General features: G+C 45.7%; 1 protein-coding gene across 2 annotated transcripts; it reads left to right on the top strand.

The window, feature by feature from the left end:
* Positions 1–19,573: 19,573 nt before the first annotated feature.
* On the top strand, positions 19,574–57,243 carry LOC149355680 (valine--tRNA ligase, mitochondrial-like). 2 transcript variants are annotated; one of them, XM_089583978.1, is made up of 5 exons: positions 19,574–19,670; positions 28,551–28,590; positions 30,914–31,017; positions 39,687–39,794; positions 56,592–57,243. In XM_089583978.1, exons 1-5 carry the CDS (start codon positions 19,608–19,610, stop codon positions 56,655–56,657), a joined length of 381 nt encoding a protein of 126 aa, XP_089440104.1. In that variant the 5' UTR covers positions 19,574–19,607; the 3' UTR covers positions 56,658–57,243. The 2 variants fall into 2 exon arrangements, with proteins under 2 accessions (XP_089440104.1, XP_089440105.1); XM_089583979.1 differs by lacking the exon at positions 28,551–28,590 and having other exon boundaries at positions 19,580–19,670.
* The last annotated feature ends 14,846 nt before the right edge of the window (positions 57,244–72,089 follow it).

Here is a 72,089-nt window from a genome sequence, read left to right as displayed (position 1 = left end):
CAGCGACACAAAATTGGCGACACGTAACTACACGTTTGGAAGAATCTCCCCACAAGCAGCACAGATTCTACAAAATTCTCAGCCCACATGGCACATCTACCTAATCTTGACGCCTGCTCATGCCTCCCTTGCTGGTAATGAGGCGGCTAGTAACCTTGCTCAAAAACTGTCCCACCGAGTTGGGTCATGAAGCCTGCCCACCCTATACTCCGGCAAGGACAGTTTGTTTTCTTACAGAGAAATCCTGCAGTGCTACAGGCTTGCAAGACTCGGGTTCCTCCCAGCAGATAAAATGCTCTCCAAACGACAAGCCAAAGCCTGGCGTGAGCTTCAAACTAACACCTATCCAAATCACCAATTGTGTAACTTCTATTTGGAAGGGCTCTACTCGGAGAAATCCAAAAATTGTCATAGAAAAGTCAATTTAAATCATATATGATCTGGAACTGCCCGCAGTTTCTACCCGCAAGTCACTTCATTACCGACTCTGATCACTGGGAGGCTCATGCTCTGCACCTGACCTGCGGGGACACAGCTAGATCAAGCTCCTCCAGCTGGCTCAAGACGCCGCCACTGCCCAGGGATAACGGCCGTCGTTTAAGCGGAGGGGGGGGGGCGACTTCAGGTTGCTCCTATGTGTCCGCTAGTAATAAAGTTTCACCACCGACCGCCACCACCACTCTCTGCATTTTTTGGTACATACAGGCTGTTCGTGCAGTATTTTCATACAGCAATGACTATGATTTCTCTTTCAAAAGTTTAACTCTGCCACCTATGTGCAAAAGCCACGTGGACGAAAGGCGCCCCAGAATCTGAGCAGTCCAACCCAATCAGAAGCATGCAGTATAGGTTTAAGAACAGGTTTAAGAACAGGTAAGAAAAGGGCCTCCCCTTGGCAGTCAACTGATGCAGGACAATTCCTCGGCGCACGTCCCAGTAAAAAAAAATAAAAAAACATTGGGACCAATTGAATTTCAACTGGATTCAAATGATTCCAGTTGGAGCCAGATGGAACCGATTGGATATTAAAATGGGCCCAGTTGGACTCGATAGAAAATTGCAGTCCCATTGGTCGGTCCAGTTGGATTATCCGACTGGTTTTGCCAGTTCCAACTGGCTATATTCCAATTGATTATAAGATTCCAATTGGTGTCATGTCACCCAGTTGGATAATCCAACTGAGAGGTCGAGATTACACCAAATTTTGCAACGTTAGGAACCAACCAGAATTTGCACAACCATTTGGATAAATATCGAACATGTTAAGACTAAACAGTACATTCCAAATGATTCGTGAGATTCCAAATGGTATACCAGTAAACAAAAAAAGTCTGAATATCTTGGAACAGTTTAACTGGGATAAAAATTCCCAGTTGGGTCCATTTGTTTAGTCCGTTTTAGTTTGTGGGTTGAACGTTCCAACACAACTGAGGCTATGAGGGACGCAGTAGTGAAGGGCTCCGGAAACTTTGACCACCTGGGGCTCTTTAACATGCACTGACATTGCACTGTACACGGCCCTCTACCAGGTGAAAATATGAAGTGGGATTCCAAATGGTCCCACTTGTTTTCAAGTGGTGCCACTTCAAAACAAGTGGTTTTACAAACGGTCCCACTGTCTTTCAAGTGGTGCCACTTCAAAGCAGGTGGTTTTGCAAATGGTCCCACTTGCTTCGTGGCACCATTTAAAAGGAAGTGGTTTCTACAAATTGTCCCACTTGCTTTCAAGTGGTGCCATTCGAAAGCAAGTGGTTTGCAAAGTGGGACCGTATTATATTGCAAGGGCCACAGATGGGCATCAAATGGAACCGCAATCTATGTGAACATTTCCATATTCAACAAAGAAGGCAGAACTATAGTATGTATATGAATCTCAAAATAAGGTTCGGTGACCTGTCCTAACTCTAATTTCTGTAGTGCTTGCGGGTATGACGACGGAGCCAGAAGAAGATATAGGGTTCACTGAGCCGTCGGTGTAAACGTGCACCCGGTTTGCATGGTGCTCATGTAAATATTCAAGGGTGCAGAACTCACCGCTCTTCGTGTCGCCATTGAATGCATCAGTCAGCAGCGCCCTCAGCGGTGGTCTATTTTCACCGATTCGAAAGCTGCCCTCCAAGGCTTACAAGCTACTCTTCGCCGTGGAGCCCATGAACAACTGGTCGCAGAAATTCGACAGCTACATCACTCTGCCATCAACAAAGGGCATGACATTATCTACCAATGGCTACCGGGGCACAGCGGCATAGCAGGTAATCACCGCGCGGATGAGGTCGCGCGAACTGCGCACGACGACGGCGATTTTGTATCGATCCCCATTTCGAGATCGGATGCAGCGAGCAGGCTTCGCGCACTTGCGCGGGACATCACGCTTGCCGCGTGGAATTCCGGCCAATTTTGCAATTCCCGTTTACAATCCTTGGACCCAGACCTGAAGCTCCGGCTACCATCAGGCCTACCACGACGAGAAGAAACTTTGCTGTGTCGCCTCTGGCTTGGTGTAGCGTTCACCAATCACTACTCATTCTTAATCGGTATGGCTGATAGTCCTTCATGTTCCATCTGCGGGCAAGACGAGACCATAACCCACATTCTTTGTGACTGCCCTGCCTACACCACCGAAAGGCAGTCTCTCAGCCGTGCGCTGGAGCGCCTAGATACACGCCCTTTCACGGAAATGAAGATTCTCGGCCCCTGGCCGCGGCGGTCGTCGGCGGAGAAGGCCTGCAGGCACTGCTCCGCTTCTTGAGAACTTCTGGCCTGCACGATAGGCTGTGACTTTAACGAACAGTGACGTTTTATAGTGACTTCAATTTTCTGTTACTCTCCTTTCTCTTTCTTTTTTTTATCCCCTCACCCCCTTCCCCCCGTGTAGGGTAGCAAACCGATTATTATTTCGGTTAACCTCCCTGCCTTTCCTCTTCTATATCCTCCTCCTCCTCCTCAAAATAAGGTTATATATATATATATATATATATATATATGTATGTGTGTGTGTATATATATATATATATATATATATATATATATATATATATATATAATGCAAAAAAAGAGAAAATCTTGGCACGGTATGTAGTAGTAAGAACGTAGACCAACGTTTGAAACGATTTATTGACGTTTCAAACGTTGGTCTACATTCTTACTATATATATATATATATATATATATATATATATATATATATATATATATATATGGATGTGGCACCACTTGAAAACAAGTGGGACCATATAGAATCCCACTTCTTATTTTCACCTTTTAGAGGACCGTGTACTGTGTAATGTCAGTGCACATTAAACAACCCCAGGTGGTCATAGCGCCATGACAATGTTTGTTTTAGTTTTCTAACAATACTGAATCTTGATCTGCACACCTGGAACTCATTGTTTATAAATTTCATTTCATGGTGGTAGTATGGGCTTTGATTTGTCTTTGAGGTCGAAATTGTTTTATTATAATGCGAAGCCATTTAAAAAAACTCGGCCTATGCTTTATTTTAATCTGTGTGCTCTAGTGGAGCTATACACTTGCTCAATGCAGCACTAGTTTTACCAGATGTACTGACCCCCAGTGTTCATTTTTAGTTTTGCCCAACTGGTTCCCTTGCGTCAGAAGTGTCCGTAAAACGAGCATAGCACTGCTGTAATTTCTGCTCAGAATAATGCAACAACTGATCACAAGTCACACTTTTATTCGGTATTTTCTCACCACATTCACTCTCCCTGCATAGTGACCTAGTCATTGAAGTGTGCATCTCGCATGTTGGATGTGTCGAGTTGGATTCCCTGTGCCACTGGGTACCCCCCAGTGGTACTGTATGCAAGTTTTTGCCCTGGCATCTGCTGGATGAAATGCCTGGAAATGGGTCTTAGACCCCCCCTAGTGTTGACGAAAGTGCCTTGTGCCACAGTGCGCTTTGACCAAAGCTGCCCCTGCGTCATACAAATTCATCATTGTCATCATCAACTCTCACTCTCGTTGCCTGTCCAATGAGCTCACCTCATCAGCATGTTCTCAGGGATGAACTTCTTCCGTGCTGTCCATGGTGTTAGGGAAAGCTGGTCATATTGAACCCCTTTCAGAGCAGCGTATTGAGAAACTCAATCACGATAGTTTTTTCCTTTTTTCCCCCTGATTTCTTGTCCTAAAATTTTAGATGCAGGTGTTACATAAGTAAATATGATATGCTTTTAGTCCCCTTAAGACAGAGTAGTGTACTGTTTCAGATGTGCTTCTACTCTATTAATTGCACTCTTGGAGACTGTGGAGGTGTGTTGGGCATATTGGCAGCATTCATGGGCAGCTGTAAGCTATGCTTTTGTACAAGTAGCTATGCTCTGAAAGTTTTTTTCTGTGCGCAGTCCAACGGGTATAAAAGGTTAATTAAAAAATAAGTGCTCTGTCAATGTGTTATGTTATTAAGAACAACTGGCACTTGTTCTTAAGCCTGTTTAGGCAGACCTGTACTGCCCTTCCCCTGAAGCCCGAAGTTGTGCATGTTCATTCGTGAACGCAATGGCTGACTCATTTCCAACAGGTCTATAAATTTGTAGGCAATTGTCAGTTTTTCATGAGCATAAGCATAGTAGTCATCTGCATGTAGAAATAAAAGTCGGGAATGTTTGCTCTGGAACTCACTTCATTTCAAGCTTGCCCTACTGTGTTTACACAATCTGGAAGGGCTGTTTTACAAGTGTGTATTCCATATTCGCCACCTCATGCAGATAACACCAGGTCAGCTTTTGCATGTGTAATCTTCTTTCTTAATGGATACAATCTGGCTTTCTGATGCAGGTTTGAGCTCCAGGGACCACAAGCATGGTGTACCTTCATCGCAGAACTCACCAGGTTAGAGTCTGCAGTTTTTCTCCATATATGCTTGAAGGTTGTCCAAAGAGCAGTCTGTAAGATACGGAAGCTTTCATATAAGCTTTCTTGAAGGTTGTCTTTCAAAGAACAGTTTAGGATATGGAAGTTTAATTTATTGAACTGCGGTGAATGATGGTGACATGTGCCTTTGATATTCTGGAAAGTTGTTTTCCATCATATGTGAACTATACTCACTGAACTGTCTCCACTTTGAGTTCTGTTCATTGATGCAAGAAAATGTACAGGGGACCAAGGCTTCCCCAGGCTTTTGGCCTTTAGCCTCGCCTTCCTTAGACCAAATAAAATAAAAAAATGCCACTGTGCTTTGGGCTAAGCATAGCTGACTGCCACTTGTTTAGTTAATAACCCCTTTCCGGTCGAGTGTACTTTCCTCAGTGACTACTATGCCGGTCAGCATTCTTTTGGTTTTTCTAGCCCCCGCATGAAGAAAGTAACGGCCATGTCAAGATTTGGTTATAGACACATTTTTAAAGCATTTTTGTTCAGCTTTGCGAGGGCTTCAGCCCAACTTGTGTAGAGTGGTACCTTGCGGGTAGAGGCCAGGCTTCCTCTCGCCAGTCTTGCAAGAAAAACACCGTCACCCTTCTGCCTCCTTTTAATATTCTCTCATTCCATACAGCACGCAGTCCTTGTTGAAGGAGGCATATAGTTGTCTTCGTAACTAAAGTCATCTTCTTTTCTACAAAGCCATTAGACAACTTTCAATGACATCCACCTACCATATTTTCAGATGTATTAGTCGCGGTTTTTTTCTTAAATTTTTGTCAGTGCGTCTTATACAACAGTGCAACTTATATATGGAATAAATGCGGGCTGCTGCAGCCGCGCCCGAAAAGGTGCTTGCTTGCTGTTAAGGATGTGCTGCGTGGTGTCAGCGCACCCAGGCAGTCTCATCCGTAGCCTACCACTACCGCGTCCCTTATAGTCTATATGTCACTTTTGGACATTATATCCAACAATTTGCAAATATTGAATTGCAAGATATCAGTGGGCACAGGGCAGGCACCCTGGCCAGGAATATTATGCGCCACAACTGTGCACCACCTTCTGTTGCGCCCAGTAACTACATTTCGAAAGGAACTCTCAACGTAACGTCAGATTGGCATGCAAAAAATGAAATGCAGCTTATACATTCTTATGATTTTAGTTAAGGAGTTAAATGTGTTTTTAAAATGGGAGCATGTCAATAACAAGTTTCAACCGTTTCAACTTTCAACCATTTTCAAGCCGCTCTTGTGCGCATCACTTCCGGACTTCTGTTTGCCATTGCTGCCATGGGATTGTCTTTTCACTGATAGTTGCAGCAAGGTCGACAAGGTCTTGACTGAGGCGTGCTTCGTATCTGTCATTTTGTTGGCCATGATGCAGTTAAGTAAGCGTGTTGCTCGAGCGAGTGGATAACTGCATCCAGCATACCTTTATCTTGTGCGTCTGGCGCTTGACGTCAGCGGTTGAAATGAGCGCACGCTACCAGTACCAGGATTTTTTCCGACGCTAGCTACGGTGCGTATAAACAGCGGTTCGCGCAGTTAGATAGGAGTCAGCAAGTACTGCATGGCCTCGGGTATGCCCAGAAGTAAGCGTATGCATGGTGACAGCAGACTTCAATGTTTGGCCGTACAGTGCTGTTGTTACGTTGTGTCGCGGGGCACACCAGAGTTAATTGCGCGAACCGCTCTTACGCATCGTAGCCAGCGCTGGACAAAATCCTCGTACTGTATTGTGAAAATAGCGTTCACTCATTTGAGCCGACGGGGACGATCGCCGGACGCACAAGATAAGGGTATGATGGATGCAGTTTTCCACTCGCGCATTTTATTTACTTTCGACTGCGCCTTTACATACCATCCGTATGTACCTAAATAAACATTTTTGAAAAGTATGTCTAGATTTTACATCGTTTATCAGCTGCCACAATTTTGGCCGCGATCTGCAAGATCCGGAATGAATTTTCTAAGAAATCGAGTGAAGAGGTGCGTCTTATACATCAGTGCGACTTATGTATGTTTTTTTCCGGGTAAACAGCCGTTTGGAGGGGGGTGCGACTTATACAAAGGTGAGAGTTATACACCGGAAAATGCGGTACTGGAATGGAACTCATGCCGTGATTTTTTGGCGCCATTTAAGGCCTTTAAAACCTTGTGATAAAAAAAATAATTTTGTATCCGTGTGGGGAGCTATTCTTAGAAGGAACGACAAATAGTTAATTTGTGGGCTGCAGTAATTCCAACCTGATGGCTTGAAATTTTCCATACAGAAATAGCATGCAAAATGGTGTGTCGGCCCATGCCCTCAAGTGACCGGACATGCAATTTTCCGCTGTCAGGCACTGCACAGCAGACGACTAGAAAGGGTTAAAGGTTCACTTAAGAGAAATCTGAACTCGTCTTTTTTACCGCGGGAACTCGATCTACGCGTTCCGAGCATTCTTAGAAAATTCGAATTATTGTCTTGAGTGGCCGATTTCCCTAACGTATTAAACATCCCGGCTCCCGCTTTTTTTGAACTCATTGCTGACGGTAGAAGGAGTCGACCAACCCTTTAGCCAATCCTGTGGCGGCTTGCCGCTCTGCCATCGGTGGAGTGATACGTAGCGATCGGTGAAAGCAAACAGTTCACGCGTATTTTTATTTCCGTGGGCCTAATTTCCGACTATGTACGTAGTCTCTGACTGGATCTCTTTATTCACGGAAACCTAAAAAACAAAATAAAAGCGAAAATGAAGCCAGCATTCAACTGCTAAAAGGCACTCCACATGTTAGTTGAGTCCTCCTACCTTGAGCGGTGAGTTCAAAAAAAGGCACGAGCAGGGATGTTTAATCCGATTTAAATTACGAAAATCGGCCGCTCAGGACAATATTTCAAAATTTTTAAGAATGCTCAGAATGTGTAGATCAAGCTCCCTTGGTAAAAAGAGGAGTTCAGATTCCTCTTTAGTACACCTTTAAGCCCACTTAGATGGACTTTGGGCAGTGTCTTTCATGATGCCTGTAATGTAAACACAAGGGTCAAATTTAGCATCTTTGGATGGATTACGAAGGCAGCCATATTTTTTTTAGCAGTGATAACATTTCTAGCAGCCTAAATGCTTTTTTTATCTGCATGCAGAATTGATTGTAGAGACATCTTGTTTCAGGCCTGAGTTCTTGTTAAGGATAATCTGTTGAATAAAACTTATGATAGACATCCACAGCTTTTGATGAGTTGTCCACTGCATTCAACTTTTATTCCTAATTCCAAGTGAACTGTTGATTGTTGGTTCATTCATTTTATTTAAAGTACTCTGCCTGTGCTACGCAGGTTCAGTCGTCCCACAGAGCGACAATGGCGCACCTGCTGCGCAAGATTCAACCAGTGAAAGGCACCCTGCGAGCCACTGCATGGAATCTACTCCTTCTGGCATGGGTAACCACCTTGGTAAACGCCCAGGAAATAAGCTGCACAAATGCACCCACTGCGACGAGGGATTCCAGCTAGTGGAGCATCTCCGAGCCCAAACTGGCGACCGTCCATACCATTGTGACGACTGTGGTAGCAGCTTTGCACAAAAGGCCACCCTAAAGCAACACCAGCGCATTCACACAGGCGAGCGTTCCTACCATTGTGACCACTGTGGTTGCAGATTTACACAAATGTCCTCTCTAAAGTTACACGAGCGCAGACACACAGGTGACCGCCCTTACCCTTGTTACGACTGTGGGAGCAGCTTTGCATCAAAGGGTCAACTGGTGGTACACCGGCGCACTCACACTGGTGAACGTCCTTACCATTGCGCCCACTGTGATAGCAGCTTTGCACACAGGAGTCTGCTGGTGGGACACATCCGTACGCATACGGGTGAGAAGCCGTTTCAGTGCCAGCTGTGCCCCATGGCTTTTGCGGTACGCTCAGGCCTTGTACGTCATGCTAGATCCCATACGGGCGAAAAGCTATTCCAATGTGAACTATGTCAAAAGAAATTGAGTGGCAGGAGAAATTTGAACGATCACAAAAAGTCATTTCACAAACAATAGCAGTGATTCGTGATGCCCTTAGTCAATAGTTTTGCTAGGTACCATTTTGTATGTCAGCTAACGAGATTCTTTTTTTTTCTTAAGTTTTAGCGGATTGATTCCTTTTGATGTTCAAACGCTTATCCACACAATACTCGGCCATTCGCTTATGGTTCATGTACATCATGTTTTCCTGTAATATCTTTCAAGTCGTGTTTCGTGTGTTTCTTGATACATTGTTTGAGATTATCGGTGCGAATTTTTATGCTGTGCTTTGTTGCGTAAAACAATGAGTGAGGGGCTAGATTGCAGAAAATTGAGCTATTTTTTTTCCAAACAATATTAGTCGTATAGTTTAGAAGAACTTCTATTTGGGCTAGATGGTTCATTGTACTCAAGAAAGGAAAAACAGTAGTGCCGAAAAACACACACAGCTGAAGAACAACGTAGGACAAGCGCTCGGTCCTACTCTGAGCGCTTGTCCTATGTCGTTCTTCAGTTGTGTGTGTTTTTCGGTGCTACTGTTTTTCCTTTCTCGAATATTAGTCATGGGTGTCTAACAGCTACAAAGCTCTAGAGAGAGGCTGAATAGCCTTTATTGTAATAAGGAAAGCCAAGCCGCTGGTATACGTTTTTGCTTTTGTGATGTGAAACCAATGTAAACTATTAGCTGACTGATTCTGTGTTATTGCTTGTTGCAGTGAGCACATTTCATTTCCTAGTTTTTGCTTGCATTTAGGCTTTCCATATAGATTGATTTTGGGCTTGAGTGTGGCAGGTTTTGTTTGTAATGGTACAAGTTTTTCAGCTGCATCATAATTCCCCGGTGATATTGTCTGTAATTTTGGTATTGTATTTCTAAAGTGCATTTGATATTTGGCGCTGTTTGCAAGACATTACCAAATATCCAAGTATATGCCTTGTCTCATTTTCCCTCGCTGTGATCATCCCTACCTAGTCAATTGTCCAGTGTGTCAGTCATCTCTTTATGCGCAATCATTCATACCTAGAACCATAAGTGACTGGAATAACCTATCATCAGATATTGCTGCCAAGGTTCATCCAGAAAAATTCCACAAAATGCTGCTTACTCACATCAGAATGTGATGTTCCTGTGCACCACTGTATTCTTATAGAGTTAATAATCTTTCTTTTTTGCTCCCTCGAATACCAGTACCTTCTTTCAGATTTTTTTTTCTTAATCTGCGCTGTAACTGTTTTTTTTCTGCGTTGTTTTTGTATTCTTAATCTCAGCTGTTTGCATTTTTTTTAGCTTTTGTTGCGCTCTATTGCTGTTGTTGCTTTTCGTTTTTTATTTGTTTTTTCTGTACTTCAAAAATGGTGTCTTTATTTAAATTTTCTCCCATTTCTGCACCTTGGATTTTGAGCAAAGTGTCACCAAAGTGCTTCGTTTGTCCCCCCTATGTAATACCCTCCCTGGAGGGTCTTTAGGGTATTTGAATAAATAAATAAATAAATGTGTACTGCAGGGTTTTTGCTAGGTGTTAAACACAACCAGTCAACTTTTCATAGCTGCTCAACCAGCTGCGGTGTTTCTGTGATTAACGAAATACTAGTCATATTTCTTATTCTGGGCTTAGTTTTTAATGCTTATTCAAGTTTTAATGCTTGTTGCTTACCAGTAAACTTGCTGCACGTGCATCTAGTTTATGAACTTTTAGTCTTGTGTTCCTTGAATATCAATGCCTTTATTTTACACTTTGTTGTTGATACTAGTCATTTCATCTTAAATGGTCTCCTGTTTTTGCTTTTTGTGGATGATATATAATGAGTCCTACGTGTTAACTGGTAGGCAGTTCACCTCATCTTGTCTTGGTTCCACTTGGAGCTATTCAGAGTGCAATTTTTGTTTTTCAGTAAGCCTAGAAGCTATGTTCTTGTATTTTTTTGGCGTCAATTTGGCATTCTTATGAACATATGTTTCTTCAAAAGGGTGGAAATTTGGGCTGGTTGGTGCATGATCTGAGGCTAAAAACAGTGCTAACGGGGACGAAGCAGCGTCATGTCGCTCTCTCTGCTTCGTCCCCGTTAGCGCTGTTTTTAGCCTTAGATATGTTTCTTATGTACTGTGCCTTGCAAGTATTTGCATGGTCATTGCGTTTTCATGTTTGCACTGCGAAATGTTTTATGCCTTTTCCTAAATGGTAGTTTACTGGCCATTAGTGGCAATATCTTCATCATTGAACTGGAACTGCAGTTGCAGTGTTCTTCGCTGTGATACTTAGAAATAAAGTGCAATTTCGAATACTCGTTTCACTAAAATCTATGTACTAGTAAAGCACGCATTTGCTTGAGCACCCATCATTTCGCATTTTTCAGTATATTTTTTTATGTTAATAGTTTTCAACACTTGATACAGTATGCAGTCACATCTAAGAGGATACTTTTGTAGTATGAAATGAACTGCCAATTTCTACTCAGTATATGCCTCAGTTGATGCCGGTGTGTATTAAAGCTGCCATACCAAAGAAGGACAATATTTCAAAACCTGCTTCCTCACTGCAGTTACTGCATGTTTAACTCCTGCTGTAGATGGAAGCCAGTTTTTTATGTTCAGATCGAGACAATTTTCCAGAGTAACATGGTTTGTTGTGTGTCAGTGGCACGTACAGGACATTTCTTTTTGATCAAAAGAGGTGTATTGATGCAGTCTGTAGTGTATCGGCAATACTTACTACTGGCCCCTTGGTCAAGAAAGCTCATTTCTGAGTGTGTAAACTTTATGACTCACATCCCACCGGCTGTCAGTTTGTGCATTTTTGAATGCCACTGGCACTTGTCCAGCAGCTGCGGAAACATGCTGTGTGTGCACGGCATGTTTCAGAGTCTGCTGGAAAGAACCAGTCAGTTTGTGCGTTGTTGATGCCACTGGCACTCTTCCAGCAGATAGCAGATGCGGAAACATGCTTTGTGTGCATGGCATGTTTCCAAGTCTGCTGGAAAGAGCCAGTGGCATTCAACAATGCAAAAACTTACAGCCGGTGGGATGCGAGTCATTAAGTTTACATGCTCAGTAGTTAGCTTTCTTGGCCAAGGGGCCAGTAGTAAGTATAGCTGAAATACTACAGACTGCATGAATGTGCCTCTTTTGATCAAAAAGAAATGTCCTGTACGTGTCACTGACACACAACGAACCATGGTACTCTGGAAAATTGTCTCGATCTGAACATAAAAAACTGGCTTCCATTACAGCAGGAGTTAAACATGCAGTAACTGCAGTGAGGAAGCAGTTCTTGAAATATTGTCCTTCTTTGGTATCGCAGGTTTCATACACACTGGCATCAACATATACTGAGTAAAAATTGGCAGCTCATTTCATACTACAAAAGTATTGTCTTAGATGTGACTGCACACAGTATCAAGTGTTGTGTGTGGACAGCGTGTGCGGACGTCCACCAGTCGGAAAATTTGGTTGAAGGTGTAGTGTTTCGACGTCCTGCATATGATGGCCAGGTTCTGACATCCTCAGAACGTCCCTCGGTCAAACGAAAATTTTCCATTCGGCGTCCTGTGGCCGTTTAAAAAAAGGAATGTGAGTTTCCGGACGTTTGACGGACGTCCGAATATCCTATTTTGGTGTCCATGGGACTCTCATTGGACTGCCATTTTCTTTGCACCGGATGTCCATCGGACATTTGTGGACCTTTACAAATGTTCAGCAGACATTCAAACATCCGTTGGAAGTTTCGACGGTCTTTTGTGGTCCAATGGGTCTCTCCGAGGATTCCTAGTAAATGCACACCTACAATATACACACACACACCTGTGTGTGTGCGTGCATGTATACACGAGCCAATGTTAGCGTCAGACTATATACTATGTACATGTGTTTCTTGTGTGTGATACATGCGTGTGTCTTAATTGATTTCCATGACAATGCGTGCAATTCTCAGTTTCAATTTTCCTGAAAATATGTTGGCACCACGCCAAACATGTTCAGCGCTGCCCTGCAGTCCTCAAAATCAGTTTTCCTTTTGTGCCTATAATATGTATAATTAAGTTAAAGGCGCAATCAGAACCAATTTCGAAACCCAGTTGTAACTCTCTGAAATATCCATTTGCATTGTTCTGATCAAAATTTCCACGTTTTTTTTTTAACCAGGAAGTTCCAAATGGTCCTGTTCGTCAAGTGGTCCCTGTCCAATAACCCTAGCTGTTTGGTCCCATTTGTGAAATTTTCACCTGGGACGTGCTCTCGCAGTGGCAAGATTTGATTTGTGTCCGCTTTCCGGTGGCATTCCTGCAGCTGTTTTGACAATGATACACGCAACAATAAGTAGTGTTGCACGGTTTATAGACAAGCGTCATGTTTGTAAACAAAGGTGGCGCTGCGGTCGACAGCGACATGGAGTGTAGACAAAAACGTAGCATGCCCACCCCGCGCCAAGCGTTGCTGCCTCCGAAACCAACTCACGTATGCGCATATTTCAAAGCCTGTGCATCGCTTGTGGTTAGAAACATTTGTGATGGTGACCGGAGAGCAGTTCTGCACTTTTTCAACCTGTTCGTCAGACGGAATTATCTTGCGAAGTGCTGCATAGGCTTCCTTCTGCACTCCTATATTTGGCAGCAGCGGCGCGGCTATGGCGGTCGACTAGGTTGTCTTATTAAATGAAACCGAGAAAGCACGAGGTATACAGGTCTGCAGTCTCAACGTTTGGGGTGATACAGCATACCCGATCGCTAAGTGCAAGAAGAAGGACGACGGGATGCACGACGCGAGGCAGCTTTTTCCCATGATGAACCTTTGTGATGTGCCTGCTCTCGTCCAGCCACTTCAGTGTGGAGAACGCCGAACACTACTGGACACTGAAGCCATGCAGTTACTTTGAATGAGTCATGCAAATGCGATCTACACAGTAATGTGTGAAAAAATGCATTTTTATTGGCCTAAGGTGCACAGGCGAATGGATAGAAGTTTACCTCGAGCTACAACGAAGTTACGTTTGCTCTGCAGAACTAAATATTTTGTCATTCTGCTTGAAAACTGGTTTTTGGTCCGGTATTTGCTGTTTTCGCCAGGTTCTGATTGACCAGAAGTTCTCAAATTCAGATAATATGGGAAATAACACTGCATGATTTTGCCGATACCTTAGCGACATTTAATCTCTTTCTAGGATAGGTGGTGAAAAAAACGTACATGTTGAAGCTCGTAGAAGCGAAAATATATAAGAAAAAGCTATGCATCGTATATTTCTACTACAGGACTACAGAGCTGCTTCAAATGTCGCGCTTAGTGGCCCGATGAATGCTGAAGGCGAATGGCAGCAGCTGTTTTTTTTTTTTAAGTGCAAAGAGATGCCCGGGACGTAGTCCGGGTGATTGCCACCTGAAAACGGCCCTCTGCGTTCAATTTACAGTCACACCCACATGGAATGTCGCGTCCAGACTTCTCATAATGAGAGACCTACAGAATGCGAAAAAGCTGCAGACGTTGATTCTTGCACTGTTCGCCGCCGCGCGCGACTGAAAAGCAAACATGCGGATGAAGAGACGAAAACTATCATATTTCGATGCAGAAATGCAATACTAGCCTTTCAGCTGATTCGTCGCTGAACTTTTCCCGCCCAAGGCCACTGTGCATCGCTTTGGCCCATATCTAAATGCGATAAACTTGTGCCGCTGCCTATCTTCAGCATTGCGGTTCAACCACCCACACCACAACTCGCTGGAATATTGCAAAATGCGTTCAAAAACGTTCAAGCATGGCATACCCAAGGCACGCGGTACCGGCTTTTGCCTACACAACGAAAGTCACTGCTGACTACTGCACCGCCGCATTTCCGTGACGTCACGGCCTTACGCTTGTCTATAGGTGTCTTCTAGTCAGGTCTTCACTGACTTTGACATGGTGTTTCATTATTGCTACGGCACAACCACGCACCCAAAGTAAGACCAAGTATACACCAGCGAAAACAACCCTGAGATGGATAGGCCAATCACCGAGGAGGAAGTAAGGGCAGCCATAGGGGAAGCAAAAAAGAATACGGCAGCCGGAAAGGACAAAATAAATAACGCTACCATTAGAAACATGGGAGACACGGCCATCGCCGAGCTTACCAAGTACCTAAATGCTATCTGGGAAGAAGGAATCATGCCGGCAGAATGGAAACATGCAGAGGTAATTATGATACCCAAGCCGGGTAAAAGACTCCAGATTGAAAACCTAAGACCAATCTCCCTAACCTCCTGTCTAGGGAAGATATACGAGAGGGTGATTAATGAAAGGATCACAAACTACATGGAGGACAAGGGGTATTACCCTGATGCCATGTTTGGCTTCAGAAGGGGACTGTCCACGCAAGACGTACTCCTACAATTAAAGGAGGATGTCCTCACTGAAATACCAAGAAGCGGCGAACACATAGTACTAGCGCTCGACATAAAGGGAGCCTTCGATAACGTGGGACATGCGGCCATCATAAAAGGTCTCAATAACAAACTGTGGAAGCAGAGCCTTCCGTTATGTCAAAGCCTTTCTCACGGAACGAACAGCTACAATAGGCATCGGAGATACAAGATCGGAGAGCTTCACGGTGCCAAACAAGGGTACCCCGCAAGGCTCAGTAATATCACTGCTACTATTCAACATAGCGATGATAGGACTCACGAAAGTACTGGACGAAATAGAAAACATCAGCTACGCAATGTATGCAGATGACATAACAATATGGACAACCACAGGCTCCCTAGCAGCTAAACAAGAGCGGCTACAAAGAGCGATCGACCATACTGAACAATACGCCAGGGCCAGAGGATTATCGTGCTCAGCAGAAAAATCAGAATACGTAAGAATCAAAAAAGGTACACGAAAATACGACTCCCAAATCACCCTGAAACTTGGAAACAAGACAATACCTGAGAAAACTGAAGTCAAGGTACTTGGAATGTGGCTGCAAAACACAGGACGATGTAGCAAAACCATTGCCTCTATTAAGAATACAACAGAGCAAGTTGCCAGAATCGTGCGTAGAATCAGCAGTAAAAAGAAGGGGATGAGAGAACAGGACACCCTAAGACTCATAGACAGCCTCGTCACGAGCAGAGTAACATACAGCCTCCCCTACCACGAACTAAACAAGCAAGAGACTCTACAAATCGACACCATACTACGCAAAGCGTACAAAATGGCGCTCAAACTTCCAATGTCCACACCAACCGAAAAACTAATGGCCCTGGGAGTATCGAACACCTTCGACGAACTACAAGAAGCGCAACGTAGTGCGCAATTAGACAGACTCACTCAAACCAGAACGGGAAGACACCTACTGGAGAAATTACGGCTACCTCTTGGTACACAAAGAGACAAGGAACTGATTAATAATGAAGACAGAAACAACATGCGGGTAAGACCAATACCCAGACACATGGATCCGAATTTACATCATGAAAGACGACAAGCCAGAGTCCGAGCACTCACCAGGGAACTCAGCGACAATCCCAACGTAATTTAACAAAACTTCTGTTTGGGCTAGATGGTGCATAGCTTATATTGAAATGAATTCAAGTGCAGAGGAACACGCACACAAGAGGAGGAACACACAGGACAGGTGCTAGTCCTGTGTGTTCCTCCTCTAGCGCCTGTCCTGTGCGTTCCTCCTCTTTTGTGCGCGTTCCTCTGCGCTTTAATTCATTTCAATCCCAACGTAGTCTACATGGACGCAGCAAAGTACCAATACCAACACAAAACGATCGCCGTTGTAACAGACGAAGGAGGGCAAGAAATAACCACCGCAACAATAAACAACCCAAACATAGAAACAGCTCAAGAAGCCGCCATTACTCTGGCAATATCGTACGGCAACGCAACAGGACACAACCTCACTATAGTGATGGACTCCAAACAAGCATGTAGAAACTACACAAGAGGCAGGATCGACAGCATCACCAATCATATTCTACACAAAAACACTAAACATAGTATAGTGTGGGTTCCCGGACATGAGGGGATGAGGGGCAACGTGGCAGCAGACGAGTTAGCTCGAGGGTGCGTCATCCGAGCAGACTCAGCACTTTGCACCACAGGCACCTTTTGACCCAGTTACCCCCTTGTGCTCAGATATATACTTGATCATTACAGGGGTCAGCGGAAACGCTACCCCAGCCCCCCACAAAAGGCTCACCAAAGAGGAGGCGGTAGACTGGCGCAGACTACAAACCGGTACCCACCTACACCTGCACAAACTACACAAGATTTTCCCTACGCAATATGCAGACGAATGTCCGTGGTGTCAGGGTAAACCTACACTAGAACATATCACATGGATCTGCCCTAAGGCAGACTTAGAGCCAAGAATAAACAACCCGAGTGTGATGCAGTGGGAGCACTTGCTGGCCAGCGAGGACGAGGAAGCGCAACGATTCCTTGTGCGCCGAGCCACGATGGCAGCAGTCAAGTGCGGCATCCTGGACCAAGGATCGACCACGGCGCCCAGTGACCCGTAAGGGTTACGAACAATAAAGTTTTTTCCATCCATCCATCCATCCATCTTCTAGTCAGGGCGGGAAGCGATGACGGCTTTCTTTCTGCGCGAAGACGCTTTGCGGCACAAGAATTCGCTCGACTGGACCGTCTTCCTAGTTGCATTTGTATTCGCCTGTAGTAGTTACTTGACTACTCAAGTAACTAAAAAATGCACTTTGTGGAGAAAAACGTGTATGCTAAAGCAGTTTCTGCTTGGAAAAAATTAGCTCCAGAATGATGCAACTAGGAATCAAAACATTCAATGATGTGCTATTTGTACCAAATCACAGAACTTTTCAGAAAGTGACTGCATTTAGGTGCCATTTATCGTATGCTGTGCTATGTCAGTGCACGTTAAAGAACCCCAGGTGGTCGAAATTTCCAGAGCCCTTCGCTACGGCGTTCCTCATAGCCCGAGTGACTTTGGGACGTTAAACCCCATAAAACAAACTTCGATTCAAAACAGTCCTTATCATTCCAGCGGAGAGAGAACACAAATGGCGAACGTTTTCTAGGTATGGAAACTGCTAAAAAATTGGAAACAAAATTTTTAAAATCCAGATCTATGAAATTGTCACCCTAGGCATCTTCAAATCATTTTGGAGACAGATGTGATGTAAGGGCGCATGGGCTCTAACCAGTCAGTGGTTAGGGCATTCGACTATTGAGCCTGGCAACCCAAGGTTTGATCCTGGCTGTGGAGGCTACACAGGCATGGAAGGTGCCTGTGTAGCAATGTCAGTGCATGATAAAAAAAACCCAGAGTGGTCAAAATTATCCACAGCCCTCCACACAGCGTCCCTCACAGCCAGTCGCTTTTTGACGTTAAATCCCATGAACCAAATAAAACCGAATTCTGAGAAAAAAAAATGACATCAGTTATAGGGACAAAATCTACCACCAAAACATTGGAGGTCACAGTGCCAAGCTTACGATTTTGTGAAATATATTTGCTCTTTCAGTTGTATACAAAGCGTTCTATCTGCTCAATTAATTAGCCTTAAATGAAACAATCTAAGCTACGCAGACTATGCTCCAAGCTTTGTGAATTTGCAGTGCACCTAATTGTGTAATTGTGACTACTATTTAATACTATGTATTGTGCTCTATTATATTCACAGGCCACTCGAAATCAAGTGTGGACCTCTCCAGAGTAGGCGTCCACCATTCCTCATTTTGCTTGGATTGTGCCTGCACCTTGGCTTTGTCACAGTGGTGGGGTACCTGACTGGGTAATAAAGATACATAAGAATAATGGTGGTCTTGCCCAGTGCTTTGTTATATTGACACAGCATCATTACATTCAGCGTAGAACACCCGGCACCTCCCTCCACAACCCACAAAAATATTGGATGAATATCTATTCAGCGTCCATTAAATATCTGAGAGTGACCATATGTGGCCAAAATATGGACATTATATAAACATCCACTGTTATCAAAATGAAGCTCATATGGATATTCTATGGACATAATATGAACTTGTGAGAATATTATATGGACATCTGATATTTTATAAATTATATTATATGGATATCCCCTGAACATTACTTGGTTGGCTGGACCAGGAGCAAAAAAAAAAAAGGATAATGCCACTCGGGCGCCCATCGCCCTTCCAGTCGGGAGCAGCGGAAAAAAGGGTCAGCATGGCTTCGCGCGGCTCGGGAAAAAAACAAACAAAAAAACAAAACAAAACGGAACTCGCTGGGGCTCTGAGTGCTCCACGAAGAACGAGAAAACTCGCATTTTCAGCCATCCCATACTCTTTTAACTCGTGAGTAAATGTTGTTTACAGTTTCCTGAGATTTTCTCTTCCAGTTCTCGGCATTTTTGAGTAGCGTTAAAATACACGATGCTTAATAAATGTATTTGCGATACCGACACTCCGACTTTCGTTTTTGCCAAGCGATACACAAACGCATCGAAAGATAGTATCGAAGATACATATGTTAACGTTTCGTATTTTCCCGCATTTGATGACATCACACCGTTTCGACCAATCGCAAGTTTCCAAAGTCTCCACTTTTCTGGCCGATGAGTTTTCGTATTGTTGAGGTATCGAGTGTTTTCCTATTAATGAAACTTTTTTTGTCTTCTTTCTGCATTTCGGCTAAGGAAATTTTGCAGCTTGACTCTATCATCTTCACCATCTAAGTTTAAATCCAAAGTAAGCCAAAGCAATCGAATCCTGAAGTCGTAAACAATTTTTCCGGTATTCCATGTTAGTGCAGTGTAACCATGTGGAGCTATCGTGGGATGTTGTGTGGTGCTCAGGAACTGTTTCCCCGGGTACTTGTAAAGGTAATATGAGGAACATTTTTTTATTTGCTGGCAGTTAAATCTCTCATGTTTTACTGAGTCCAGTTTAGCGTTGTTATTGCGCACTACTGGACGTCAGGAGAGCTTGGTTTCCCTTCGAAGAGCTGACATTGGGTCAGCAGAAGAAGGGGCCGCGTATTTCGCATCTTTTATCGGCATATGTCATAGCCGTACCTGCGGCGCGTACCTAAGCATCTGTACGGCGGCTGGCACTCCGGTTCCTGTGCTGCTGATTTTCATGCAACAGTAAAATGGCGAGCTGAGCGAGTTGGTACTGTACAGGGTCGTCCACTCTTAGAATGCGCTAGTACATGGCCGTGCTCTTTGGGGGGTCACTGCGTCCGAAACGGCTGCGCATCGAAGCGAAGTGGCAGATGACGCGAAGTACCACGTCCAGGTACACCTCCTGCGCCACTTTGCTGCGATGAGCGACTGTGTCGCACGCGGTGGCCCTCTGAAGAGAGCGGCCATGTGCTAGCGCATTCTAACTAAGAATGGACGACCCTGTACAAACCAAAACAGCGCAGCAACAGGGACGTTTTGCGTCGGTGTAACTGTTCGTGCCAGTTTGCCATAATTTACTGTGTTGGCATTCTGGTCTTGTTGATGGGTGGCGGTGTGGTTCGCTGCGAATCACGGTCGGTTACAGAAGTAACACGCACAACAGCATTGTCCTGCGTGTTAGTTCCCCTTCCTTGTGTTACTTTCGAGCTCACGCCTCGAGAACGTAAGAGATGGAGGCCCGGATTCACTGCGTTGCACCATCCGTGGAGTGTATATACTATATCATGTGCAGTTCTTTCTCTCAGCTTGTACGCAGTCATGCGCCTGCGAGTGCTTCATTCTCATGGAGTTGCCCATCGTGGCGATGTTGACATCAGATGACCGAAACGGCCTTGGTTTTAGAAAAGCGGAAAAAAATTTGCTGCCTGTTTTTTTTTTTTTTGGAGTTGCCGAAAGGTAAACCCTCAGAATAATTAAGCCCACTTGGGACTCTTCAGTGTGAACTTACATCACAGAAGAGGTTTTGTGCTCCACCTTCATTGAAACGTGGCCTCATTTTAATGAAGGTGAAGAGTGAAAACCCTTGCGATGATAAAGGCCCAGCATGCTCTATCCCACGCATCATGTGCATGAGGAGGTGTAGAGTTTGGAAAAGTTGATTTCCCAGCATCTTCAGGGGTGTGTACGTGATTCGTGGACTGCCTTGCTCCAGCCATGGATGACTTGCAGGAGGTTAGCCAAGAAAGGACTTGGAAGAGGGGAGCTCTCATGAGCCATGGTGGAGGCACACACTTCCAGTGTTGGCATACTGTCAACATGCACACAAATGAGTGTGGGTCCCGGCGTGTGCCATTGTGGTGTACCAGAGGGCACGGCATAGGCTTCGGATGAGGAACCGTGAAACACCACTCTCACTATGTTCACACTAACAAAATACGAGCAATCATTTTGGTTCCTGCTTCTATGCAGGCCTCACCCCATTCTCTTCACTATTAGCACTCATTTGCTGCTTTCAGCCCAGTTTGGTTTTCTCACGTTGTCACAATGGACCTGCACTTGGCATTTGAGGTTCGCTGGTCGTGTGCAGCTGAGAAATTGTTTTTTAAGGGGTGCATTTCAGTGAGATATATTTTTCCAGGCGAGGTTGTTCTGGCTTGTTTGAGAAGTGGTCATGTAGGAGAGGAATTCAGGAGGGGGTGGGGTTTCATTGCCACTTTTAGCAGCCTACCCACTACTGCACAGTGCAACAGCATTGGACTGAGGATATTTGTTTCCTTTCGTCGCATTGCATGCGCAGCTCCAGAAGCAGTATCTTGGGTAGGAGTGGGCAAGCCTTTTGTTTTTTCCCGACTGGGTCAAGAAGGGAGAAGGGCATTGATGTCTGAGCAGCTGCTAAGGAAATCAGTACACCTCTATTGTGGAGCTGTGGTGGAAGAGGGCTTTATGCTTGGTGGTGGCAGAGAAATGAATTTTTTTTTTTACCTGTCGAGGGGGCTGTGTAGCATTTTGATAATTGTTTGGTTGAACCGAATTGGATGTTACAGTTGAAAGTGGGAATAAAAAGCTTAGACTAAAAAGTTTGCCATCCCCATGCTTTTAATTCTATGGAAAGAAGTAATATTAGTCCCGGGCTTAATTGTATTGTCAATGCTAGATACAACAGCATACAGATTTGTTGACTAAGTATTATGGTACTAGCTTAAAGGTTTTAGAGGTTTGCATTTGGCAGTGGTCACATTTTCGGTAGCTTGTTTACATTAGCTAATTTTGGCTCGTTGTACAAGTTGCATGAATGTGCAGTTCGGATGTTTTTTTGTGTGGCTGCAGAGAATTACTAGCGTGAGAACCATCAGGAGGCATCAAGTTGGGTGTGTTTCGGACTCCTGCCATTGATGATTTTTAGACATGAAATTAATAGATTTAACAAGTAGCATTGTCGTACAGTATAGAAGTGGCTTGAAATAATTTGCAGGTATGCACAGGAAACACTGGTCACAAAAGCTGCTGATATGCACTCCTACCAGCTGCCCCCCAGAAGCGCCTGTATTTTATGGAGGCCTACTTCTTTCTTTTCATCTTATTAAGTATAGAAGCTCACCTGGGTAGGGTAGATAACCTATCCTCTTACCTGCATGTGAATGTAAGCAGTGTGCTGTATATGTGGCCACATATATACAGCGAGTACGCTTGTGGAGACATGGGTGGGTGTTCTTTGTTGTTAGCCAGGTGAGCTCTGCAGTGCAAAGCTCTCTTTCTTCTGAAATTCATGGTGAATACAAGGGGGGTACTGCGCACAAAAAGACAAGGACAAGAAGATAACACAACAAGCGCAGACTCGCGACTAACTTTATTTGAAAGCACGACACTCCTTTTATAGTTTCCAACTGTCACATTACACACATGTGGAAACCAAAAACCTGTCTTCATTGTGATACAGTTTGATAGAAGGGTCACTTACGCAAACTTTATCCTTCTGTTTGATGCAAAACACCTCCGCTAACTCACGCGCCACCTGGTCACGGCTCCTCCTCAAAACTTTTGTATCTGTCAGCAAAGGCAGGCAAGGGTTATTGCGCGTAGCATCCGGGCATGTGCCACAATGCAGGGGTAAATTCGACCCTGTCCCTGATTTCATGGAAAGCTGGTGTTCCCTTAAGCGCTCATTCAGACATCAGCCTGTCTGACCGATGTATACCCTGCCACAGGTGAGGGGAATCTGGTAAACGACACCCGTCTGGCACCTGACAAAACGAGTGGCATGACGCTTCTCGCAGTCCGCTTTCCTCCGGACATGACCTGAGGGCACAATGAGGCCAACTTGCATGGGGCGGTAAAAACTACCGGCACGCCGTACCGTTTCGCCACGTTCTTCAGGTTGTGGGAAATTCTGTGAATATACGGTAGGACCTCTGGCCTCATTTCCTTAGAACGGCCACTATCCCGGTACGTCCTATCTTTCAGTTTGCGCAGAAGCTTCTCTGCCACTACAACAATGATTGAAGCAGGAAAACCAGCCTTCGTCATCCTAATTACCTGATTATTGAGGCTCTCGTGCACCAGGTGAGCGCAAGACTTAGACAAGGCGCCCTGCAGGCAATACGTTCCGATAGCACGTTTGCTGGATGTACTTACCACGTGCACGGAAAGACCTGTTGCCGTTCAGGTCAGCACATTCCAAGACTGTTAAACGGGCTATCGGAATGTATTGCCTGCAGGGCGCCTTGTCTAAGTCTTGCGCTCACCTGGTGCACGAGAGCCTCAATAATCAGGTAATTAGGATGACGAAGGCTGGTTTTCCTGCTTCAATCATTGTTGCAGTGGCAGAGAAGCTCCTGCGCAAACTGAAAGATAGGACGTGCCGGGATAGTGGCCGTTCTTGCGTAAGTGACCCTTCTATCAAACTGTATCACAATGAAGACAGGTTTTTGGTTTCCACATGTGTGTGATGTGACAGTTCGAAACTATAAAAGGAGTGTCGTGTTTTCAAATAAAGTTAGTCGCGAGTCTGCACTTGTTGTGTTATCTTCTTGTCCTTGTCTTTTTGTGCGCAGTACCCCCCCTTGTATTCACCATGATTGACCGACTAGCCGAACAACGTACGCTCTTAAATTCTGAAATTCACTTTACAGTGTGGTAACAGTGCAGTCACTTTTTTTTTATTTTGAATCGTCATGTCATCGCGTTGAATGATGCTCGGCCACCGCCGCTTCTGCAGCCGCTTGCTCCTCTTTCCACGCATCACTCTAGTGCAGTCACTCGCGGCAAGTCTAGGCATGCCTGGTGCAGCAGTGGCGCACCTTCCCTCTTCCCCTCCACTCTCGTACTCTGGCTCCTTCATGCTAGTTCCAGCTCTTTCCACTTTCTTCAACCTCTGCCATCACTGTGTCTACCCTCACTACCGTGTTTCTCAGATTGTCTTCCCATTTGTGCATGCTGGCGTCACTACTGCAGCCGCACTGCAGTCTCAGGGAAAGGAGCCATTAACAGCTCTTGCTGTAAGATTGAACACAGTGCAGGCGAAAAAAAGCTTCTTTACATCAGAAAATCAGTCCAATTCACCCTCTCAATGTGTTCATATAAAAAAATTACATTCATACTCAACGTGATTCTTTAGGAAAGTACAGTGCCTTTTATAAAATACGTTTCGTACTATATGGCACAGTGCGGTCTTCCAAGGGAATAGTGGTAAAATGCTATTCATGAAGGGTGAGTCTAGTAGGCATATCTCCCCACTGCTATTCATTGCATATCTACAGAGGTATTCAGAAGGTTGTATTGGAAAGAGCTAGGGATAAAAGTTAATGGAGAGCATCCCAGTAACCTCACATTTTTTTGATGACATTGACATGCTAAGTAACTCAGGGGAGGAATTGCAGTGTATAACTGAGTACTTGGAGACTGAAAAGAGAAGTGAGACTAAAATTTAATACAAGAGCGTAGACTGGTGGGCGAGTTGGCACGACATTATAGGAAAAAGCAGCGCACAAACACGTGGGGAGAAGGGATGAGAGACAGTGCTGCGTCTCGCCCCTTCTTCCCTCATGTTTGTATTAGTGCGCCTTTTTTTCCTAAAATTTAATGTAAGAAATTAATGTGCCACAATTTAGGGAAGAAAGAACATTTTACAATTAGACGGTAAGGTTTTGGAGTGGTGAGGGAATACATTTATCTAGGGCAAGTAGTGGGAACAGGTTAGGACCATGAAACATTAAATAGCTACGAGAACAATAATGGAGTGGGGTGCATTTGGTAGGTACTCTCAAATCATGACTTGCAGCCTATCAGCACCCCTCAAGAAGGAAGCATATACTAGCTGCATCTTCACAGTACTTGGTTATGGGGCAAAAACTCTAAGGCTAATAAAGATATTGATATGAAATTGGGAACAGTGCAGTGAGCTAGGGATAAGGAAGTGATAGGGTTGGGATCCCAACCAGCGGCATGTAGTTGTTTTTTCTTTTGCTTTCTAATCAGTTATATTTCAGGGATAAATTAATTACACTAACGATTTCCCACTGATCGAGACCGGAAATTAGAAAAAGAAACACTCCCTTTCCCAGCTCCTTGGTTTTGATGACTCTTGGCCTCCTTTGTATGTATGTTTTAATGAGCCCCTCATTTCCCTCCTCTTGTCTGCTCAGTAGCTTAACGAGGGCCTTGGTCCTGGCAGTCCCAGTGCCATAGGAAGCATAAGAGGGTTCTCTCCCAGCTTACACGCTTGCCGTTTGATCACGTTGTATGTGACACTCGCAGTAATACAGGACGCATTATGTCCGCCGCTGTGGACGAGGGCGCCACTGGTGAGCACTCTCAGGTTTATTTTACATGTAACATAAATACCCCCTGAAGTAGAAGATTGGCTAGGTACTGCCATAGCTCAATTGGTAGAGCACTGGACACTTAGTTTGGATCCCACCGGCAGCATGTGGTTGTTTTTCTTCTACTTTCTAATCAGTTATCTTTAAGCGACAAATAATTGCACTATTATTTTTCCACTCATCAAGACCACAAAGAAGATTTAGAAAGAAACACTCCCCTATGCTCCTTGGTTTCGGTGACTGTTGGCTTTCTTCAAGCACAGAGCAGAATAGGCTAGAGAACTAATGCAGAGCAGGGCATGTGGTCTAGAGAGTAGATAGCTGGTGGCCACTCGGGATAATAGAGTGGATTCTAAGAGACGGCAAAGGTAGCACGGAATGGGAGTGGATCATTGAAAGGGGGCAGCTGCAAGTGGCAAACAACGATCCATGTCAAGTTTAGAAAACTGCGTGCATATTTCTGAAGGAAGAAGTACTGTACGTAACCAGTGCATGTATTGTACTGTACATAACCCACCTGTGTGGCCAGATGGCAAGGGTTAACGAAAAAGGTCAGAAGGAGACTAATACCCGTGCTGCATGTACACAAGAAATGGCAGTAAATGCTTAAGGCTTTAAGTTTGTTAATGCCATTATTTTTGGAGTTGGTGCTATACCATTATTGTAGACATCCACATTTAATGTCATTATATTAAAGTCACGATGGCGATGACACTTTTGAACCAGTCAGAAATTTCACCTGTATATAAACAGTGCTAGGAGCACAGTATCTCGGGAATTTTGTTGAAATGTAATATAAAAATTATTTTGCAGAAAACACTGCTGTTCTTGCCTGACAGGTCGCAAAAGTAGCCATAAACTCGCGTGTCAGCACACAAGTTGAGGGTACCTGTCAGAAATGCTGGTAAAAATGGCGCCCTTCACATCGAACATGCAGTAGAGATGCATCATCTGACTGAAAGGCATGAAATAATCATTTGCTATTGGTTAGGAATGTGCTGCCAACAAAGTTGCATGCTTTTCGCATGTGGAATGAAATCGAGAGTACGCATTGCTTGGGGGCATTCCCCCAAGCAATGCTGAGTTGTGGCGAACTCAGTAGGTCGCAAATGGCACTAAGGCTAATGCCATTAAATTTTCATATGTGGCACTGCACAAATGCCATTAAACCTTAAGGCAGTAAGCATTTACTGGCATTAAACTTGCCTGTATGGCATGGTTATAAGAACAGTGTGGCGAGCGATGGTAATAAAATGGCCGGGTTGGTGGTATGAGAGCTGTCTTTATTTATACAATTAAAACAGGTATGGGATACCCTGTTGTAAATTTTGAAAGATCGAGTGGATGTGGGAAGCACATGTATTGCAGAGGACAGATAACCAGTCTTCTGTTAGGGTACCGAATGGGCTTTACCTGAACCCCATGGTGGATCAGGAGCTTTGACGAACTAGTGATCTCTTGAAAGGTGGTCGGCCAAAGGCCCTTTTCTCAAACATTTCACCCCTGAAAGCCAAGCACTAGGCTAGGGTAAGCTTGTACCCAATAGAAAATGGAATCATGGATTCCAGTGAAGGGGAAGCATAGACATGGTGCAGGACAGGGTGACTGGAGGTCATTGGAAGAGGCTTTTGCCCTGCAACTGACTTAACTCAGCTGAATTGTGCATCTGTGTCGGTGCTTTCTGGCATTTAGAAAAGGGACTAGTACTGTTATTGTGAGCTGGTGGAAAGAAATTTTTCATGTCTGTGGTTAGGATTTTGTCAGTGTTAAAATAGAATTGAGTGTAATGGTCACCATTTGCACGGAGCGCTGTGATACAGGATGTTGCTCCCTTAATAAGAAGTTCTCATACAAGAAGTTGTTTTGCTTTTGTTATCCGATAGGACGAGGAGCTGGTCGGCCCAAAAGGCGGTGTGGAATGTCACACTCAGTTGGGATGTGAATTGAAAGAAACAGAGCGAGCAGGATTAGAGCCTGCAGTGACATGAACAAATCAGCTTTGATGGCTGCTGATCACAGCAGGTTACCATCGTGTTTAAGCTGCCAGTCTCTCACGCTGTGTTTTGGATGTCGTCATCTTCATCGTCTTCTTATCCGTGCGCAAGGCAGTTCAAAAAGAGCGTGCGGGTACATGCACATGCAAGCCAATTTTTGAACGTGTGGCCCCTTTACTGACAACAAAAAAAAATTTGGCCCCCGATTTAACTAGTTAAGCTAAATTTAGCTCTTTGCCTTCGTTTAACGTTGTTTATCTTTGTTTATCATTGTTTAGCTTTTTATAAGCTTGAGAGTTCAAGTTGTACCCAAATGTTCTTGCAATTGTTCCTCAGTTTTCCTGTTACGATAAGCCACCTGAGCTGCTTGTTGCAATTTGAGTTGTTGCTCCCTGTGTTCGACGGTCTCTGAAGCAACTTTTACTCGGCTCTCTACTACCCATTGCCCCGGCGACTTCATCATTCGCCTCTTTCTCATTTTTCATCTGTTTCCGCGTCCCGTTCAGCAAGCTTGCACTCTCTCTGCCACTTTGCTTCGGCTTGCCACCTCACTACATCCACTGGATTGGTTGACTCACATTGGTGCTCTCTTCTTTTGCGTTGCTGTTCAGCTCATCGTGCACATTGTTCATCTTCAGAATCAGTCGAAGGACTGGTTTGAACCGTGACTTACTATTTACTGCGCTGCACATTTCTCCAGTGACGTCATTCTTCGCCTCTTCTTTCTGGCACCTGCATGTGCACTCAGGCACGTTTCTTTCTCTTTATCTTCACACCCTCTCTCTCCCCTCAGCTGGTGCAACGCAGCTTCGAGCTTACCAGAGTTACTGCAAGGTTCACATTGATTAAACAGTGACCCATCTAGTGTTATCTCACTAAAAAGCGCCATCTCGCAGGCATGCAGCAAATCACACGAAAAGGCCGCAGATTTGCAAGAACAAATTAAATTTTCATTGGTGTGGATTAATTCTATGCTATCGCATTTTGTGGTGGGGCACGTGCTCGGCATCTGTGAATGTTATGACCTTTGCCTTTCTGCTTTTCAGACGCCTTCCGCAGCTGTTTCGAGCAACACGCTTCCAGAAGGTGAGGAGAAGGGCAGTATATGTATTGTGTTGATTTGTATCAGTGCCACAAATATGGTAGACACGTGGCTAGTTGGATTCCAGTGTCTACTGAGGGAACTTTCTTTTCCATATTTTCTTCAGGTGGCTAAAGTCTCACTGCTGTTCCGGGACCTGTCAGGCCTCCATAGTTCTGCCCTGCGATTTTTTACTCTTGTGTTTCCTTGCTGACTGTGGTGGCTGTTTGCTAGGTGTTTTTAAATGAAGTTACAGTACTTGAAAAAAAAAAGGGGAGGGGTGTGGGTTATATAGCGCTGAATATCAGTTTTCTAGTCAAAAAGCCTGGGTAGTCTTTTCATTGCATTTTGTGGTGCCAGATAGTTCAAACCTTTGTGATTAATTTGCATGTCATGTCTAGCTTTGCCAGGTCTAGACAATGCATGTGCGCTGCTGTACCTGCACCATTTGTTTTGAATTTTCCAAAATCTCAGATGTGTGTGTGTGGGTGGGCATGCACAGATACAGAACACACACACCTATTATGCATTCACTTTGTTATTGTTCTGCTGCATTAAGATTGCCAGTGCAGTTCTGTACATCCTTTGGTACAAGCCCTACCTAAAATTACTACTTGTGTGTGATGCAATTAGTCTGTGATGGCAGATTGATTGCATTTTTCCCCATAACTATTCAGGAAGTACGGTTTATGTAACCAGCTTCACCTTTGCCACAAGGTGGCTTTCAAATGCATCTTGCAGCTCAATTTTTGTACCCGTGGGAGGGGAAGAGAGAAAGAGGTTCGGTTACCAGCAAAGGCAGAGAAGTTGGCGCAGCTTTGTAAAAACTGGAAAACTGGCTAATAAAGGCTAATTTTAGTCTGCGCAAACCTGCTGGTGCAAATGTTATCCATATGATGATGCTGTAGTCACTTCCTTCCACTGCTATAATTTATTTGTGGTTGTGGCTCTCCCTGAAAGAATTAAGGTGCGAAAACTAAGTACATAGTGAGTTGTGGCAGTAGTGAGAGTAACTTTTAAAGGGGCACTGGTAACAACTCCATTATTGCTCTCGGTAAAAATTTATTCTTTGGCTCCTTCTGGGTGTGTTGACGTTTGTCCAGCAGCAAAAGATGCATCAATTGGTGAGAAAATTGAATTTAAAAATCTTCCTGCCAGTCTTCTTAAACTCGTGACATCCTTAGCGGAAGGGATGGGTTGCCAGCGTATCTGAGGCAGGTCAGATACACACCTTTGGGTGCCTGCTGTCAGTGCAAGCACTGCGAAATCTTGTGACCAGGTGAATGGGGACCGTTCTTGAGGGTGGCCTTTGATCTGCACTTCACATCGCTGTCATGTGGTGAAGCCAACTGAACTAGAGCCTATAGTGGTAGCCTTTGGCTTATGTGCTTTGCTACCGAAGGTGTTGCTGAAACCTACTGCACTTTAATTTGTGTGAGTGATTAGGTATTCTGTACATAGTGTACTGGTAACAGGATTAGGCATTTCATGATAAGCAATGGCTAGTTCCAAGCAGCCATCTGCTGCAGCTGTGACGTTAAGCAGGTTAGGCTTACCAACACCCAGCAAGTGGTGCGCTGCCAGCTGGCTGGCAGGCGCACGTTGTGCAGAAAGCACATTACTAGCATGATTGCAACATATTCTTGCATGTAGGTTACAGGTAAGCCTGTCTGTTACCATGTTTTGTATATCGAATAATCGACGTATCGCCACGAATCCTTGTACTGTTTGTTCACGCTCAAAGCCGTTGGCACTTGACTTTATGATTTTGTTTGTGACGCTAGGATTTGCCTGTCTTGTCTCTATTGATCACGGCCCTGCACAACTGCTTCCACATTGTTCCAGATCATTGTAGTTGCTTTCGGTGACTTATCGAGAAGTTTCCTTACCGGAATTACGTTGAGTCCGGCCGTGAGTGGCAGGAATTCTGTTCGACGACTGCCAAGGGCGCTTGTTGCTTAGTCATTCAGTTGTTTGTGGGTGCAGGTTAGCCTAATAAACAGCTTCTTTTGTAAACCTTTTTTACTATCTTCCAAACTGCCAGACTGCTCCACCACTACATGAAACTATAGAACTATTTTGCGATCCACTTTGATTTTGATATAACGGGGTTTGACTGTATATTCCACTTACACCTTGTGTTTTTAGTTGCTAACAGGTTCATTCTCGTTTATTTGTCATCAGATATGTCATGTTGGCAAAAAGTCAGATCAAATATATATATTGGGGGTATTTGTCATCTTGGGCTGAGTGCACCCCAAGATTACCACTATGTCTGGGGTGTGGCCTTCACTTGTGCCTCTACACTGTGGGCTGATGTCCGTGCAGATATTTTGGGTGAGTTCCCCCGGGTGTACAACTCGGAAGATGTGGAAGCTGGCCAGTTCGACTGGTGGGAGGCCATGGGGCTGCATGCACCCTCCGAGGGGAAGGTGAGTGCAAACATGTGCTGCCATAACCAACACCTTGCTCCTTGTGTGCAATGTGGAGTGTTGAAAATATGTTTGCGTTTCTTGCCACTTTATTTGCTGTTGCAGCAAGGTCTTGCTTGGCCCTGAAGTTGAAGCACCTTCTTTTCCACTGTGGTTGGTGGCAGTCCTGATCTCAGGCTGTCGTTGAATTGGGCTTGGCCCTCCATCGCTGGTAGGGGAGGTGTGCTGTAGCGTTGCTTAGAAAGCTGTTCATGATTGCAGCAGAGCAGTTTATTGCAGTTCCCCGCAGGGAGGCGTCTGTAGCATGCAGACGTTGGTGAGTGGCGACACCACGGGGTTAACCCGAGCATCCGCAGGGACATCCCCGCAAGGGGATGATGGTGAACAATGCGTCACCACGGACCCGAGCATCCGCGCTTAGCCGTGCGTGGCATCGCCGTGTCCGGGAAAAAGGGGATCCTGGTGGTTGAGCCGATGCCGAACGTTTGGACCCTTAAGGCCCCTCGGCGGAGGCAACACACCACTTTGGCCCCAGCTTCCTGTAGACGGCACCTCCGGCCTGACCCGACCGGGGGAAATCGGCAGTCGCCTTTTCCTATCCTCCCCTCTATCTTTCACTTTCCTATCCCTTTCTTACAACTCTCCTGTCTCCTCCTCTTTTCTTGGTTTTTTCCTCTTTTTCCTGGCGGCGAGGGTTAACCGTGTGTGACCAACTACCCTGAGTTGAGTCATATTAGGTTATAGTTAAGGTGTACAGCTGGCGTGGGCAGGACTTGCTTGCAAGTTCCTGTCCCGTCCCCTTGTTGGGCTCCATGGTGGGTGGCTGGCACCATGACCGAAAAACTAGAATTTTTATGGCTCCCCCTTTTTCCAAACTAGATCGCTCTCTCAAGAGAGGGCGGAACGAAGCAGAAGAGTTTTTTCAAAAAAGAAAAGTCAGTTTTCCTAAGTACCATGTGATCCATAGTGAAGTACAAGATAAACAAGCTAGAATCCTGTCCCCCTTCCTAGTGTCAAAGTGTTTGACAGAAGCCTTGGGCATTGGCTACAAGGTATCTAAAATGGCTAGCGGTGACTTACTGCTCGAACTGCGTGACAACGTCCAACACTCAAAACTCGTAAACATTGTATCTGTTGGGGATATTCCTGTCTCCGTGACGTCACACCGATCTCTGAACACCGTCCGAGGCGTTATATCCGAAAATGACTTTGTCCACATCACTGAAAAATAGATGCTCGAAGGTCTGAGTGACCAAGACGTGATAGATGTTCACAGAATCAAGATCCGGAAGGATAATAAGGAAATAGACACAAAACACATGATCCTGACGTTCAACACCAGCACACTGCCCGACACAGTCGAAGTAGGTTATCTGAAAGTTAACGTAAGACCATACATTCCCAACCCTCGCCGATGTTTCAACTGCCAACGGTTCGGTCACGGCTCACAAAGTTGCCGCGGCTGGAAAACGTGCGCGAAATGCGCCTCGAAGGATCATTCTGATCAATGTGACACAGCCCCGCACTGCGCAAACTGTGAAGGTGACCATGCAGCATACTCCAGGGCGTGTCCGTCCTGGAAAAAAGAAAAGGAGATAATCACCATAAAGACAAAGGAAAACATTTCATTTAAAGAAGCGAGAAGGCGTTTTGCACTCACCAACTCATTCTCCTTCACAACAAAACAAAACTTCGCCGATGTGGTGCGTGGGCGCGGCGCACCACACCAGGCTTCGGCACCTGTCCCGGTCACACGTAGTGAGCCTGGGGCGGGGCCATCCGCGCCGTCTGGTGGAGTAGCTCACGCTACTCTGCCAACTCCAAGTCAGGCTGCGGAGACCCCCGGGTCGGCGGGCCTCAAGACCTCTTCCCACAGGTCGAGGTCAAACTCTAACGTGAACGTGCCTTCTGCACGGTCATCCAGCGCCTCCGCAGAGGCGATGGACACGACCCCGGGCAGCCCCGTGCTGTCCACGTCGGACGGTCGGCGGAGCTCTCTGGATCGATCAAAAAAAGACAGGCCCCGAGTCACGGGGCCATCAAAAACTTGATCTAGTTTTTCACCCGATACAAACACAAAAATAAGATGGCTTTCATAATACAATGGAATTGTAGAGGACTTTTACACAATTACAGTGACATAAAAGACATACTAGGAGCACATGCTCCTGTCGCCTTATGTCTACAAGAAACAAATTTAGGTCCCCAAAAAAATAACTTTCTAAAGAATTACACTGTTTTCCGCCGCGATCGGGAACAGGCGAGCAGACTATCGGGAGGCGTAGCCATCATAGTTAAAAACGGCGTCCCGGCTCGAGAGCTTAAACTAAAAACAAGACTTGAAGCTGTCGCAGCCACTCTGGTTGCCCATAAAACCATCACAGTGTGCTCACTACATATCGATCCGCACTTTAATTTAACACTACATGACTTAGAGGATCTTTTAGAGCAGCTACCAGAGCCATACCTGGTAGTTGGAGATTTTAATGCACATTCACATTTTTGGGGAAGTGAAAAAACTGACGCTAGAGGCCATCTCGTAGAGGATTTTATTTTATGCAATGACGTCTGTTTACTCAACTCTAATAAGCCTACATACTGCTCCCCAACCTCGGGGAAAATGAGTGTTTTAGATTTGTCTTTTAGTTCACCGTCTGTTTTTAACAATTTTAACTATAGTGTTTTAGACAATCCATATGGAAGTGATCATCTCCCTGTCGTAATAAGTCTTTCATCCTCGCTAACAGTTATTCCCACAAAACCACGGTGTTGGAAGCTACATTTAGCTGACTGGCAACTTTTTACAGCACAAGCTACATTAGAGAAAATAGTTTTAGAAAATGTTGACATCAATGAGATAAATGAAAAATTCACGAATTGTATCTTAGCTGCCGCACATTTAGCTATTCCTCAATCCTCTGGAATAGTAAAACAAAATCAGAAATACTGTCACACAAAACAATGTAAAGATGCAAAAAAGAAACAAAACAAAGCCTGGGGCATTTTTCGGAGATATCCAACACATGACAATCTCATAAACTTTAAAAAAGCAAGAGCAAAAGCACGATACATCAGACGCAACGCAGAAAGGGCATCATGGCAACAGTACATATCCTCGATAAACAGCTCAATAACATCCAAAAAAATGTGGGAGCAGGTGCGGAAATTCACTGGAAATTTTACTCCTTTCACATTTCCAATGCTAACAACACCCGGTACTCAAACAACATTAGAAGAGCAGGCCAACATATTGGGTGAGCATTTTGCTACAGTATCAAGCTCAGCCAACTACACACACTCCTTTCAAAAGCACAAAACAATAGTAGAAAAACAAAAACTTCCCTTCAGAACATGCATACATGAAGACTACAATCAGCTTATTACAATGCAGGAACTAAACACAGTACTAACATCCGGTAAAAAGACAGCACCAGGCCCAGACAATATACATTATGCCATGCTTGCTCACCTCTCTGAGACTGCCATAGAGGCTCTCCTAAAATTTTTCAATAAAATATGGATGAGTGGAGAAATCCCCCAAGCATGGAGAGAAGCAATCATAGTACCCTTTCTAAAACCTGGCAAACCACCAACTAGTCCCACCAGTTACAGGCCAATAGCACTCACTAGCTGTATAGCAAAATCATTCGAAAGCATTCTAAACATCAGACTAACCTTCACACTTCAGTCCCGGCAACTTTTAGATATACACCAATGCGGGTTTAAAAAGGCATGTTCCACAACTGATCACCTTGTTCGCTTTGAGAACACAGTCCGGGAAGCGTTCATCCACAAGCAACACTGTATCGGGGTCTTCTTCGACCTGGAGAAGGCTTACGATACCACGTGGAGGTTCGGTATCCTCCGTGACCTAGCGGACCTAGGTATCCGCGGCAGGATGCTGAGCTGTTTGAACGACTTCCTAACCAACCGCACGTTCCGAGTCCGCCTAGGCGCAACCTTCTCCAACACTTTTATACAAGAAACTGGCGTACCCCAGGGGTGCATCCTCAGCACGACCTTATTCATCATCAAAATGAACTCCATAGGAAAAGTAATCCCAAAATCCATAATGTACTCAGTTTACGTAGATGACCTCCAAATAGCATGCACGTCTTCCAGCATACCTACCTGTGAGCGACAGATACAAATAACACTAAATAAACTGGCCACCTGGGCAGATAGAAACGAATTTAGATTTTCCCCTCAGAAAACAGTAGCGGTTCTATTCTCTTTGAGACGAGGCCTACAGGCCGACCCCACACTATATCTAAACCAGACCCCATTACCTGTCAAACAAGAGCATAAATTTCTAGGGGTAACTTTCGATAAAAAGCTCAGTTTCTTGCCACATATAAACAGCCTAAAGAAAAAAGCTTCCCAGGCCCTCAATGTACTGAAACTACTGTCAAGAAAACGCTGGGGGTCTGATAGGGCATGCCTGTTACATATATACCGTTCTCTGGTTCGCTCTAAGTTAGACTATGGGTCCATCGTATATGGCTCAGCAAGACCATCCTACATAAAACGACTGGATCCTATCCACAATCTTGGTTTAAGGTTGTCTTCAGGTGCTTACAGAACTTCACCAATAGCAAGTCTGTATGTGGAAACGAATGAACCTTCCTTAGAAGATCGAAGAACTACACTAACTTGTACATACATCCTCAAAATCCTTTCACAGCCCAAACATCTCTGTTACCCAATTGTCACGAAATGCCCATCCCGAATGCTCTTCAACAACAAGCCCCATGCAATTAAGCCGTTGCTCTTGCGCTTCGAAGAAAAATGTCAAACCCTGAAGATACTAAATGAAATCAAAAATATTGCCCCAAGACACGAAGCGCTACCACCGTGGTACACTCTCCCCACAGTGTGTGACGTCACACTAACACGCTTCAGTAAAACCTGTACGCCACACGACCATATAATACAAGAATATCTAGCACTACAAGAAAAATACAGAAATTACACTGCATTTTATACTGACAGGTCAAAAACTCATGCTCATGTAGGAAGCGCAGTAATACAAGGAAAAAATGAAAATGCAGTACGACTGCCCTCATGTGCTACAGTTTTCACCGCGGAGTGTTATGCTATTAGTGTTGCGGTACAGAAAATAACAAATGAAAACATCAAAAAGAGCATCATTTATACAGATTCACTGAGCGTCCTTACAGCATTAAACTCCAAAAATGCCACAGAGCCTCTGATTGGAAGCATCATACACAATATAGTAAAGGTCACAGCACGAAAACATGTTATAAAATTCTGCTGGGTTCCCAGTCACGTTGGCATTAGGGATAATGAGAGAGCCGACACGTGTGCTGCACAAGCCAGAGCCATGGAGGTGAAACATGTGGGCTTGCCTCCGAGGGATTATATGAAGTTAGTGCATAGCAAACTAAGAGCCAAATGGCAAGCTTCTTGGGAAAATGAAAGAAACAACAAGCTGCATACTGTAAAGCCTATTTTGAAAGAATGGAAATCATGCCGTCATAAAGAACGTTTTATCGAAGTAATTTTATGTCGTTTACGCGTAGGCCACACACACATCACCCATAACTTCTTATTAACAAAAAAAGACGAACCTGAGTGTGAAATGTGTGGTGAGGAGCTCACAGTGAATCACATTTTAATCTCTTGTTCGCATCTCGAAGAACTTCGAAAGAAAATTTTTACGGTATTTTACAATGAACACATTCCATTTCATCCCGCATTACTTTTAGGCGAGCAAACACTCGTCAAGTTTTCACTTGTTTGTAAGTTTCTAAAGAAAGCCAATGTTTTAAATTTAATATAATGTAACTTCTATACACTTAACATAACATCATCTAACCTTGTGTTTGGCGCATGATAGCCATAGTTGCTTATGTGCCAAAAAACCCCATATAACTAACTAACTAGTTTATTGCAGACAGTGAGGTACTGAAGTTGTGAGGCAGTACATCTATCGATGCCACGTGGCGACCACATGTCCACATTCTTGTACGACAAAGACATTACCGTGAGAGTAAGAGTGGGTTGAAATGCAACTAGCAGGGACACTCAGGTTATGCACAGCAGCTGATATTCCTCAAAAGAGAAATTAATTTTTAGAAACATTGTTATATTTTTTCCAATTTTTTTATTATCATTACTTGTTCGTTTTCTCACTTTCTATCATCATCGTCACATCACAGTAAATCCAACACATTCTGCCAGTACTAACCTGTTGGGCCAAAACTCTGAGCCTAACTAAGAAACCTTGAAATGAGACTGAGGATAGCAGATACAATGTTTGGAGATAGGAGAGCAGTGTGGGTAGAGAACAAACATATCACATGAGGATGCAGTGGACACTGGTATGCCATGGAATGTGCAGAGATGATGGTCTCTAAGAGACATTGGGGATACCAAAGGAAGGAGCGACAGAGCTGGAAGTGGTAGAGTAGGGTGTGGAGAGAAATCTGGAACCTTGGCTGTGGCTGGTTGCGGAGAGTGGTAATTGAAGAGCACTGGGAGCAGCTCTTGAGACGCAGTGGATTTAAACTGGTTGACAACTGAGCGAAATGTGTTACGAGATGAAAGTGAAAATGAAAAGCCTTGCTTACGTTGATAGACGCATGTGTAATATTATGGGTTAAACAAAGAATCCCTTTTTAATTCAGCACAGAAAGTCACTTGATGTGATGCCATCATATGGCTTTGTATCAGCTTGCATTCACCCATATATGCCTAGTTTTGTGCAGGAGCTCTAAATACCTGTTGCGTAAATGCTTGCATTCTCAAGCATAGGTTCAAGGGGCTTTAATCTTTTCCTGTGCAAACTTTGCATTGTGTGCATTCAGTTTTGTGCATTCTGTGCACCAGAAAGAGCTGTTGTTCTCTGGAAGCTCTGAGCAGATACGGCATTGTGGTTCTGCAAGAAAATAGGACAAGGTTTGCTTATTGTTATGAGAAATCCGCCACACTCGATGAGAAATGTGAGGGTGTACCTTATAGGTAGCGGTTTTGCCTTGTGTCCTACATTGTAGGATGGCTAAAAAGTTGGTATTGAGAAAAATATTTCTATCAATTAATGGATAATTCTTAATGCCTTAGTGACTGACATTTCGTGTAAAAAGTATATGCATTTTTTTAATTTGGGAAGTGTCAGCAGATATAGGTTAACCTAGGTGCTGTGAAATGGACCACGTTTTTCTTATAAATGGCAGGTTGTACTTTATTACCATTTCCACTTTTTTCAGAACGTCTTCAACTGCAAAGATTGTTTATGTTGAAAAGTGGTCCTGCATTTGCTTTGAGTAATAATGAGGAATAGCAAAAAAGTGGCAGCCCTTGTATCATGACAAAGCACATAACTACTTTCACACACATGTGAGGACGAAAGAACATGTGATACTGTATGTGCAGAATTCTAAGATGAACTTCAAGAGAACAGAAAACTTCAGCGCTTTATCAGAAGTTTGTCTTATCAGGAGTACCCCCAGATGAGATGTGTGATCATACCAGGCATGGCCAAATATCTCTTGTAGGAAAGCAATGATTGAAAAGCCTTGCAGTGAGGAGATAATGACAGAAAGAGGATTATTGCATTGTAAGCTGCTGCGGTGGCTCAATGGTTATGGCACTCGGCTGCTGACCGAAGGATGCGAGTTCGACCTCGGCCGCGGCAGTCACATTTCAATGGAGGTGAAATTCTAGAGGCCCGTGTACTGTGCGATGTGAGAGCATGTTAAAGAACCCAAGGTGTTCAAAATTTCTGGAGCCCTTCACTACGGCGTTCTTCATAGCCTGAGTTGCTTTATGACCCCCATAAACCACAAACCTGTTACATTGTGCATTTATTAAAAACAGTCAAGCCCATGATCAGAGTGTTGACGATGGAGCTGTAGGACTTAGAGTACCGCACTTATAAAAGATTTCAATGTTTTTCCTAGAAGCTGATTATGAGTTAAGCGAGTAATACTTTTTGCAGCCTGTGTTTGGCTTCTTGTCATTTTTATGCTGGCCTCCTCAAGCCCAGATGAGTGCAGATGCGTACATTTTTGACTGCCTGAGCAGTACTATAATCCTCTTTCAAAAGCTGTGGTCTCTGTGTGTCTGTGTGTGCGTGCTCAAAGCCTCCCCCCCCACCAGTGCTCCTGCTGGCTTGGGGCACACCCTCCAGAGCACCCTCTGCAGGTGGGTGGGGCACCCATTGGCACAGTAAAAAGCATCCGCCATCTTCAAGCTTCCTCCCTCTGGAAGCCCACTTAGCAGTGGAATGCAAAAGGGATGGCATAATGAAATTCCAAGATGCGATTAGAAGGTGATCAGTGTAAAAGCAAAATGTACAACCTATACTGCTAATGCAGATTTGTTGCATCACATTGCATGATTGCCTGTGCATTTCTTGTTATTGTCAATTGCCGCCACCCTAGTCATCAGTACTCCCATAGCGCACTGCAAATATTTCCAACTTTTGGGAGTGTCAGAGCTGCTGTCATTCAGTTTGTGGTCTGGACCATGCAGTACTGTTTGTTCTTTTCATCAGGAAAGCACGTTATAGCAACTTAATGCATTTTTCTTGGTGCAGTAAACTGAATGGTTCTACACAAGACTCCTATGCCTACAGTGGCGCATGTGAATAGCTCCGTGTATTTGTGCTTCTGTCGCCAACCTCTGCTTTGCTTGTTTCCCAACAGGCGGAAGCAGGCACAATCAGCATGGTGCTGCCACCACCCAACATCACCAGTGTCTTGCACTTGGGCCATGCATTGACCGTCACCATCCAGGATATAACTTGTGCACTGGTATGAGCAAGTTCTCTGTTGCGAAAGACCACTGGCTATGGGTATCAGATGTACAAATCTCATCACTGGCAAATGGAATACGTATCTGAGATGAAATTGCGCGGCTGCACAACGCTGTAAAGCTTATTAGGTGCCTTTGTATGTGTTTCGATGTCACCTTTAAGTGCCATCATAGTGTGTCTATGACCTTACAATGCCCTGCATGCCAGCACCGTTAATTATCAGAGGAAACATGGAGGAAGTGTGAAAATTGATAAGGGCGATCAAGGTGAGCAAATGACGGAATGGGTGCTGGACTGAACATTCTTCACCCATCAACAAAGCAACCAAGGCCACTGATAACTCGGAACACTATGTTTTGTTTACTCTCGATGCCTCTGGTTAATTACCACTGCAGCTGCTTGTCATTGTTTTGCTTCTGTACTCTGTCTCTTTCTTTCTGCTTGCACTGTGTCTCACTCAGATTGGGCCAATCCAGTCATTTTGTCTGTCCATTATGCGTGTCTGAAGGCGCAGTGTTTTCATCACATTCATATTATTCAGCACAAACAACAGGGCGAAGGAAAGGGAAAGGTGAACGTGGGCACTACTGACAACTGATTTATTGAAGGTTAAACAGAGTGGATTCCAATAGAAGGCAAGCATAGCAGGGGTGGCAGAAAGTTAGGTCGGCGGATGAGATTAAGAAGTTTGCGGGGATACAGTGGCCGCAGTTGGCAAAGGACGGGGTTAACTGGGGAGAAGTCATCATTAGGTTCTCAGTTGTCTTACCGGTCTGTGCTTATGGTTTTTGAAGAGAGTCTGCTCTTGAACAGTGCAATAAGTTAACATTTACAGTGCCATCAATGTTTGGTTTGTACCACTCTCGTTCAGGAACTGTTTTGGTTTTAGCAATGACGGTGGTGTGAAGTGAACTGGAAGAAAAATGCAGATGAGAAAAGGATTGGTTCCCATTTTCAGCCAAACTTCATTGAAGCTCACAGGCTGCAGTTCCATTCACAGTCACCTATCAAGACTATAAATATTACTAGCTTTCTCGCTGCCAATCTTACCTCTACCTTGAAGGATATAATAAGGGGCTAATAATGTTTTACCGTTTGCGGCCATTAGTCGGCTCCCACTTGACATTAAAGAATTCGACATCTAAACTTTTAGCTTTCTGTGCCTTTTCTTACTGCACATGTAGTTTCATCATTTGGAGCTGTTCCTGGACATGCTTTTTTTCGCTTCTTTTTGTTTTATTTTCTTTTTCTTCCTGTGGGGAAGCGCAAAGTCAGTCATGGTGCTAGTTTCATGCTGTTCATTTATGGACTCATCTTACGGTGATTTTTGTTAGGAGGGGCCATATTGACAGTACTATAATTCATTCTTTTTTCTCACTTCATGGTTTCAGAACGTAAGTTGCGTTATATCTGGAAGTAAGGTTTGAATATAGCACAATTTCTTTTTTTATCACTGCTGCTGAAGATAGTAGCTGTAGCGACGTTCACCACCACACTTGCGAGTTGTTAGGAGAAGCCAACTTTTTGATGACCTCGGGGCAGCATGGCTTGGCAGTAGTCGTGCACGGGTGAAGGAGAGGGTGGGCGTGAATGTGGAAAGAAGGCCGATTGTTGAGAAGGAGAAGGTATTGAGAGATTTGTGCAGAGTAGGGAAGCAAAGAAGGGTGAACAGGCAGAGCACTAGGCAGCACTAAACACGTAGCAGCGGTCGCACGGCGATGACAGTGGCGACCGCTGCATGCGTTGAAGGGCAACTGAAGAGGTTTGAGAATTCGGTGAGCTTAAAGCCGTAGAATCCGTGAAACCTGTAGTTAAAGCATGCCAAGCCTTTTGGGGCTACATAATCGCCGATTAAAACTGCGACGGCCTTCAGGCTTTTCTTCAACACACACCGAAGGGGGGGGGGCATGACAACGTCATATATGTTAGTCGATTATTTCCAAAACACAAGTGCTTCCTTTTAAGAAAAACAATGCCACTGAAGGCAAAGCCTGTGAAGCGTTGTTTGCCGCATCCAGTGACGCATACCGGGCTGTGGGCGAAGGCAGTGAAATTACAAATCCCGCCTTCCACAGCGTCATCGCCAAGCTTCTCCTCACTTTTCTGACGCTGTGAAGAGAAGTGCGAGAGTTAATCGGTGATTACGTCAACGTTTTAAATGTTGGCACAGAAAAAAAAAAAAACTGGGCATGCTTTACCTTCAGGCTTCATAGATTTGAATCCTTGAATATTGTGGAATTTTGAAAAAGTGGTCCAGCTCCCCTTTAACTCTGCAGAGGCTTTGCTGCGGTTTATAATGTTGTGCAAATTTGTGAAGTCTTGTCTATCAAAAAAATGTTGGTGTATCTATTGCGTCAATATTTTTGTGTGCCATCTTCATAGTCTTTCAAGCCCTTGCTGTCTTGGCTGTTGTTGGCTTGCACAATAATATGTCACGCCGTGAGGTCTCTCCATGAGTAGACAGGAATTGCATGGGGTGACTGCAGCGGAAATAAGTGCGACATAAAAGTGATGGTGTTGCAGTGCAAGGCATAGCAAATGCCCTTGCCTTGATCCAGTACGCTTTCACTGCTTGCATAGAAAGTCACAGGTTATGCTCGAGTGACGAGCTGGCTCATGGGTGTGGCTCAAAAGAACTTTTGTGTACAGCTATCACCTTCACCTTGATACAGTGGAACCTCGATTATACGACGTTCAGGGGACCGCGCGAAACCGTCGTATAATCCGGGTGTCGTATAATCGAAAATCAAAGAATGCGGCCAGTGGCGCTCGGCCTTGCTCCCTGTTGGGCATGGATCTGGCTAGCGTAACTTAAAGATGGCCGCCAGTTCAATACCAATGTTGCCAGACTGCGTGCGTCCGAAAGTGCTGACGAGTTTGACGACCACCCAAGGCGGTTGGAAGCGACGCCAGCCGGACACGGCCGTGAGTCGGACGCGCCCGTTACGTAGTGTACATACAACACGATATCTCAAAGGGGACGGAGAGAGCGAGCGCGCCCAACGCAGTATCTGAAAGGGAACGGAGAGAGCGGGCGCGCCCATTACGTAGCGAACAGCACGGTATCTCAACGGGAGCGAGCGCGCCGAACGGGGTATCTGAAAGGGAATGGAGAAAGCGCGCGTGCCCATTACGTATCTCCAACACGGTATATGAGGAGGAAGTGGGGGGTGGACGCCGCGCGGTCGCTGAGAGCCATGGAGGAAGGAAAGTTCTTTCCTTCCTCCATGCTGAGAGCAACACTGGTCATCACTCGTCTGCACTTTCGGACGCACGCAGTCTGGCAACATTGAAACTGAACTGGCGGCCATCTTTAAGTTACGCTAGCCGGATCCATGCCTACTGTTGACCGGCTTCAAGCCCGCGGCAAGTACGCCAATCAGATTAAAAAAGACAAAACCCAACATTTGTTTGAAACATATTTGCAAAAGAAATCTTTATTACCGTTTAAAAAAAATCGGTAATTTTTTTTTTGCACCTTTGCCCAACCTCGGCGCATGAACTTTCTTTCAAGGGCTGCCACGTCCGGCAGTAGGTCGCCAACATCGTCGCGCGCGCGCAAGCAAAGCGCCGGATGTTGTCGACGCTCTGCAACACGTCCGCGTAACTAGGAATGGGAGCGCAAACCTCTGCATCGTTTTCCACTTCCTCTTCGTCGGAAGTTTTATCGTCGGGGCACATGGCTTCCATTACTTCCTCCAATGACACTGCACTGCAGACTGCGACGTCGTCGTCGGCACCGACATAGTCGGCGAACGTTACAGGCAGCTGCAGACTGCCAAACTCTGGTTCATCATCTGCGAGCACCACAGCTTCACTGGTGGGGGAGGCGTCGCTTCTTTTGAAGCCGCAGTGCTTAAAGGAATTGGCAATCGTATCAGCCGAAACTTCGTCCCATGCGCTAGCAATGTAGTGCATGGCGTCGAGCACTGAAAGCTTCGGGCTCGCCTGTTTTCGCTCCATTTCTGCCAACCGGCGTTGCACCAGAAACTTGCGGTATTTTTGCTTGACGCACTTGATAATGCCGGCGTCAAACGGCTGCAGCTTGCTGGTGCAGTTTGGCGGCAGGAACACAACCTTGACGTTCCTCAAATGCGCAGTGTCGGCTGGGTGGCATGGCGCATTGTCCACAAAAACAAGGATCTTTCTGTTCCTGGCGCCCATTTTTCAGTCCAGCTGCTGTAGGAATGAAGAAAAAATGGCAGCTGTCATCCACGCCTTCCGGTTGAATTTATACTGGCACGGCAGCCTTCTAAGGTTCTTGAAGCATCGCGGCTTCTCGAACTTCCCAATCACTAGGGCAGGAAGCTTCTCGGAGCCGTCTTCGTTCGCACAAAATAGCGCGGTGAGCCGCTCCTTGCTCCGCTTGCCGCCGTGGCAACTTTCTCCAGTGAAGGTCAGCGTCTGTTCCGGCTGCAAGTTATAGAGCACGCCGGTCTCGTCCGCGTTAAAAACGTCGGACGGTTTGTATTGCCGTATTAAGTCCGGCAGTAACTGGGGCCACTCGTCAACAGTCGAGGAGTTCACAGAAGCGCTTTCTCCGCAGCAGCGGCTGAACACAATGCCATGGCGCTTCTTGAAGCGCTCCATCCAGCCATTGGACGCCTTAAAATCGTCCACGTTGAAACGTAGTGCAACCGTCTCCGCCTTTTCTTTCAAAATGGGTCCGTCGACGGCAATCCCTGAGCTGCGTGCCTGTCGCAGCCATTCCACAAGAGCTGCCTCCATGGCGGCAAACTTTCCATCTTTCGCCGCTTTCCTCTTCACGCCGAACTTGCTTGCATTAAGTAGTATGCTGTCCTTTTTGGCCAAGATCGTTTTCAGCGATGACTCCGGAATGTTGAGGTCACGAGCGATGCTGGCCTTTGTTGTGCCCGTTCTCTTCTCTGCCTCTTCAATAATACGGAGCTTATCTCCCAGTGTCAGCGGTTTGCGGCTCCGTGACATGGTGAACCAAACCACTCAGAACCGAAAATTCCGCAACTTGTTCGCTTCGCAAAACACAGATCACGTCCGGATGCGACACACGTGCGATCACAACAGCGCCTAGCAGAGTAGAGATGGGTCGCTCAGGAGCGAGCCACTTTTTTAGAGAGCGAGTGAGCTGTGGCTCAGTAAAGTGAGCAGCGGTTCTTCTAGAGAGCCGGTTCTCTCTCGTTCAGTGAGCCATGCTGACCCTGCCTAACCGTGCGAGTAAGCAACTGCATTGATTGATTGATTGACTTATGGGATATTCTTGGGGGGGGGGGGCACTGGTCCCGACGTATGTTGGCCAGGTGGTGGCATCACTCTTGGGGACCAGGGGGAGGGGATATGGGATGTAGGGAAGGGGGGGGGGACAACTGCATTCCCTTCCTTCGCAACCAACCCCTCGCCTTCAGCTGTTTCCGCGTGTGCACTGCCGCTGGCACCCGCGTTTTTAAGGCGAAAACCTCTTTTGGCTACGTTTCACTGAACGAGAGAGACCCGGCTCTCCAGAAGAACCGCCGCTCACATTAACTGAACCACGTACGGCGCCACGGCTCACTCGTTCTCTAAAAAGAGCGGTTCAAAAGACAGCCGAAGGTGAGGGGTTGGTTGCGACTCTTGCCAGGAAGGGCAGGAGAGCAGTTGCCTTCTCGCACCATGGCGCGGAATCGCAAATAGTGTACAAAGCTCTCCCTCCTGTCGTTATATTAATGACTCTATGCCCCTGTCCTTTCTTGCTGTCGCTCCCCTCTCCTCACTATCCTCTCCATTTCCCTTTCATTTCTGCCAGCTGCAGCTGCTCGGGTGCTTAAGATAATAGATAGCAGTTGCCGCGGCCGGCAACACTCATTTGCTTCACTTTTTTATTTTTATTTCTAAAAATAAACCACTACCACCAGAAGACCCGGCTCCGATGGAATGGTTCGGGACGTCCATGATGGCTCAGTGCGAACGAGAGAGAGAGCCGGCTGCCTCTCTCCAAAAGAAGCACGGCTCACTCAAAACATCCGGCTCACTGTTGCAGATTTAAGTGAGCCGCTCAAATGAGCCGGCTCACTTCAGTGAGCTGAGCCGGGGATATCCGGGGTCTGAATAAAGTGACGGCACGGGCCGCACGGTTTGGCGAGCAGTCAGTTTCGTATCTAAAATAAAATTTTGTATTTAATAAATTAATTATAATAAATTTCGTATATATATAGGGATCTGCTAAGCGTGATATTTTTAACGTCTGAACTTCATCGTCGTCTTTTTTTTTTTCCCGAACACAAATGCAGCACATTTTTGCATGGCCGTTGAGGCTGCCGTGAGCAGCGGGGCAGCGGCTCGCGCAGTTTTTTTGATAGGTGGAAAGATTAAGGCGCACCGGTTATCGACTGGCTAAAGTGTGCCTACCGTATTTACTCGATTCTAAGCACCCCCTTTTTCTCACGATCGCGATGCCTTAAGTGAGAGGGGGTGCTTAGATTCGAAAACTGTAAACTGACCCCCCCCCCGGGCCCCTCTTTTCGCGGCGAAATCTCGATGAAACGGGCGCGAAAAAAAACATTTCAGTTAGGAAACATTCAAAAGAAAAATAGCTGCAGACAGTTCTGTGCCGCCAGTGTCGGAACGCAGCAACACAAAAAGCGCCGTGGACGTCGCTGTCCTCGCTTCGGCGAGTGCGGCCTCGCCCGCTTATCTCTTTATCTTTCCTCTGATCTTTTCACTCTCCTCTATCTGCACTTGGCAGCGGTGGTGGCTTGGCTCGAGCCAGTAGGCAGGCCTGTGCAATTTCCTTTTCATCCTTCTCTCAGTCACAACAACAACGCGCAGGCCGCGCCTCCTCGGGACTCCGACTGCACTATACTTCTCCTCACTATCCTCTCCCTTTCCCTTTCATTTCTGCCGGCTGCAGCTCGGGTGCTTAAGATATTAGATAGCAATTGCCGCGGCCGGCAACACTCTTTTGCTTCACTTTTTTATTTTTTAAATAAACCACTACCACCACTTGGCGGCCTCGGCAACGCTCTCTTCCGCGCAAAAAAGGGGGTGCTTAGATTCGCATGCAAAGTTTATTTTTTCAGAAATCTTTTTCCGAAAATAGGGGGGAGAGGGGGGGTGCTTAGGTTCGGGGGTGCCTAGAATCGCGAAAATACGGTACATCCCGGCCTGCGTTTGCTGACGACCTTTTTTGACGGATGGTACGAGCCAGCCGTCGTACGAAGCGGGGTCCTTCTAAAATTTGCGTCGTATAACCGAGGTTTTTAATACATCGTCTCTATGGGGGTTTTGCCGGGACCGCACAAATTCGTCGTAAAATGCGGGTCGTCACATGACCGGGGGACGTATAATCGAGGTTCCACTGTATCTGAAATTTGCATGATTGTACTGCTGATACATATTGACCATAAAGTTGGTAAAGCATCGACGATTTGATGACTTCTCTTGTGCTTTGCTGTAACAAGGCTTCAAACAGGGCTGCACAGCCGCCACCACAGCTGCATCGTAGCTGCCAAGAAATGGGAAAACTGGAGAGTTAGAGAGCAGCTTGCCACTGGAACATGCATGAGCAGCAGGTGGAAAGTACTGCTGAGTCACATTGCACCGAACGGTTGTAGCTGGGGGAGTACTGAGTATTGGCTGCGTCTAACTGCGTGTGTCAGTTTCCTTTTACATTTTTGGTCCCCTGACGTAATGGTATCTGAGCGGACTGCCCTCAGAGGCCTCTCTGGGCCAAGTTGAGGCCTGCTTCAGAGTGCCACTTGGGCTGACCCTCGTGGTCCTCCGGGAGGTGAAATGAGTCAGGTGACCCCTGGCTTAACTCTCTCTCTACAGCAGCTCGGGATTCCACCCTTTGGTGCATTGCTCACAAGTGGGGTCTGGTGGTAAGCTGTCGCGGCATTGTGCAGGCAGCGGATATGTGGCAAGCAAGTCGTTTGGGTCCCCGGCTGTGACCACGCAGGCATCTCCACCCAGTGTCACCCACACTTCGCGCACTTTTACGTGGGAAGTTCCCTGACACCCTTAGAGCGTGTGGGGTTAGCGGTTTCGGACTCAAAGGAGATGCCCTCGACTCAGCGTGGCAAGCTCAGCGGAGACCAGCTACCAAGTGACAAGAAGTTTTTGGTCGTTTGGTGCCCAGCTTTCGCCAGTCGCAAGCCAGAGAATGGGTCGGAGCCAAAGGCTTACAAAACAAAACAAGGTTTATACAGCGATGAGACGATACAGAGGATTTCACAATCACTAGTACAGACACATAAAAAGTGATTAATTGAACAATGCAACATGTGCAAAGTTAAACTCGAGAGAGAATGCAATACAAAGGCAATATTGCACCTAAAGTGCACTAACTCACGAGAGAGGTAAACAAACAAAACACAATTTGTTCACCGGGCACTGCGGCAGTCCGACGACCAGAGTTCCACGATGATGCCGTCCCGAAGACTGGCGAACGTTGCCTCGTTGGTCCGATGCTGGCCGAGTGGTGTTTTCCCGGGAGTCGAATGGGCGCGTTTCGATGAAGCTTAAACGGCTGTCCGGACTGACTGATAGCGGTCAACGCCTTCCTTTATAGGCTCGCTTCCACGTCTGTTTGTTCTACGCGCCAGAGTAGGCGCGCACATACACTTAGCATCGGCAGTGCTGTCTCCCTTCCCTCTTCTCACCGGCCGCGCGTCCCCATTGGTCAGAGTACGGGGTTCGCATCTCTAAGTTTCGAGCGTGGTGCCGTCGCCGACGGGCGAGGGGGACGTGTCTTAGTGCACGCAAGGCTTCCCCCTTTTCCCCCGGTCAGCGGTAGAAGCGACTCGGATGTTCTAGAGAAATCTTCGGCATGGATGACTCATTCCCTCGGTGCACGCTGCGTCTGTGAGCAGTGGTGGAGGGGAGAGAGCCACGCGCTCAGCGGGGTTTTCCTTGTCCCCCGTTCGGCTTTCGCCGGCGAGACGCCGTGCGCGGCAGTGTTTTTCTTTGTTCTGAAAAATGCGCCGAATTTTGTGACAGTGCCCCTTCCTTTAAGAATATTGTGCAATAATTTTCACAAATCACAAAATTCGCGCGCACATGCATGCGCTCACAAAGTCAAGGTGAATGCCGAAGTACACACATCAATACCTTGATGCTTTCAAATACATAACACAGTGCAATAGACAGGTTGCCCTTCAAAACTTCACTTCACAACACTTCAAAACACGCCGCATTTCGGCGGTGCAATTCGCGCGCACATGCATGCGCTCACAAAGTCAATGGCGAAGGCCAAAATACATACATCAATACAATGATGTTTCCACATACGAAACTCAATTCAATGTTCACAATGCACATAAAAACACACCGCGATTGGGCAGTACATTAACACAACATTGCAAACAGGAGGCACACAAGTATGAGACATACTTTCGCTTATACAGTCAACGACTGAATTTTCGGACGCCCAAATTTTCGGACATGCCCGATATTTCGGACTTCTTCGCGGCACTGCCACGAGCCCCATAGAATGAATGTATAAAAACATCTAATTTCGGACGCTCGAACACCCCGCCGTCCAATTTTTCGGACTTTTTGACGCCACGGAAGGTCCTCAGAAGGCCTTTTGACTCCTCACGCAGCGCTCTTGCGAAGGAAATCGACTTGCAGCCGAAGCATATCACCGCTTTGAGCAACAACTAGCCGAATCTAGCCGTCACGCACCGATTTGGTCTGGCCACGCTGCCAATGTTCACCAGCCAGGCGCTTTGAGCCACGACTAGCCAAATCTAGCCGTCACACACTGATTTGGTCTGGCCACACTGGCTATGTTCACCAGCGCCGCCTCCGGAGTTTTCGGTAGCGTCGTTTCATTGCGCATTTTGGCTAGCGTTGTTGTGTGAAGTGTGCTCTGCGACGCTAGGCCTAGGTGCTTCGACGCTCGTCAAGAAACTCCACTGTTCTCATCTTGAGGATTTCGCTTGCCTGCAATGGCCCCCACTCTGTCTTCGTCGTCCTCGCCGATGGCATCGAAGCGCGGAAAGCAGTACCGTCGGTTAACGATGGAGAAGAAAGCCGCCGTTATCAAGCAAGTTATGAGCGGCCGATCGCAGGCTGACGTGGGCATGGAGTTCGGCATATCTAAGCAGACCGTTTCGGATTTCCTGAAGAACAAGGGCAAGATCTTGGAAGCGGCCGAAAAACCATCTGGTGCCCAAAAAAAGAATGCAAGCCAAGGTGTTCATCCGAAGCTTGAGGAAGCTCTCGTCGTGTGGCTCAATTCTATGATTGCGAAGCGGTTGCCTGTCTTGGGCTGCATCTTGAAAGAAAAAGTGGAAACTCTCGCTGTTCAAATGGGCATTGAGGATTTTAAGTTTAGTGATGGATGGTTGAGGGACTTTAAGTATCAAATTGACCTCAAGTTCAAGAAGATATGCAGTGAGAGCGGCGCCGTCGACAGTGCAGTTATCGAGCAGTACCGCAACGGAAAACTTCAGGCTTTGTTGCAGCAGTTCTCTGCTGACAACGTTTTCAACTGCGACGAAACTGGTTTGTTTTATAAGATGTTGCCGGAAAGAACGCTCGCTTTTGCTGGTGACCCATGCCGTGGTGGCAAACATAGTAAAGAACGACTGACCGTTCTCGTCGGCAGCAACATGTCTGGCAGCGAGAAGCTTCCCATGTTAGTGATCGGGAAGTCGAGGAACCCGAGATGCTTTAAAGGGGCAACCCTGCCAGTGTTGTACGAAGCCAACAAAAAGGCATGGGTGACTCAGCAGTTATTTGAAAGTTACGTCCGCAGGTTAGACAGGAAGTTCGAACTTCAGAACAGACGTGTCGTGCTTTTCGTTAACAACTGCGCCGCTCATGGTCACATCAAGAACTTAAAGGCTGTCCAGCTGGAATTCATGCCACCCAACACGACTGCAATCCTCCAACCGATGGACCAAGGCGTCATCCGCAATCTAAAACTTTTGTACCGCTCACGGGTACTGAATTGCATGGTGCTGTGTGCGGAAAACGGGAAAGGCTACAACGATGACCTTCAGTCTGCTGTCGGAATGCTTGCGGACGCATGGAAGGCAGTGAGGCAAGACACAATTCGCAACTGTTTTCGCCACGCGGGCTTCGTACTCGCCACAGAGGCAGACTCTGAAAGCAACATTGTGGTTGACGTGTGCCCGCCCATGGACGACGTGATCAACGACCTCCGCACTGCTGTGGTTTCCATACCCACAGAAATAACTTTTGAGCAGTTTGTTGACGCTGACAACGAGCTCGACTTCTGCGCAGAACTGACTGACGAAGAAATAGTCCGTCAGGTTGTGGAAGATTCAGAAGACTCCGATGCTTAAAATGAGGAGCCAACGCCTGCGCTGCCTACGAGCCCCGAGTTGACGCGAGCGTTGTTGACGCTTTCATCGGTCTACAGTGCTGACATGACCCTTGCGCAGATCGAGGCGAATATGATCGCATGCAAGCGGAACGCCGTCCAAACAACAATCGGCTAGTTTTTCAAGCCACTGCAGCAATAACACGGGCGGCTGATCCCGGGCTGGCGTTGCATATGTCTCCTCGCCCAACGCCGCCTCTCCTCCTCCTCTTCTCTCAAAGCTGTGTCTCACTCGAGTTCCTCTCTCTACACCAAGTCGCAATTGTGATATGAGGTATAAACAGTGTTGTAGGCGTTAGCGAAAAAAAAGGAACAAAATACTTTGCTCGTTAGGGTAAATTACTGCTTATTCGTCTTAAGAACTAACAACAACAATATTGCAAAGCTCATATTTAACTTAAAACGCCTAGCTCCACCAACTACTTTACGAGAAATCCTTATTTAACGGGAATAACTTAGCAATTTTATAGTGGCCTTCAGTTGACTAAGAACACGAAATGGCACTTTATCATCAATTATAACTTCACAAAGAGACAATCTATGAATAAATTTACAGTAGTTCTGAAAACTATGATGTACCTAAATGCTCGGCATGCTTGCACTATAGAGAGAGTTGTGTAACAACGCCAGCAAGGCAGTATCACATGGTTCGTCACATGAGCATTTAATTATCCAACGGCAGGCCGGCGGCAGCAAGCCCGCGAGAGCGCCGTGGTAGCACGCAGCGCTGGAGATGCGATATTAGCCTAGGGCGGCTTACAGCCGGCGTGTTGTCATCGCAGGGGTCTGTTGAACCCCGAGTAGCAGTATCAAGACTTTTCGTTGAAGCGCGCGTGAGCATTGACTTATGCAACGCCAGGCCGGCGGCAGCAAGCCCGCGAGAGCGCCGTGGTAGCACGCAGCGGTGCAGATGCGATGAGGCCCGACGGCTCTCGAAACGATGTGGGGGAGGAGGCAAGTAGAGGAGGTGGTGAAAGAAGGAACGGAGAAGAGAAGAGGAGGAGGAGAGGCGGCGTTGGGCGAGGAGACATATGCAACGCCAGCCCGGGATCAGCCACACGGGCTGCCCTGACGACACATAATAAACCGGCAGTCGGCTGCATACAGAGCTTTTGAATGTCTCTTTTCTTAGCCACTTCTCTGATGCTTTGGCAGGGTTTCGGAAGCCTGGTGCTTCGCCCTTGACCCTCTAGATCCGAGAAAAAAAAGAAAAAAGGTGCGTTTTTTGCATGCATTCATTTTTTCGGACTGCTTGAATTTTCGGACGTTTTTAAGCTCCCTAGAGGGTCCGAAAAATCGGTCGTTGACTGTACTTCCCCGTTCGGCCTACACAGTAGGTTCGGAACAGAACTGTTTCGCTCAAGCTTTCGGCCGCACTCGTGGTTCTCTTCCTTACGCGACTCCTTCGCTCTGTCAATGTTTGCCTCTGCCCTTTCCGTCCTGAGAAATTCCTTCATATCGCACGCGTACAAAAAGGTTTCGGGGTGGCATGCACCTGCAAACAAGACAATCGACAGGTTCCAAGGCACTTGCATCACAATGCAGAGGCTCACGATAAGAACCGGTGTGAACACACTCTTGGTCACCTTCCCGAATTCGACAGTGCAGCAGGAAAACAGCCGAAGCAATGTGCCGATCAGCACGAGAATCATTTCCAGAGTGTGTCTTGCGCTGAACTTATCAGAAATTCTAGACACGTTGTTTCCGCGTGTCCTTCTTTCGCTTTTCCTTCCTTCCTTCGGCATTCGTGCTCCGTTGCGGCCACTTACTGGCTTATCCGCCACCTTCTCACAGCTGCTTACTTCGTTCCCGCCTGTTTCTTGCGAAGAGGGTTTCTCTTTCCGTTCTTCCTTCTTGGGTGATTCTTTTATTTCTTCCTTTCTTGCGCTAGCTCGCTCGCGCTTCCTTCGCCCCTTTTTTTCCTGTCGATCACTGCGACGCTCTGATGTGCAGGATTCGGATTTTTCTCCCTCGCGGCTACCGTCTGGGTCATTGGGAAATTTTGCTCCCTTGATGTTACCCAATATAAGGTCGTATATGGGGCGTTCCATGCACAATGCAGTCAGTTTTCCGCCGTAGTACGGAGTCTGCACCTGCACTCTAGCTTCCGGTAAGCGCTTAAAGGAGCCGTCTACTAGCCGCACGAGGCTCTTCGTTCCAGTGAGATCCTTATCTTGCACCAAGCCTCGCTTTATGATGACCGCGCTGCTTCCTGTGTCTCGCAGCACTGAAATTCTTTCGGCCCTACTTTCCCTTCCGAGACAGGCATCCTGTGCATTCCGGCTTCGGGTTGCGCGTTCACAACGGCGTTAACGACGGGCACCTTCTTGCCGTTCTTCAGCTCAACAAAGCTGTTTTCGTCTTCTTCCTCCAGGCATCTTGAATTTAAACGGAGTCAGCGGGTGCTGACCAGGGCTTGACTGTTTGTTCGTCATTGCCATTCGAGATAATGTTGCGCTCTCCATTCCCATTGAGTTGGCCTACACAGAAGGCACGATCGCGTTAGAAATGGACTCCGCTGATGCTTGTAATCATTGATGTAGCTTGCTTTGTTAGCTTTTGTTGTTTGGATTACTCGTCTAGAGCTGAATCAGGTGTGTAGCAGCATCAAGAGCACTCTGGATTCGAAGCCGCATTCGTATGCTAAACAACGACGTGTGTAATTAATTAATTGGAGCTTTCGCTGATTTTTTTGCTGCACGTCTTTGGCTCAGTTTTCCAGTGCCCTCTGTGTCATGTTCCATGCGATTGATTGCAGCGATCACCCCGAGAACATAAACCAAATAGGTCCATATTTGAAGTTCATATTCAAAATTTTGAATATTCGCACACCCTTAGTTGTCGCTTTTCACATGGAGACCATGAAGAGGGCATGTCACATGAACAAAGAATGAAAAAAAAAAAAAAAACCACTGGCTAGCAACATCATTTTGGCTTTTGTGCACTTAGAGATTACTGCAAGGCCTGCTCGCTTTGGGAAATGATCTCATGGGACAGAGAAGTGGCATGCCCGTGGGTTATGAATGGTGCCTGTCTTCCCGTTCAAACACAGTACACCGAAAATATTTTTATGGTGAGTGATAAAAAGAGTGTTTAACATCACAGCTCCAGCTGAAAAAAAACTGTGGGAAGAGACAGTGCTGTCCATGTCTCCTCACTTGTGGTTCAGTTTGGTTGCATCTTTCTCAAAGTCTGATCATCCTGTTGCGCAAGGTTTTACAGAGGCATTCAGTTGAAATGTCATTCACATCGGCAGCGCACTGAAAAGATGTTCGATACTTGCAGATGCCTTTGAAACATGGGCTTACATATCCTCCTTGTGTAAACAAAACTGTGCTTGCAGATATTGCTCTGAGTTAGCAAATTTTAGGGCGGACTGCATGAAGTAGCTTTTTTTCATTATTGTGGCCAATGCAGCTGCACTACATGGCAGCTCAGGGGACCACATGCAGTCTCATTGGCGTTTGGTTTTGCTGTCTTCTCACTCGCATAGTGGCAGCTATCCTCCATGCAGACAGCCTTCATCAGCAGCACCACCTTTGTACTTTATGTTTGAAAGATAGCTACGGTGACGAACACGCAAAATGAGTTTTAACAGGTGATCACCCAGAAGCACTGTGATGAAAACACCAGTGCTGATGGACATTTAAAAACTTGTACGCTGAACATGAAAAGATAGACATCGTTGATTCAAAGTCATTGGGACTGCGATAAATATTTGAATTAATTGGGTTTTTGAATTAACCAAACATGGTAAAAAAGATGGGACTGAGCTGAAATACTCTTTTGTTGTGGGAATGCGCTACCCTTTACTGGGTGAACTTTGTGATTACTGCATACTACCTCATAAAAGCCTACCCCCCCCCCTATTTGTAGCCCTTGCTGGCAAAAGAAAAAAAAAGTTTACTCCAAATATAAGTCTATGCATTCAACCCCTCCTCCTCTCGCTTTGGGCCCCTGCTGCAGCCTGTTTTGTCGCGGCACGCATGCAGCTCAATTCAATAAACACGTAATGATGCGATCACAGGGACAGCAGTTTGAAGCCAGTTGAGGTCAAAAGCCAGCAAACAGTGCTCCACCCTGCCTTCCAGACTCGTGTGGCCCAGTTGTCTAGCGGCAAAAATAAAACTGCAAACGGTCCTGTAGTTACAATTTTAGGCACGACACATGCCTTGGAGATTATCGGAGTTTACTCTTGCGATACTTACCTCTGGTTCGAGGAAGCAACTGTCAGCGTGAACAAGGCATGTAAAGCGCACGTAATTCCGGTTTTCTTTAGCAGAACAATTTACATACGAATTTACGTTTTTTTTATGCCTGAAGCCCCATGCATCGTTGTGAGAAATGGCGCCGGTCTGGGGCACTTACTACCTGCCGTTCGTCCAGAACTGCCTTGGACACTACAGATAGGTCAGCTACACTTATAGGTCAACGCCCCCCCCCCCCCCCCCCCAGTTTCGAATGGTTTTTCTGAAGAAAGGTCGACGGCACTTAGGAGATGCCGGTAACCTAATCCACTAACCACTGCACACCACTGAAAGCAGTGTTGCACGCAGGCTACCTTTCGCAGGACAAGCACTGGCGTGCTTGTGCTGGGATTACTGGGGCTGGGGTGCTTCACATACCAAGCATTGGCATTTGATCGGCATTGCTTTGCTGGGCCACCTTGCAGCTTGTGGGGGTCGTTGCTTCACCGGTTTGGGGCCAAAGTGGGATTGGACTTTCCCGCATAGCATCCCAGATCTTTGAATTCACTGGGCTTGTGTGGGCCACCGCCTCGAATTAGCCAGTCTAATTTGCATGAGAAGGTACAGCACTGCAGAAGTTCTTTAAATTATCGAGGATTTCGAATTAACATTCTTGGAATAGCCAAGGTTTTACTGTCGTTCATTTGCCTGGACCTTGCTTTAGTGACAATTCTCGATGCTACCATCTCAAGTGCTGTCTGCTAAAGAGTCAGCACAACTGCCATGTAAGCAGAGCAGATGAATATAGCAGCGAACCTCCTGTGCTTTGCCTCCTTTTGTGTGTGCTCCAGTACTTCTGGCTTGACAAGCTGCAAGCCGGCGAGGCACTTGAAACAGTGTGGGTTTCTCATAAGCACGTGCCTTTTGTCTGTTTGGAAATGGTGCAGCCTATGAGTGAAGCAGTTACAGAGGCCTTTGTACGGCTCTTCGATGGGGGCCTTATCTACCGGGACAAGAAGAAGAAGAGAAATCTTAGGCGACCCTCAATGGATCGTTTGAATGTGTTAAATCATTATATCTGAGGTTGACACACAATAGTTCGTTATATCCGAGGTTAACGCACGAAAGGATTTTATATTCAAGGTGGCATACTAAGGTTCTGTATATCTGAGGTTAACCCACGAAATATCGTTATATCAGAGGTGCCATAGTATGGTTCGTCATACCAAATGCAGTACAGTAATTCTGTTCATAGTCCAGTGTATTTGCTACGTTGTTTATGTTTCTTACTTGATATGCGCAGCGGATATCGGCAGCGGCAAAGCCTACGTCCACTGTGCCCGTCCGGAGTCTGCCATCAACGGCGTAGACCGCCTTCGAATCTGCTGTTCCACGGGAAGCGTGCCTCGCAGCATGTTCCCTGTGGCGCCGGTACACGAGGACTGGAACGGGAACGCCACTACCCCGAAGAAAGCCAGTGGCGTCACTCCTGGACCAGCACCAACATTGTTATCAATTAGTATTATGGAAATTCGATTATTAAGTCTTAACGTTGGAATTTTAATTTGTTAATATGCGCAAGGCTATGTTAAGGCTATGTTAACGCACGTTGCATCCGAGCTCCACTGGCTGAAGCTATACGTCCAGAGGAACTACAAATTAAATGAACGCATTAGACACTACCTCGAAGGCCTCGAGCCGACGCTGCGAAGCCTGGCGTTTTGCACCAGAGCCAGATACCACTGGGAACGCCGTGTTTCGCGCGTTTCACGGACAATGTGTGGTACCGCGCCGTGGTGTCTGCCTGGCCACGCAGCGATGACACTTTGGCCGAGGTGACGTTCATCAACTATGGCAACGTGGAGGTTGTGAGCATCGCCGAAGTACATGTAGTGTGTGCGCAGTGCAAGGCAATGTGTGCATTGTAGAAGAATAAAGAGATTTTAATAGCCTTGTGTAACGTGTCGTACAAACTTTGTATGTCTAAGACAGTACGTTTCAGAAAGGCCATAAAGCTATACCCTTAGTGTAACCGTGAGTATAACCTTAAGCTAAATGCCGAGCATCGCCGCAGCTTTTAGCTTCGAGATATCCAGGCTTAACCTTAGCTAAGCCGCGGCCAATTTTTTTTGTTCTAAATCCTGAAATGGCATCGTTCATTCTGAGGCTACGAGCTCGCCAATGGCACGAGCCACCAGACTGTTACTTCAACGTTTAGTTACGGAGTGGTAGTTTATTAAATAACCAATTAGCTTGATTATTAGCACATGTTTCTCAAAAGGTCTTTCTATTGAAACCCCCTATTTATAGGAAATTTTGAAAGTGCTCACTTATACATCTGGTAGAAATAGCTGCCAACATACTCGTTCGTATGCTGTTGGTGTCAATGGCCAAATAAAATCGCGCATACTTATAAGGAGGATTGACCATGACCAAGCGGTGACTACCAGTTTTGTTGATTGCATGCGGCAGAGGTCGATATACAAAATTTCAGCACCTAAAATAAATGTTGCACTTCATTAAATTTCTAGAGGTAAGGAACAAAAGGAAAGAAGAACATGAATAGTAATAATAGCATAACGAAAACTTGTGATGGAAGACTGATTCTAGAGAAAAATTTTGAACTGCGGAGCAAACATTCCCGTTGGTACGTCCAAACGTAGAAGCGCCAAGGAACAGAATAACCACCGAAGACAGGCGCAAACTATGTTTTTCGAAGAGAACTTCTAACAGACTCCTCCTTAGCGATGAGTAGCTATGTCATAACAAAAATGATCTGCTATTTCTGGCTCTGCAAAATATGGTCACAATGTGGAGATCGCGAGACCAGGTATGTAGCTGTAAAAATCTAGTTTTGGCACACGGCAACATGGTCGCGTGCAGGAAACTTAAAAGTTTGCGAAATCGCCAAGCATTGCTCCAAGGGAGCCGAAGGTGCTGAAAATCATTCAAGGAAGTGTGCGCTGATGCGCCAAATTCTGACATTAATGTGTATGTATGAACCCGTGCCGCCGTGATGAACGCACGGGTTGGAAGAGGGTCAGCGATTGGAGCACTCAGGGCTGCCTTTGCTAAAGCATCAGCTGGTTCAATGAAATGCAGGCCCTGTGTCCAGGGGCCTTTATTCGAAATAGCCGAAAATTTGTTGGGCCACTGCGCCGATAGTAATTGTGTTTTTGACATTCTATTAAAATTGTATGAACGGTGGGCTACACGCCTGTCAGTAATTAAGGAACCTACCATATCTTAGAACGGGCTTCAAAACGGGAAGAAAAAGTTAACTGTTCAATATTAGTAACTACCCTGCTAGTTAGCACATCTTAGCTGTATTCTGATGTAATACACCGCTGACAATGCTATGCCAAAAAAGTGCTCTTCTAACACAAAAGGCCTATTTTTAAAAATCCTGCCAATCCTTAGATGAAACACCCTGTATGCTGTATACGCGGTTTTGGTTCTTGTTTCTATTTAGTGAACTGACAAGTCTTGTCTTGGTAGGTGTTCACCTTGTAAATGGCTGCTATACGTGCCATGTGACTGGAGGGTATAAATTTATACATTGGTGTCCTCGTATAAAAAAGGTCTTTTCGTTGGTTGGTTGACCTCAAATAAAATGGCACAGACCCACTACGGGGCTGATCAAAAAGAGAGTACCGCAAGCTAACTCCACTCATTGTCTGAAAAAAGCATTCTGAGGACAGTCACGTCGAGAGAACATTCAAAGTTACGGTGGCCGACATGGTCAACGCGCGCGCCACGGAGAACCGCCCCTCTGGAATCAGTCTTATCTCTTGCAACCAACTTCAGATATTTTCTTGTTCACTTATTAAACAATTAGTTCAGAAATCTGAAACTTTTAGCTGTGATTTCAAAAATTTTTATTTGCTTATTATTGCTGTGACATGGTATAGTTCGTGCTCTATTGTAGGCTTTGTAGATTCGAATCAGTGATACAATCATTCCATGCTTTTTATTCCTCCATACTTTTCTTACAAAATAAAGTGCAAGCTCACAGACGTCTGCATAACGACTGTTTTCCTCTGAATCGAGGTTAGACTTCCAATTAAAACGCATGAATGGTGGTGAGTCCAATGCAGGCTGCTTGTGTAGATCATCATATGCGATCATTGTAAACAGCTGTGCGCCATATTAGAAAAGTGTAAAGTTGTCACTGCCTTGCTTTTGCACATGCGCGACGCTATTAAAGCTTGAGTGACTGACATATCAGCATTGTAAATGGAACGGTTGAATTGCAGAAATGTTAGCCTATCCGATAGTACGAGGTCTCTGTTGATAAGGTGGACTGCTGAGCTCTTAGTACGCGATTAGTTAAACACAGCAGCCGAGAGAAATGAAGACCAAGAAGTAACACAAACACGTCGAGGACAATGCTGCTCTCGCATCATCCTCATCGTGTGCGTTACTTGCTCTTTATTTCACTCTGCTGCTATTAATTGGTCGGTGTTGATAGCTGCAGCATTAACTGTTGTTGTTCGGGGCTATTTATTGGTAAGAAAAATGCAAAATAAAAATAAACATGGAACGAACAGACGTTGCTAGCCGTGGCATCTGCCATCGAAACCTGAAGCACCTGAGTTGTGGCTAGCGGGAATAAACGGACAGGGACAGGAAAAGAAACAGGGGAGCGATAGAAAGGATAGGGGTAGGGCGGCAATAGAGAGTTATAGCATATTGTTACCGTCTTTGCGTTAACATCTACCGTGTGACCGGACGCTGGACTTTACGATTAGAGCTGCGCACGCTAGATGACGTTTTAGCATAACGTCTCTGCTGTAACAAGTTACGGTAAGGAGAAAGTGAGTAATGATGATGGCAGACGCGCCGGCATTAATTACAAACAAAAATACTCATGCATTACAAGCATTTCTTTGCAGTGAGATGCTACATGCTCTTTAATTATCTTTTTCTCTGCATATGAAGACATGTACACTACTTTTGTGGTAACGGCCGGCTCAGCGGCTCTAAAAGTAGGGTCCCTACTAAAAGTACCCTGACCAGTAGACAAGTTTACTGCACAGAACGCACTAAGCTTGCGTACGCTGTGCTTACTGCGTTGCGAATTTTGTGGAAAAACGTAGCTACAACACAATCTGTTTGCAGCGCGCAGGGTCGCTTCTTTGAATGTTTGGATGCATGCTTTTAATGTAAACATATTGGCGCCATCTTGTGACAGTAAGTGAAAGAGCTTGAACTCTGGACTGGAGAAACTTTTTTTTTCGGAATTTAGTGTTGAATATGACAAGCTTTACCGGAATGTTTTTGTTTTTCAAGGAAGAAAAGTATGAAAATAGTGGAAACTGTTAGAGCTGGCACAAAAACTACAGTTGTCGTTGCTACTTTGGCTACGTAGGCGAATAGGTGGTGTCCAACTGACGGCGGACATTGCGTCATGGCGCAGCTTTGTCACGTGAATTTGAACTTCCGGATCTTTTCTGTCGTTTGGTTTGTATGGGCATTGCTTGCAGACGTGCGGTTTCGGTCTTTCTTTCCTTAATACTGGTGCTCACATTGCTGGAAAAAGGTTGTTGTGTGCTGCCTCAACCTGCAGAAACTTCATTGCAACGGAATGCAACATGTTCAGAGTGTCATCAAGTACAGGGAACGGCAAAAACAGTGCGCCGTTGCGATCCGCTGGCAGACTGCCTGCGACGGTCAACCCTATGCTATGCTTCGAGCATTTTGTTGGCGGCAGAGATTGAGAGCGTTGTGGAAGTTGAAGAATTCGGTAAAGTAGGTTGTATATCTCCTTGAGAAGCACCAATTTCTCGCTCGGAAGACTTCGGCTATGTGCCACAACCGTTCTCACATGACGGCGGCAGCACCGCTCGGGCTATGTTTGCAAATATGTGCTGTTCGGCCTCCGTCAGTACAGCGTGACAACTTAAGATGTTAAAGGAGAGGACGATTATTCCTCAGACATTTGTGCTGAATGCGAGTAGCTCGAATCCATAGTTAATACTTAAGGCGTGTGTGGTCACTGCCGTTAGCTGTCGAAACGGCGACACCGCGGCCACGTACGGCGGCATCTCGTTCGCTGGCACTGCTCTGGTCTCGTGCTCATGTCGACTAGAAGACTAGTCGACATGAGCACGCAGCAAGTGTGGAAAATTATAATTAAGCAACCTGTTACACATAAGTTCCCTGTTTGTGTGGACCCGCATGTTGCAGTAATGTTTCTTCGTTTCCTGTGTGTGGAGAAGTGGCTGACAGACAAGGTGATCGCATTAGAAAGTGATAAGAATTATTAACCGCCTTTCTTTTCATACTCTGAGTCAGTAAGTTGGGAAAAGCTTCACTTCAGGATAACACAATTAAAAAAAAATTGCAGCCAACATAGCCTAGCTGTTTTTCACCTTTCATTGTACAGAACCTAGTAGAATTGACATCTGAGACAAATGCTATAATACTGAACTGTCACTGTGCAGTAAAGTGTCATTCGCACACTGTTTATGTTCTGAGCATGCATATGAAGTAAATAAATGTCTACATCTATAGCTTGCATATGTGATGCATTGCATGCTTGCATGTAGCAATATTGCACTTAATGATTAACTAATTGAGAGGTACATTGGTGATTTCAAGAAGTGCAAGATGCTACAAGGAAGGCAGAGGCTGGTCAAGTGGTCGTTGGGTTCATAACGATCAAGAGTAATAATCACGCTATAAAATTACGTTTTTTTTATTAAAAAGCCAAGGAATGCATTGTGTTCAGTCATTCCAGACTTTTTGGTATCACTAGTGTCTTAGGGATGGTTTATCAATGTGCAAGCTGTGCCGCATTGTTAACGGCAAAGCTAAAACTGAATGCAAATGCCTTTTGTTCAACATTGCACAAGACTTTGTAACAGGAACTTGTAGAAGATTCTGAAAACAACTCGTGTCAAGCTTCTGTGTGTGCTGTAAAAGCTAAAGCATGATATTTTGTTTATGCTCGACCGTACTATTTATTATAATTTACTATTTGTCACAAAGATCTGCATTAAACTCATTTATTACATGCTGTAGAAAATGCGCTGCAAAAGGTTTTGCATGACAAAGATATGATGTTATACCTACAGGACAAGAAGAGTTTCTGAGAATAGCTGAGAAACTTGCTCATCTTGCAGTTCAACAGTAAAGCTGCCCACGTCAAGAGCTTGTTCTGCTTTTGGCTCCTGTTGCTTACTGTTTTGTCTTTGTGCCTGACTTTGTTTCCGTTCAATAAAACTTCTTTTGGGGCTAGTTGGTGCATTTTGAATCTAAGAAAAGGAGCAGCACCAAAGCATGCAAACACAAACAAAGAAAGGAGAAGAGACAAGCGCTGTAGTGCGTGTTGTGGTGCCTGTAGTGAAGCTCTGTAGCAGGCTTTGATGCCTTGTTTTAGCTTTAGGTTTTTATTAGGAAAAACAGAAGGCAAGCTCATCTTTTGCCTAGCTGCTAGTGTTGTTACTTACCTGCCTTACCTTGAACACTGTGCATACAGTGCGTAAGTTATATATTTCCACATTTCTATACATAGCTATCAACAGCTGAGGTGCCAATCATTGGCGACATCTGTTTGTACACAGGCTGGTGGTTCTCCAACTAGGCTCAGAGCACGAAGTACACGACAGCAAAATGGCTACAGGCTCTCCTCTGCTTTCATGGGAAGCAACATTGATTTTACATCCTTGAAGCTAGTGAACGTTCAAGACATGACGCAAAACAAAGCATTTATTTTTGTACATTTTTTTCATCTACCTAATGCAGCAACCAGCATCGGGAAATCGAGTACAGAAATTCTTAACATTGAGAGGTGCAAGTTAAATGTAAATGGCTTGTAATGTCCCACACCACCATGCAGGGTGTGAAATGCATTGCAGTGCAGTTGCAGTGCATAACTATGCATAGTTAATTTTGTTTGTGCGAAAAGTTCTTGTGCATCCACCAAAGCTGCAGTAAGTGGACGCCTCTCACTGCTGGAATAGCTGCCATGTAACTTCCCATCTGGACTCTTGGCGCACATAAGTAGAGGTTTTCAGCCACAAAGTCTCGGTGCATGCTTGTCGGGGCATAATTCGTACATGCAGAAAGACTACAGTAGTGCTGAAAATTCAACACATTTGTAATGCAGTTGCATTTTTGCATTACAGCTCAACTGAAATTAAATCACATGACAGAGTTGTTAATGCCAGCTTCTGCAGTAATTATTCCATAAAGCATAGCAAATATTAAACGAAAGCAATTAAGCTGACAAGTACAGGAACAATAAAACAGATCGTTCGCTGGAGAATCAGAAACATGTCCTGTGCACAGACGCGGCGTTGGAAGCCAATGAGAGAATGGGGGAAGAACTCCCGTGCCTCAAGAAAATCAGAGAGACGTGTCAGAGCCATTCGCTCAAGGGTCTTACCAACGCACGACGTCAGGGAGATTTGGCGGAGGTTAGAGAGAGAGGGAGGTTTGCCCGGTTTTGGAATCATAGAAATAAGGGAGGATGTCCAGGAGCTCGGCAAACAGCCGCTCTCCCAGGCCTCATTGTAGGTTTGAAGGAGGAATTCTTTGGCGCAGTCAGGAAGGTTGCGAAGTGTGGTGTATATAATGGCATCCTCACCGGGAGCCGAGCGTGTAGAATTAGCAGCAAGAGCAGATTCGAGCTCCCGGAGAGTGAAGCATTGGTCCAGATCGGGGTTAGGTCAACCCGAGTACACCGGGTAGGAGGGTGCCAGAGGGGGTGGGAGGTAGAGAGAGGCGAGTTGATCAAAAACTTCGGAGGGAGTCCCCTGAGTGAGGGCTTTAGCTAGAGTGGGAGCAAGGGCAGGCTTAGTGCCAAGGAGGGATTTAAAGAGAGACCATGCGGATCGCGAGTGCAATGCAGAATCAAGGCCATCACAAAGAGCACTCCAACGAGAGTGCTCGAGGGAGGCGCAGTGGGCGACGATCTCGGCCCGCAAAGCAGTGATCCGGGAGGAAAGTTGGGCATTGTGTGGTTGGGAGCGAAAGGAGCGTTGAAGACGTTTACGGCGACGCCATAAACGGAGAAGGTGAGGATCTGGGTCGTGGATTGGGTAACGAGTGCGATTGCGACGGCTACTGGACGTGAGCGCTGCAGAGATGCGCGACGTCCAGTCGTCGTAGGATTGAAAGGAGTCGGAGGCGAGATTAGTGCGAAAAGAATGCCAGTCAGTGTGAATAATCGGATGACAGCGAGGGATGTGGGAGAGAGAGGTGGTGATATGGATGAGAAAGTGGTCACTTAGAAGAGTTTCGGCTGTCACCTGCCAGTGAAAGGAAAGTGAACCCCGAGAGAAAGTGAGGTCGGGTGTCGTAGGGCGTTGTGAGGCAGTGCCCGCTCGAGTAGGAGAGCCAGGAGTATTAAAGGCCGTTGTACGATCGTTTTTGGGCGGATCCGCCAGCGAGCGAACCGCTCGCTTTCGGCCTTCGCTCGGGCGTGGGGCGGAATGGGTGTTGTACGATCATTTTGGAGCTGGCGGACGAGGCGGATGGTTTAAAGCGTTCCGATTGGCGCACCCGGCATTGCCGTCTGTCCAATAGCATGCTCCTGTTGGCAACCCAGACGGCGCGAAAACGTGGTCTTTTTTTGCCCCTCGGCGACCGGCACTTAGGCTGAGCCATGGCGTGGTTTTTGAAGTTCTTGCTCTTGTACGCGGCTCTCGTCAGCTACCAGATGAGTAGCTCGGCTGTAGAGGTTTTGACTGCTTACATGGGCAACACAAACAGGGTGAACTGGCCATTAGTCGCGCAGTTCGTCGCTGCCGACGCAGTCATTCAGCAGCAGCGTAAGCGTAGGCGCAAGCCTATACGACGTTGCGTAGGGTTCTCTGTGCTGCTGAATGATAGCAGTGATGTCGGGTGAATATGACTGTTATTATTTTGACCTGGTAACCGTCTGTGCAATCAAACACATGCTTTTAATGAGTTTCCATTGTTTGCAGAAGCAAACCGACATCCTGAGTGGAGTACTTTAACACAGACATTGGCTGCCTACCTACAACATAACTGCAAGTAAAAAAATAATGGTGCATTTCATGACAATGGTTTGCTGGATTTGAGGATGGTGACCTTGTGGAACACACATCAAACATCTGAACAAGATGAAATTGCTGTGACTGAAATTTTATGATTCTGGTTCACATACCGCGTACCTCATGTATAGTAGGATAAAACTTAAAAGAAACAGCAGTTGTTAGCACTCGGTCATGGCCCGAGGCATCCTGTATTACTCCACTAACCAATAACAGTAAACAAAATAAGTTGTTCGATGTTTGACCTTATTAATCTATCCAGGTATCAGAATTCTAGAGCTTATCATTTTTTCTTGTAATAAGCTTCTTATGGTAGTATACAATAAAAGTTTTAACAGCGGACTACTTTTTTTGGCGCGGAAGAATTCTGTGCGGCGGTCCAGATGGCAGAGCTTCACTGCAGACTTAAATTGAATCTGACTATAGTGTTCGGTGATAACATGTTCTGACAGCCAAAAACCAAAACTGAACATTGGTTGTTGGCTGAGCTTAGATGCCAATTCAATGCAAACAAAAATATTTGTTGTAGGAATAGATACGCATAGTTAACATGAAACAAAAAGAGACAACCCGCAACGAACACCTCACTGATACTGCCAACTGTCCAAAGCGATATCACGAACAGTGTATGCTGGACTGTCCTACACAAGAGGTGACGTAGAGCAGATGCCTCTGTGTGCTCTTAGATAAAAGGGAATAGTACCAAGGCTTAGTCCATGCTACTGCTTCTGATGTCAAGGTGGCCTTGACAAGATTGGTTGTTGCATCTGTAGAAAGGGCATCTGCTGCTGCTGATGTGGACTGCTTGTTCACAGCCTTTAACAATGCTCTGTCATAGCACGTTAAAGAACCCCAGGTGGTCGAAATTTCCGGAGCCCTCCACTACGGCGTCTCTCATAGCCTGAGTCGCTTTGAGACGTTAAACCCCATAAACCAAACCAGATCATTTTTGCCCAGCTTAGTTCTTCAGCTGTGGGAAATCCAGCATCACCCGTATATCATTCTTCTTGTGTCCGTGTTCACTCCCGCCGCACTTCAACTCTATCCACATCATAGTATGTGTGGTCAAATGACATCAAACACGCCACTGTCTCTCATTAAAGAAAAGGTGTATGTGTATGTGTGTATTATGCGTGCATGAAAAAATCTGCATATTTTAGCATGTTACCATCAGATATGAATGCATCTATACATGAGGAAATTACAATGTTCCCAACCTTTACTAATATGGAAGATCGGTGTTAACTGCAGGTGTTTACAATATCACAGAAAAATGACGACGCAATAATACTGATTTCTTTTCTGATTTTTTTTCGTCATGTTTTTCACACAATTACGGAAATCGAAATAGAAATACCACTCAGTGGCTTCAAAGTGGATATGGTGCGCATCACTGTACTAAAGTGCACGCTTTTGTTCTGCAGTGACAGTGGGCAGGCCGCTTCCTTTTACCAGTGCTTCCTGAGGTGACATTGCAGTGAACATTGTGCAAACCAGTATGCAGCATAGTAAACAAGTGTGGAAAGTTCTGTTGAGAGCCAATCAATTTTGACATGCACAGAAACAAGGTGGCATATTGTGCATACAACCACAAAGCATTCTTAACTGTCCCATGAATTTAAAACAAAGTGGTTGCTCCGTATTTCAGAAAAGTATACATGTGCCATCCTCATTAATCCATACATAATTAGATAAGAGAGTAAGTACACTGGCCTAGAGGTTAAAGAAATGCAAAAACCGATTTGGAAAGTTTACATAGCAAATATTGGCGGAGATTAGGATAGAATGCTTTGTATAGTCAAGGGAACGGGAACTGCTTCATATTTTGCAGTTACCTCAAACAAACACAATCATATGAAGCAGAATGCGAAAAAGTTAATTTTCAGAAATAAGAGCTATGATGTCTCAGGACAGAATGAATTGAAAAATAAGCCATTGAAGTATGTGTGGGCCATAGATGCTTAAGTTCTCCAGTAAAGCTCTACAGCAATCTTGAAGGTACGTCCTTTCTGATCAGTAAAAAATAATATGAGAAATTTTAAGGGCAACTCTGATTCCCAAAGCAGCAAGCAAAAGAGAGAATCTGTATTTGTTAATCGATATCCGCACCACTTGTTATATATAGAATAATGTCGTACTAGTTACTAATTACCAATTTCTTAGCAAAATATCCTTATTCCACTGCCAGTCTGGGTTGCAAGGAAACGAATTAACTGAGCCATCAGTATTCATAAGGAAGTTGGAAAAAACCCAAGTTGAAGTCAGGCCGAAGGATGACGAAGAAAAACAGAAAGGCAGTGATGACTTTTGTCTTTTATTGCTATCTCTTTGCTGCAATCTGATGATGAGAGTTTTTAAGCTGAACCAATTGCCCAGTTAATACTATCCTTAGTGCATGTGACTATATACAAGTTACATGCATAAGCATACACATGTAGAATTCTCACTGAGCCACATCATGAAGTCAGTGTGTTGCTCAGCTGAGCAGAACAGACAAGCACAAAGAGAAGCCTGGTCAACAACAGGTGGGTGCACTAATGCATGTTTAGCTTTGCAGTGAGCGAATGTAGGTAGCTAGAGCTAGCTTGTGCAAAGTTAGCCCAAATGCTACTATTGTGTAAATCTGCCCCGATATAGTTTGAAATAAATTATGAACAAAGTTCTCAATGAACACGTTATGCATAAGAGAGCATTGTACTGGTTTACCGAGGTGACCGAGTGACTGAGCACTATATCAGATCTATTTGTTTTCATATTTATCACACCTCAGTGGTCCTAAATGACGTTAGTTTAGTAGCGAGCTTTAAAATGGTGTGCCAGGTAGGAGCTCAGTGAGTTCGTAATTTATAGCATGATTTATGTAGTAACCACTTCAAAGGACAGTAAGATACATAGCCTTGTGGGATGCAAGACCGTTACAGCCTTCTGTGGCACGAACAAAAACGAATCTTGAAATTCAGTGGCATATGAGCTAAATGAGGCACAAGAGTGTTAGTGCACCTAGTGCGCGAGAGACTACAAGTTGGGACTGATTAGTTGGGGACGTGTTGGTAAGGAGCAAAAAAAACCTGCATAAGATGAAGACATTCAAATATGCACTTTTAGTGCTGTCAAACTGGACCTTCAAAAATGGCGTGAGAAAATAAAACAAGCGGCTCAGGACTGAACTAATTCAAGGACTCTAGTTAAATTAGATTTGTGCCATGTGCCATTAGAATACCCAAGTTGATGACACACAGGGGAATTGAATGCAAGTAACTTGGAAGACGGTGATACTAACAACACGTCATGGTGTAAATATCCTAGGTTGTGGGTGGGTGTATGAGTATTATTAGGTATTTGAACCAGTATACAGTGAATATACCTTTATCGGAAGGCCTTATAAGTTGGCAAAATGTAATGCTGACAATAAAAAACAATATTACTGCATTCTTAGTAACATTAGCAAACAGGACAATCCAGGGCATGCTAATTGTTGTTTTGAACAACTGAAATGCTGGTATTGATTGCAATATGGCACACCCCGTATGGCTGTCAGTGAAGGCATATGACAAAACACTGAAGGGACGGTAATAATGCAAGTAATGAAAAGATGAGGCCCAAAACAGTGCCTTGGCGGACGTCCGAGATTGCAGGAAAAGGCAAGATACATAAGAATTGGCAAGGGAAATCTGCCGAAGGCTGGCTGTTTAAGCTTGGATCCAGTTTAGAGCTATTGGATGCAAGTTAAAGCACGAGAAAACCAGCCTCACATAAATAGGGGAATCGCATGCTTTTTCAAAGCAAAGAACAAAAGCATCATAGGGGGATGTTGCAGTCAAGGTGCATGTCGTGAAGAACAAGAAAAAGTTGGCTATTGCAGAAATGTCTTCTAAAAGCTTGCTGATTTGAATCAAACAACTTAATGGGCCAAAACAATCTAGCAGGGTCAAGAGTATGAAATGTGTTTGGTGATTTGCAGCACATGCCAATAACACAAATAGGGCCATAGGTGCTGGGTGATGAAGGATTAAAAACAGAGGGGCCAGGCTATAATAAGGCAGGAAGCTATCTGTACAGCATGCACTAGATATGCCTATACAACCTACTTCCTCTCCCGTTGTTGCTTTCTGTAAATTTCACAGAACTTGATCATAGCGTACTGTGTGGTGCACCGGTGGCAAGTTGGCATGTCGAAACTGTGCTAAGGGACGACAACAGAGCAAGAATTGCTACCCTGTGCAGTGATGTTGTTACCATCGTCTTTGTTCCTAGCGTAGCTTTACCAGCTCCACAGGGCTTATTTTGCAGTCTGCAAGTAGTCATGTCTCTAGCAAGCAGTCACAGGCAAATGAAGGTGGTAGCAGACAGACATATGCAAGTGCATCGACGAGATCTTCTCAAAGCTTCGAGAATGGCTTGTTAAACAAAGTGCTGCGGCTGACCCAGGAAGCGCCGCTGGACAACCGCTTAACACCAATAAGGCCGATTTCGCGAGCAGCTCTGCAACAATAGCATTGCGAACACATCCAGTTTCGTACCACTGATCCCCGGATCGAAAAGGACCATGAGCAAAATCAACAACAGACACTGTCATTGCCTATGAGGTGCTTCAAGACCACTGTATTTTTCTGATTGCAGTGGAAACCAACATCCCACTTAAACTGAATACTGCCAAGCATTTGTCAATATTGACTTAACACTGCTAAGCAAAAAGAGAAAAAAAGCAATGGCAAAGGTTTTCTCAATATTTTTTTCTTCTTTTTCATCAAGACTCGTTATGCTCAACTTGCTCTGTGGTCAGTTTTGATTGCATAAGCTGCTGCCACACTTTTTATTTTTTTTCTGCACTACATCAATTGAAATGCTCATGAAAAACAGACTTATGAGTTGGCACATATTAGAGATTTGTACACTGTCAATCAGTCGTGATTCAAAAGCGGCAATGATTGTTGTTTGTAATCGCGTAATACCATGTTGTTACAACCTAAACCGAAATGGCTAGCGGAAGTGTTCAGTCACCCATTCATCACGCCGATATGTTTATTGCAGGCAAATGCGCGCACAGCCGGCAGGAAATAAAAATAAATGACGCTCCCGAAGATACATTTCCACTGCACCGATGTTTTCACACAGGTTACACAGTTTCTCCGGCGAGTCGTAAACCGAGCACCCATCATCACAAAACGTACTGAATGGAGCACCAAAGCGCAGAAGGATGGCGACATCGCTGTTGTCGCCGCAAAACAGTCCTACGGCCGTGCAGCCAAGCTCGCGTCGCGTCACGTCGCACACACGGCAATTCTCAAGCACAGTGCCAACACGAATCGCCAACAAAATGGTAACGAATGCGTAGCCAGCAACAACGTCATGTGCACGCTTCGGTCGCGATCACTGCAACCATCGCAACGAATGCGACTAGCTGCACAACGCCACGTTCATTTCAGCATTCGGAAAGCACGGCGTGCGTAGTGAGCTCTCGAAGGCGCACATTTCACTGCCTTGACGTAAAAGCACTCGCTTCGATCGCAATCACTACGCGGACACTAGTCACTGTGCTACGCAGCTCATGCACGCACAAAAGTTCACCGTGAGCAGCTGTTGTCCGCCGCTGTGCGTGATGATCCTCGCAGGAATTAGGAACGCTTGCAGCAACCACAAACAGCTCCATATAAACACTTCGTGACACCGCCAACGCGTAGGTCTTGCGTCGGTTTGAAGAGGCGCTCTGTCAACTACATCAGCGTCGATTTCAACTCGGGAAACTGTCGCTGCTCGCCGCTGCTGCACGCGGAGAAGTTCGCAGTCGCTCTGAACACTCGTAATATTAACATGTGGCCAATATAGTATGCCTCGCGGCATAGGTGCCACCACTACAGCCACGACCTATGCCTCGCTCCCCAGTTCAGTCGACGGACGGCCATCTTGCCCGGCAGGAGCGGATGCCTACGTCACGTAAAAAGCAGCCAATCGCTGCAATTCGGTCGCCGGGCGGTTCGCTCGTCCGCCCCAAAGTTGAAGTTCACCAACTTTCCTTTCGCCTTCAGGCCGTTGTACGATCGTTTTTGGGCGGATCCGCCAGCGAGCGAACCGCTCGCTTTCGGCCTTCGCTCGGGCGTGGGGCGGAATGGGTGTTGTACGATCATTTTGGAGCTGGCGGACGAGGCGGATGGTTTAAAGCGTTCCGATTGGCGCACCCGGCATTGCCGTCTGTCCAATAGCATGCTCCTGTTGGCAACCCAGACGGCGCGAAAACGTGGTCTTTTTTTGCCCCTCGGCGACCGGCACTTAGGCATAGCCATGGCGTGGTTTTTGAAGTTCTTGCTCTTGTACGCGGCTCTCGTCAGCTACCAGATGAGTAGCTCGGCTGTAGAGGTTTTGACTGCTTACATGGGCAACACAAACAGGGTGAACTGGCCATTAGTCGCGCAGTTCGTCGCTGCCGACGCAGTCATTCAGCAGCAGCGTAAGCGTAGGCGCAAGCCTATACGACGTTGCGTAGGGTTCTCTGTGCTGCTGAATGATAGCAGTGATGTCGGGTGAATATGACTGTTATTATTTTCAACTGGTAACCGTCTGTGCAATCAAACACATGCTTTTAGTGAGTTTCCATTGTTTGCAGAAGCAAACCGACATCCTGAGTGGAGTACTTTAACACAGACGTTGGCTGCCTACCTACAACATAACTGCAAGTAAAAAAATAACGGTGCATTTCATGACAATGGTTTGCTAGATTTGAGGATGGTGACCTTGTGGAACACACATCAAACATCTGAACAAGATGAAATTGCTGTGAC

This window comes from Amblyomma mixtum, chromosome 3 (genome assembly GCF_055824585.1).
Source record: "Amblyomma mixtum isolate Tamu chromosome 3, ASM5582458v1, whole genome shotgun sequence".
NCBI lineage: Eukaryota > Metazoa > Arthropoda > Arachnida > Ixodida > Ixodidae > Amblyomma > Amblyomma mixtum.
This window is presented reverse-complemented; position numbering and strand designations above follow the sequence as displayed.

Bases quoted from the DNA above. Each gene is read 5' to 3' on its own strand.
- LOC149355680 (XM_089583978.1), top strand. From the start codon at position 19,608: ATGTGGAGCTATCGTGGGATGTTGTGTGGTGCTCAGGAACTGTTTCCC. The intron at 19,671-28,550 runs GTAATATGAGGA...TCTGCTTTTCAG, and splicing joins TTCCCCGGGTACTTGTAAAG to ACGCCTTCCGCAGCTGTTTC. The intron at 31,018-39,686 runs GTGAGTGCAAAC...GTTTCCCAACAG, and splicing joins ATGCACCCTCCGAGGGGAAG to GCGGAAGCAGGCACAATCAG.